General features: G+C 43.4%; 1 long non-coding RNA gene across 1 annotated transcript; it reads left to right on the top strand.

The window, feature by feature from the left end:
- Positions 1 to 29,795: 29,795 nt before the first annotated feature.
- On the top strand, positions 29,796 to 66,115 carry LOC141173006 (uncharacterized). The gene is made up of 3 exons (XR_012252570.1): positions 29,796 to 29,976; positions 33,124 to 33,183; positions 65,294 to 66,115. It is a non-coding gene; the product is annotated as an uncharacterized lncRNA (long non-coding RNA).
- Positions 66,116 to 72,089: the final 5,974 nt, after the last annotated feature.

Raw genomic sequence — 72,089 nt, 5'->3', positions numbered from 1 at the left:
GACAGACTTGGTGTTAGCAGATTTCATAGGAATATGAGCCTTAAATTGGTTGTCCACTATTAGGACAGCCCCTTCTTGATATAAATGTACTCCATGGACTCAAACCAGGGGACCCTGCCTTAATTCCAGATCCCTCAATAGGGATCCAAACAAAATAATTAATCAGGGGTAGAGATGTGTAGAAAGAGACCATTGGGTGCATTCTTCAGCTCAGACAGACTTGGTACTAGCTAAACCCATAGGAATACGAGACTTAAATTGGTTGTCCACTATTAGGACAGCACCTTCTTGAGCTAAATGTACTCCATGGACTCAACCCAGGGGACCCTGCCTTAATTCCAGATCCCTCAATAGGGATCCACTCGAAATAATTAATCGGGTGGTAGAGATGTGTAGAAAGGGACCATTGGGTGCTTTCTTCAGCTCGGACAGACTTGGTACTAGCAGATCCCATAGGAATACGAGCCTTAAATTGGTTGTCCACTATTGGGACAGACCCTTCTTGATCTAAATGTACTCCATGGACTCAATCCAGGGGACCCTGCCTTAATTCCAGATCCCTGAATAGGGATCTACTCAAAATAATTAATTGGGTGGTAGAGATGTGTAGAAAGAGACCATTGGGTGGTTTTGTGCCCATTCAAAATCTATCTTGCACCATCAGCTTAACGAGACTTCCTCGGACAGACTTGGTACTAGCAGATCCCATAGGAATGTGAGCCTTAAATTGGTTGTCCACTATTAGGACAACCTCTTCTTGAACTAAATGTACTCCATGGACACAGCCCAGAGGACCGTGCAATAACTTCAGATCACTGAATAAGGTTTAAAGAAGTTGTCCACTACTTGGACAACCCCTTCTCTTACCCCTCGTTTGGCCCCAATAAAATAAAAAAGCTTATACTCACCTCCCGTGCTGGCGTCATTCCAGTTTTGTCGGCACTCACTGTCCTGGGGCTCTCACGCCAGTGACATTGTCTCTGCCTTTTGTCGAATTGATCATGAAGAGGAAGTCCGGTAGGGGAAAATGATGCTGGCAATGATTGGGCGCCTGCCTCAAGTGTCGCAACAACTGCACTGGAGCCCTGGGAGAGCATGGGATATGGCAAGGAGTTGTCCAAGTAGTATTCAGGAATCTGGAGTTATTGTAGGGCCCCCTGGGTTGTGTCAATGGAGTAGCTACTGGCCAGAAAAGCGAAACTAAGATAAGAGTAATCAACATCTGTAGGGACAAAATCAGAACTGTAGTTATTGAAGTAGCCAGAGTCAGATGATATGTGATCAATCAAAGCATAATCAGACTTATTGAGGTCAGGATTGAGTGAGGGGCTAATCACAGAGTCAGGGCACAAGTTGGGTCAAGATCAGGGTGAAAACACAAGAGAAAACATCAGAGTTCGCGGAGTAGTCCAGACACAATATCTGGCAACTCCCAGCATACTACTTGTAGTTTAAAGACCCCTGTACATATTAGGCTACCATCAGCTCAACCTACCGATATCGAAGGGTTTGGATGACAGTCTAATGTGCATCTGGGTCTCCTGACTGGTTCCTGGTGGGACAGAAGGATCCTACACATCCAATTTTGGACTGACGGCCCTTTTGTTCTATAAGTGATCAGCTGCCGCCAGTGGAGTCTGGCAGTGGCTTTCTCACTTTGAGGTGCTTATGTGATACTATATGGGCTGCATATGAAAGTATAATGTTGGCACTATATGGAAGTAATATGGAATTATGTGGGCTGTACATGGCAGTATAATCTTGGAATTATATGACTGTAAAATGGCAAAACTTGCATTTATATGACAGTGTATAACAGTTTATTTTTGGCATCATATTGTGATTATCTGATATTAGACAAGCTGTAAATGTAAGTATATTATTGGCACTACATGGCAGTAATGCGTGTGGACTGCATATGGCAGTATAATTTTGGCACTATTTTGTAATGTGAAATCATGTTGGATGTATATGACAGTGTATTTTTGGCACTTTATATTGGTTATTCAGTATTATGTGGGGTGTATATGGAAGTATATTCTTGGCACTGTATGGCAGTTATGTGATATTATGTGAGTTGTATATTCTTGACACTATATGGCAGTAATATGGTATGTGATTTGTATATTCTTGGCACTATATGGCAGTAATATTGTATTAAGTGGGTTGTATATTCTTGACACTATTTGGCAGTAATGTGGCATTATTTGGGATGTATATTCTTGGCACTATATGGCAGTAGTGTGATATTATGTGGGTTGTACAGTACAGACCAAAAGTTTGGACACACCTTCTCATTTAAAGATTTTTCTGTATTTTCTCGAGTATGAAAATTGTACATTCACACTGAAGGCATCAAAACTATGAATTAACACATGTGGAATTATATACTTAACAAAAAAGTGTGAAACAACTGAAAATATGTCTTATATTCTAGGTTCTTCAAAGTAGCCACCTTTTGCTTTGATGACTGCTTTGCACACTCTTGGCATTCTCTTGATGAGCTTCAAGAGGTAGTCACCGGAAATGGTCTTCCAACAATCTTGAAGGAGTTCCCAGAGATGCTTAGTAGAGATGAGAGTTGTTCTACTCGAACTGTTCGCCAATCTCAAATTCGAGCTGTTTTGGGCGGTGTTCGAGCCGTTCGGCGAACACGAACAATTTGAGAAAAATTCGGCTGTTCGAGGTTATGTTCGATAACTGTTCGTGCACCAAAATCATAACTGGATTTTTTCTCAGTAATGATGAAAATTAATGTTAATACGCAGTTTGAGTGTACAGCGGGGTGGGGGGAGGGGCAGGGGATGGAGCTCTGCAGGAACAATGAAGATCTCCATTTTTTTTTCTCTTTCCCGCATTTGCAGTGGGGAGGTGCAATCTGTCAGCCTATCAGCAGCGCACACACGGAGCGAAGTGCTTTTTTTCACACAAGCAAGGGCATGTGTCATTGGCAGTGTATGTCACATGTCCTTGCCCTATAAGACCCAGCCATTTTCCCCGTCGCCACCATTTTCTCACTGCTGCAGCTGCGTGTTAGACGGCACCGCTGTTGCTGTGTGCGCTATACCTTGTTAATTTCAAGCTAATTTTCGCACAAATATACAGATAGCTTGGGAGTAGGGAATAGTTGTGATTGCAGTCCTTTTAAGGACTAGGTTACAGCATTTCCTACGACTTTTATCAGGCAGGTCTGTGCTCTTAAATAGATAGGTTGTGGGAGTAAAGACTAATTGTAATTGGAGTCCTTTTCAGGACTAGGTTACATGAGTTCCTATCAGTTTTTGCCAGGCAGGTCTGTGCCAGTGCTGTGCAAGTTTTTTTCACAGCATTTGGCTGAATCTAGCAAAGCTAATCCTTTTTGGCCTATTGCAGAGTGTGTTAGTAAGTGGAGTAGCCTATCTGTGTTGCAAGATATACCACCTGTGTATAGAATACCAATTTTTTTACTGCACCTAGTGAAGTAAAATCTTTTGGGCATAGCATCATTCTATTAGTCCATCTATACTGACCTCCATCAGGTTGCAAATTAAAACTAATTTTTATCTGCATCTACAGTACCTCTGAAAAAATATTTGGGCTTCTAGCTGTGTGTGGGACTTGTTGTATTAGTCCATCTATACTGACCTCCATCAGGTTGCAAACTGAATATATTTTTTTCTGCATCTACCTCTGAAAAAATATTGGGCTTCTAGCTGTGTGTGGGACTTGTTGTATTAGTCCATCTATACTGACCTCCATCAGGTTGCAAACTGAATATATTTTTTTCTGCATCTACCTCTGAAAAAATATTGGGCTTCTAGCTGTGTGTGGGACTTGTTGTATTAGTCCATCTATACTGACCTCCATCAGGTTGCAAACTGAATATAATTTTTTTCTGCATCTAGCTCTGAAAAAATATTTGGCCTTCTAGTAGTGTGTCGGACTTTCTCTATTAGTCCATCTATACTGACCTCCATCAGGTTGCAAACTGAATATAATTTTTTTCTGCATCTAGCTCTGAAAAAATATTTGGCCTTCTAGTAGTGTGTCGGACTTTCTCTATTAGTCCATCTATACTGACCTCCATCAGGTTGCAAATTAAAACTAATTTTTATCTGCATCTACAGTACCTCTGAAAAAATATTTGGGCTTCTAGCTGTGTGTGGGACTTGTTGTATTAGTCCATCTATACTGACCTCCATCAGGTTGCAAACTGAATATATTTTTTTCTGCATCTACCTCTGAAAAAATATTGGGCTTCTAGCTGTGTGTGGGACTTGTTGTATTAGTCCATCTATACTGACCTCCATCAGGTTGCAAACTGAATATATTTTTTTCTGCATCTACCTCTGAAAAAATATTGGGCTTCTAGCTGTGTGTGGGTCTTGTTCTATTAATCCATCTATACTGACCTCCATCAGGTTGCAAACTGAATATAATTTTTTTCTGCATCTAGCTCTGAAAAAATATTTGGCCTTCTAGTAGTGTGTCGGACTTTCTCTATTAGTCCATCTATACTGACCTCCATCAGGTTGCAAATTAAAACTAATTTTTATCTGCATCTACAGTACCTCTGAAAAAATATTTGGGCTTCTAGCTGTGTGTGGGACTTGTTGTATTAGTCCATCTATACTGACCTCCATCAGGTTGCAAACTGAATATATTTTTTTCCTGCATCTACCTCTGAAAAAATATTGGGCTTCTAGCTGTGTGTGGGTCTTGTTCTATTAATCCATCTATACTGACCTCCATCAGGTTGCAAATTCAAAATAATTTTTTTCTGCATCTAACCCAGCCAATAGTTTTGGCCTAATACCACAGTTTGGCCACTCAGCTCTGCTCGGTTACCATCCATTGTTTTTTTGTGCAAACAACTCCAGAGTTGTGAATTAGTTAACCACCAAAATGAGTGGAAAAAGGCCTGCTGCTGGTGGAAAGGGGAATAGGCGTGTTGGGAAGGGGAAAAAAGGTTGTGTCCGTGGGGTAGGTGTTAAAGCAACAGTAACATCTGCAGAAGAAAGACCATCTTCCAGCCAAACTAAAATGTCTACTTCTTTTAGCGGACAATGTGATAAGATCCCTTCCTTACGGCCACGCCAATCGCTACAAATTCCAGATGAGGCACAAAAACAGCAGGTGCTTCAACGGATATCAAGTGCTCCTTTAAGTGGGCTCTCCTCCACATCAACTTCAACATCACAAATACTCCAGTCCTCAAAGGTGTCACCCAAATCGCACTTGCTTCCTCACAGCTCCCAAATCTCCAGCTGCCCGTCTGAGTATGAGGTAGAACAGATGGTTGAGTCTGCAGAGCTGTTTACTCATACTATAGCCTGGGAATCAGAGGTCGACTCCAGCGCTTCTGTGAATCCAGACGAGGAAATGATCTGCACTGATGCCCAGAATCTTTATGAGTCGGATCCAGGACCAGACGCAGAAGGTTCTGACCATAATGTAGACCCTCATTCCCAAACTGTAACTCCTGTTGGTGGAGACAATGAGGAAGACGATGATAAGACTCAAATACCTGATTGGAGCGACAACTTTAGTTTTTTGTCAGGGCAGGAACAGGTTGGCTCTGAGGACGACGGGTGTGATAACGCACAGGGTGATGATGATGAGGTTGGAGATCCCACTTACTGTCAATTCACAGTCAGCCAAGAGATGAGGTCAGCAGAGGAGGTGGAGGAAGATGCTAGTGACGACGAGGTCAGGTTGCGCCTTCCTGGACAGAGATGTAGTACTGGAAGCACGTCAACAACTGCATCCTCAAACACAACTCTGCCTCTCACCACAAGTCGTGGTGGCTCTTCAGGTCGCATGGGTGCTAAGCCTTGCATAGCCTGGGCATTTTTTCAGATCGATAAAGATGACCCAACTCGTGTTATCTGTAACATTTGTCAGCAAAAGCTAAGTAGAGGCCAAAAAATACATAGTTTGAGTACTTCATGCATGAACCGGCACATGGACATGAAGCATAAGTTGCAGTGGGAAGCTCAGTGTGCTACAATGCGGCCTAGCCGGCCGGGCCAACCACCGTCTGCCATATCTTGTGCATCCGCGGCCTCTTCATCCTCTGTGACTGGGGGGACAGCAGTCACACCTGTTTTGGGGCGCAGACCTGCCACCTCTTTACCCGCAACAGCCAGCGTGATTGGCAGGTCATCATTTTCTTTGGAGGTGGTAACACCAGCTGGTGTTGAGCGCTGTCCGACATCGATAGCACCACCTTTGGATCAAGGCAACCTAACATGTCCGCCTGCATCTTCCTCACAGACCGGCAGTTTGCCGGGGACACCCTTATCAACCCCGTCTAAGCACAATAGCCAGCCCTCGGTCCCTCAGATGTGGACAAGTAAAAGACCATTTCCTCCTAGCCATGAGAAAGCTAAGAGGTTGAATTTCACCATCTGCAAGCTCTTGGCTACAGAAATGCTGCCTTTCCGCCTGGTGGACACAGAGGATTTTCGAGACCTTATGTCCGTCGCAGTGCCCCAGTACCAGATGCCCAGTCGGCACTACTTCTCAAAGAAAGGTGTGCCTGCGCTCCACCAGCATGTCGCACATAACATCACCGCTTCTTTGAGAAACTCTGTGTGTGACAGGGTGCATTTCACCACAGACACTTGGACGAGTAGGCATGGACAGGGGCGTTACATGTCGCTGACTGGGCACTGGGTAACTATGGTGACAGCAGGACAAGGGGCTGCTGTCCAAGTCTTGCCGTCCCCACGAGTTGTGCGTCAATCCTCTTTATGTCAAAGTTCCTCCACTGCTTCTGCCTCCTCAACCTCCTCTCGGTCTTCCACCTGCACCCAAAGCCTGTCTGGTCATGCCACAAGCTTTCTAACTGCGCAGAAGGGATCCTGCACACCACCTTACTATGCTGGCAGTAGGGCTCAACGTCATCAGGCGGTTTTTACATTGAAATGTCTGGGAAATGTGAGTAACACAGCTGAGGAGTTGTGGTCAGCTCTGGAGAACCAATTTCATGAATGGTTGTCTCCACTGGACCTGAAACCAGGGAAGGCCGTGTGCGACAATGCTGCAAACCTGGGTGCGGCCCTTCGCCGGGGCAATGTCACACGCGTGCCTTGTATGGCTCACGTGTTGAACCTGGTTGTCCAGCAATTTTTAGCCCACTATCCCAGACTAGATGGCCTTCTGCAGAGGGCACGGTCGCTGTGTGCTCACTTCCGCCATTCGCATCCCGCAGCTCAGCGACTTACATCTCTACAGAAGTCGTTGGGCCTGCCACTTCACCGGCTAAAATGCGATGTGCCTACCCGGTGGAATTCAACTCTGCACATGTTGCAGCGACTGTGGCAGCACCGACAAGCCCTGGTGCAATACGTTCTGACGTATAGCCTGGGCCAACGAGATTCAGAGGTGGGGCAAATCACGCTGGAGGAGTGGTCTCAGATCAGGGACCTATACACCCTTCTGCACAGTTTTGAAATGGCGACGAAGATGTTTAGTGCTGACGATGCCATTATCAGCATGACTATTCCGGTGATTTACATGCTGGAGCACATGTTAAACAGAATTCGGAGTCAGGTGGTGGCACAAGAGGAGGTGGAGGAAGTAGAGGAGGAGGAGTTGTATGCGGAAGGGCTAACATCTGCAAGGTCCAGACGGTCGGCAGCACCAAGGCGGCAGGCATGTGAGGGTGGGGGAGATGGTTTTACCAGGGCGCATGGTAGCAGCCAAACTAGTGAGGAAGGTGCAGGAGCCCAGGAAGAAGTGGAGGACGAACTGATGGAAGACTCATCAGATGAGGGAGACCTTGATCACATTTCTGTTGTGCGAGGTTGGGGGGAGAGGACAGAGGAAGGAAGCATGATTGTTACCTCGCCACCAACACAACAGGGACTTGGTGCTCCTGGATGCGCAACACACATGAGTGCCTTCTTGCTGCACTACCTGCAACATGACCCTCGAATTGTGAGAATTAGAAATAATCCTGACTACTGGGTTGCCACACTGTTAGATCCCCGGTACAAAAGTAAATTTGCAGAAATTATTCCTGCCATAGAAAGGGATGCACGCATGCAGGAGTATCAGCAGAGACTGTTGCAGAATCTTACATGTGCTTTTCCACAAAATACCAGTGGTGCACGTAGTGAATCTCACAGTTCCAACTTGCCAACCGTGGGACCGTCAAGTGTTCAGCACTCAAACCGTTACAGAACCACAGTATCTGCTGGTAACATCAATTTTGCGGAATCATTTCACCACTTTTTTAGCCCATCCTTTGCAAGGCCACAGGAGACAAGAAGTCTGACACATAGTCAACGCCTAGAGACGATGGTACAGGAGTATCTCCAAGTAAACATTGAAGCCACGACTGTGTCACTGGACCCTTGCTCTTTTTGGGCTTCCAATCTGGATAAATGGCCGGAGCTAGCCACTTACGCCTTGGAGATCTTGTCATGCCCCGCAGCCAGCGTTCTGTCTGAACGTGTGTTCAGCGCTGCTGGTGGTGTGCTGACAGATAAGCGCACGCGGCTCTCCACTGATAATGTAGACAGACTCACGTTCATAAAGATGAACAAATCATGGATCCGAAACGACTTTTCTACCCCTGTGTCATCCTGGGGAGAGTAAAAGCTTGATGATTGGTTAAAATCACCCTACCAACCGTTTTAAGCTTTCAAATTACTAATCATGTTTATCTGTATCTTGACTGGAAAATAATTTGGGCTTTGTAGCAGTGTGCAGCACTGATCCTATTAGGCCATCTATACTAAAGCTTCACCAGATTTAAAATTAAAAATAATTTTTAGCTGCATCTAGCCCGGAAAATAATTTTGGGGCTCCGAGATGCGCAAGGCACATAAGTGCCTTCTTGCTGCACTACCTGCAGCATGACCCTCATATTGTCAGAATTCGAAGTAATCATGACTACTGGGTTGCCACACTCTTAGATCCCCCAAACTTTTCGATCAACCTTTTCATTTTAATAAAGACCAAAAAAATGGTCATTTTTGAAATTATAAGCATTAGCAGGTTGTTAGAAACTGAAATCAAAGAGTTTTCAACTCAAAACTTTATTCTAGGTGATGTTACATTTTCACATAGGACCCCTTGTTCGAAAGGAGCTTCTGAACTCTCTCGTCCATTGAATTTGTCAGGTTTTGGATGGTTTCTGCTTCAATTGTTTTGCATGAGGACAGAATACCCTCCCAGAGCTGTTGCTTAGATGTGAACTGCCTCCCGCCATCATAGACACTCCTTTTAATGATGCTCCAAAGGTTCTGAATGGGGTAGAGGTCAGGGGAGCATGGGGGTCACACCATAAGTTTGTCCCCTTTTATGCCCATATCAGCCAGAGATGCAGATGTTTTATGTGCAGCATGAGATGGTGCATTATCATGCAGAAAAATGATCTTGCTGTGAAATACACGGTTCTTCTTCTTGAACCATGGCAGGAAGTGCTGTTTGAGAAAATCCACATACATTATGGAGTTCATCTTTAGCGCCTTCAGGGATCCTAAAGGGGCCGACAATCTCTCTCCCCATGATTCCAGCCCAAAACATTACTCCACCTCCTCCTTGTTGGCGCTGTAGCTGTGTTTGCGTGGGGTGTCCATCAACCAGCCATCCTCCACTCCATCCATCTGGAACATCGAGCGCTGCACGGCACTCATCCGTGAACAAAACAGTTTTGAAATCAGTCTTCATGTAATGTTTGGCCCACTGGAGCCGTTTCTGCTTGTGTGAAGTGGATAGAGGAGGTCGACAGGATGGCGCATGCACAGCTGCAAACCTCTGAAGGACCCTGCATCTTGTTGTTCGGGGGACGTTGGAGGCACAAGCAGCTTCAAAAACTTGTCTGCTGCTATGACAAGGCTTTTTTGCCGCTGCTCTTTCAACCTGACGTAATTGCCTGTAGGAAAGAGTCCTCAATTTGCCCTTATCAGCACGCACACGTGTGTACTGTGAATCAGCTACATACTTCTTGATTGCCAAGACACTTCATCCTGATCATCGCACAATGTTGATTGTAGTCATGCCTTGACCTAAACACTCCACAATTTGTTGCTTCTCAGCAGCCGACACATCCTTTTTCTTTCCCATTTTGGCAGAAAATGTAGGCTGCTTAATAATGTGAGAGAGCCTTCTTAAGTAGTCTTGCCTTTCATTGGACACACCTGCCAAACTAATTAGCACAGGTGTCTGCAATTGCTTACAGTGATATAAAGAGCCCTGACACACATCACCATCAATGAGTTTAACTGACAAACAAACAAATTCTTCCCTTATCACTCCTAAACACTTTTTGCATAATAATTTGGAACGCAGTGTACATGTGCTTTTCCACAAAACACCAGTGGTTCACGTAGTGAATCTTACAGTTCTAACTTGCCAACCGTGGTCTGTATGGAGTTGTTCAATAAAGGGCCCAAAATTAAGATAACATAGATGGGAGAGGTCTCTATGAATAGGAATTCCTAAGTATTTGATACCCTGTGAGGGCCAGGCAAAGGGAAAGTTGGACTGGATGGAATCCTATATGGATTTGGGGAGGGAGACATCGAGGGCCTCAGACTTCGCTGCATTGATTTTAAAATTTTACCATGTAACAAAGTGATCTATTTCAGCCATAACAGCATGGATGGATATATGTGATTGAGTGATATATACTAGGACATCATCAGCAAATAGAGAGCACTTGTACTCGGTGCCTCCCACCTCAATCCACCTAATATTGGGGTTATGGCGAATTGATGAGAGCAGGTGCTCCGTCACTAGGATGTATAAGAGAGGGGACAGAGGACATCACTGCCTTGTCCCATTGGTGATTGTGAAAGGTGATGAAAATGTTCTGACGCACCCCCTGGGCCTTGGGACACCCGGAGCCGGACCCTTTTTGGTGGATGCTGGTTGTTGTAGTCTTCGTGGCGGCGACCCGGTTCCGTGGCTCAGGGCGGTCAAACCAGTGGCGGAACTATTTATGTGGTTTTGATGTTTAAATGTCCGACTATGCCACCCGGGGATTGCGGTCAGAGTGAACCGCCGCTCCAGGGCAGACCACTGAGGCTGGTGTTGTGGGTGCAGCAGAGCGTAGCATAACTCCCCACAGGAGGAGTATAGCCTCAGGGCAGTGTATGCGGAGGATGGGGGTGATGGTGCAGGGCAGCAGCAGTAACGACACGGAGTCAGTGATGCAGTTCAGGGCCTTTACTCACAGTTCTTATTATCCAGACCACGTCTGCAGGTAACGGCTGCCCACGTCGTACTGTGCTCACCAGGTGAGGGGCTCAGACAACTCCCAGATAACTTTGGAGCACTTCACAGGACCCCCTTTGTGTGTCCTTTGTCTGGCCTTTCTTACCAACACTTCTGTCCGGCTGCCTCGGGCCTCCTCTTGGTAAACTTGGCGCCAGTTTCCCTGACCCTATGTGGTGCCTTCCTAGCGGGTGTAGCGAGGGGCTGCGCCACATAAAATGTCAGAGCCTCCGGTTTCTAGCTGAGGGTCGTTTCCTGCCTCCACTAGTTCGGGGACCGGTCTCCCCCTTTGGCCTGACCCCTCCACGCAGGTGGATTCGGGCGTGCGGTGGCGACTCGCCCGTCCGCACCCCTGGGATCCCTTCATTCCTCGTTCCTGGAGCCTTCTCCGCTCCTCTTCCTTCCTTCTCCCTCTTCCAGGCCTGGGCCTCTGTTACTAGGCCCGCCTCCGGAGCAGAGCTCATGCAGAGCCCCTGCTCCCTGCCACTTCTGCTCAGACTTCTCTGCACTGAACTAAGATGGTGCCCACCTTTTATACTCCCTTCTCAATGCACCCAGGAACTGCTTCCTCCCTGCTCCTGCACTACAGGGTTCCCCTTCCTCAGTGTTCCCTCCCCCCACTCCAGCCAGGGACAGGGACTGTCGTGCCCATCTCAGGGGCATATTGGTCGCCCTGCCCCACGGCAATGTGGTGTAATGCATGCAGGTGTCGGGTCCTGATCCACACTCCATCCTTACCTGAGAGTGAGATATCACACCTCTGGGTGAGGTGCAATACGTCTGTAGCAACCGAGCCCTCAGGGTGCTACAGTTCCATTTATCTTCAGCCTAGGTGACGTATTGCGATACAGGGCCGTGATTTTGGCTATAAAAGGGTCCCCTAGACCCCTACCCCAAGCTTTTTAAGAGAATCATATATGGCGTGCCAGGAGACTCTATGGAATGCTTTCTCAGCATCCAACGAGAGTATCTAATTACAAATTTTTAACTGCATCTAGCCCAGGAAATACTTTGTGCCTAGTAGCAGTGTCTGCTAGTCAGCGGATTATCCCGGCTGTTAAGCAAACTGCACCACCTGTAGTTTAGACACTTAATTTTTTCAAAGGAAATGCTTCGGGACCATGAGATACTTAGTGAAGAGCATCAGGAGGCACCCCAAGGCATAGGGGCTGGGACTGGCAGTAGGATGCCTTGCGGTGGACAGCCGAGCTCGATCCTTATAAAAGCTTTTTAACTGCAGCAGCTTTAGTGGACGCTACTGGAGCTGGAATTACCGCGGCTGCTGGCATGAGACTTGCCCTCCAATAGATCCTTGTAAATGGATTTAAAGTGTATTCATTCAAATTAGAGAGACAATTTAAATTAAAAAGCTTAGAGCTGCCTCCACCACAGGGGGGCTCGCTCGACCCACCAGCGGACAGGCACCAGTATTGGGAGAGGGGGGCTGGCCGTCAGGGTTCACCGCGGCTCTGGCACAAACCCGGCGACACGGAGGTGGCACGGGCAGGAGCGGACTGGCCGTGTCGGCTTCTCACTTTTTGGATTTTAGAAGGGCATGACATGCCTATATCTGTGTCTCCCCCTCCTTTTACTCCTCCACCTCTTTTATTTTCGCATGACTATATGTACTTGTCACTTTTCCATGTGTTAGTTATTAGAGATGAGCGGTGTTCGACTAGAACTGTTCGCCAATCTCAAATTCGAGCTGTTTTGGGTGGTGTTCGAGTTGTTCGACGAACCCGAACGATTTGCAAAAAATTCGGCTGTTCGAGGTTATGTTCGATAACTGTTCGTGCACCAAAAGCGTGTCCTGCATGTCTGGCGCTATTTAGAGCTCCAATCATGCAGGGATTGTCTGCCACTCACTGTAATGCCACAGCCATGGTGGTTGTGGCATTACAGTGATTGCCCAAATCGATGGGAACAGTGCCAACAGTGAAACATGAAAAGCCGGCAATTCAGCAGCGGCATACACCTGTACCCGACAATTTAGAACCGAAAGAATAGAGCTTCACACATAGATTAGATAGATATAAACATGTCAGCCACATATATATGAAGTACAGTGACAGTGCTGGTTACTGTACTTGTCATTTAGCGTAAAGGATTTATCAAAAAAAATAATAGTGTTTTCATGCACCGTCTCTTTAAAAAAGCCGGCCGGCAATTCAGCAGCGGTACCCGACAATTTATAACAGACAGAATAGAGCTTCACACATAGATTAGATAGATAGAAACATGTCAGTCACATATATATGAAGTACAGTGATAGTGTTGGTTACTGTACTTGTCATTTAGTATTAAAATAAAGGATTTATTATTAAAAAAATTGGCGTGGGGTTCCCCTTAATTTTAGGCTCTAGCGAAGGTTAAGCAGACGGCTGGGGCAGATGTTTGAAGCCTGGGAAGGGGGTAATACCCACGGAGCTTCCCAGGCTACTAATATCAGCCCCCAGCTGAATACATAGCCTTTACTAGCTATTAAAATGGGGGACCCCCCCAAAAAAATGACGTGGGGTCCCCCCTAATTTAATAGCTAGCAAAGGCTAGGCAGACAGCTGGGGGCTGATATTAATAGCCCAGGAAGGGAGCCATGAATATTGGCCCCCTCCCAGGCTAGAAACACCAGCCGTCAGCCGCCCCAGAAATGGCGCATTCATAGGATGCGCCAATTCTGGCACTTAGCCTCGCTCTTCCACGCTGCCCGGGTGCGGTGGCAGGGGGTAATAGGGTTGGGGTTGATGTCAGCTTATAATGCCAGCTGACATCAAGCCCAGGTTAGTAATGGAGAGGCGTCTATAAGACACCCCCATTACTAACCCCATAGTCAAAGTTAAAAAAAACACAAACACCCAGAATAAAGTCCTTTAATTGAAATAAAGACACAATCCTTTATTGTTCTAAATTAAACCATACTTACCGTCACGCCCATTCCAGCTGAAGCCAACGATCTCCTGCAATAAAAGAAAAATAATAAAGCAACCTCATCCTTACCTTTCCATGGTTCCCACGACAGCTTCAGCTCTGCTACATCGAGATGACAGGCTGGACCGCAGCAGAACGCTGCCATCCAGCCTCTCATCCCGCAGACACTGAGAAGCGCAGGCTTGCTTGCGCTGCTCAGCGTCTCTCTGTGACGACATCCAGATGAGCCGAGTTCATGTCCAATGAACTCGGCTCACCTCATGCACGTCACTGACAGCGTGAGAAAATTCTCACGCTGAAGCGGTGAGTGCAGGAGAATTCTCCCACGCTGTCAGTGACGTGCATAAGGTGAGCTCATGTCCAATGAATTCAGCTCACCTCCTGCACGTCACTGACAGCGTGGGAGAATTCTCCTGCACTCAGCGCTTCAGCGTGAGAATTCTCCCACGCTGAAGCGCTGAGTGCAGGAGAATTTTCCCACACTGTCAGTGACGTGCATAAGGTGAGCTCATGTCCAATGAACTCAGCTCACCTCCTGCACGTCACTGACAGCGTGGGAGAATTCTCCTGCACTCAGCGCTTCAGTGTGAGAATTCTCCCACGCTGAAGCGCTGAGTGCAGGAGAATTTTCCCACGCTGTCAGTGACGTGCATGAGGTGAGCCGAGTTCATTGGACATTAACTCGGCTCATCTGGATGCCCTCACAGAGAGACACTGTGGAGCGCAAGCAAGCCTGCGCTTCTCAGTGTCTGCGGGATGACAGGCTGGATGGCAGCGTTCTGCTGCGGTCCAGCCTGTCATCTCGATGTAGCAGAGCTGAAGCTGTCGTGGGAACCATGGAAAGGTAAGGATGATGTTGCTTTATTATTTTTCTTTTATTTCAGGAGATCGTTGGCTTCAGCTGGAATGGGCGTGATGGTAAGTATGGTTTAATTTAGAACAATAAAGAATTGTGTGTTTATTTCAATTAAAGGACTTTTTTCTGGGTGTTGTGTTTTTTTTAAATACTTTACTAGAAATTCATGGTGGTCATGTCTAATATTGGCGTGACCCCATGAATTTCGGGCTTAGGGCCAGCTGATAATGCCAAGCTGGCCCTAACCCCTTTATTACCCAGTGAGCCACCGCATCAGGGCCCTGGATGAGTTGGGTACAGCGCCAGAAGATGGCGCTTCTATGAACGCGCCATTTTCCGGGGTGGCTGCGGACTGCAATTTGCAGCGGGGGTGGCCCAGAAAGCTTGGGCCTCCCTGCGCTGTGGATTCCAGCCCCCAGCTGCCTAGTTGTACCTGGCTGGACACAAAAACAGGGCGAAGCCCCACGTCAATTTTCTTTAAATTATTTCATGAAATAATTAAGAAAAAAAGGGCTTCCCTATATTGTTGTGTCCGGCCAGGTACAAATAGGCAGCTGGTGGTTGGGGGCAGCCCGTTCCTGCCTGCTGTACCTGGCTGGACACAAATATAGTGCGAAGCCCCACGTCAATTTTTTTTAAATTATTTCATGAATTTCCTGAAATAATTAAAAAAAATTGAAGTGGGGCTTCGCACTATATTTGTGTCCAGCCAGGTACAGCAGGTAGGAACGGGCTGCCCCCAACCACCAGCTGCCTATTTGTACCTGGCCGGACACAACAATATAGGGAAGGCCTTTTTTTCTTAATTATTTCATGAATTTCATGAAATAATTAAAAAAAAAGTACGTGGGGCTTCGCCCTATTTTTGTGTCCAGCCAGGTACAACTAGGCAGCTGGGGGCTGGAATCTGCAGCGCAGGGAGGCCCAAGCTTTCTGGGCCCCCCCCGCTACAAATTGCAGTCCGCAGCCACCCCGGAAAATGGCGCGTTCATAGAAGCGCCATCTTCTGGCGCTGTACCCAACTCATCCAGGGCCCTGGTGCGGTGGCTCACTGGGTAATAAAGGGGTTAGGGCCAGCTTGGTATTATCAGCTGGCTCCAAGCCAAAAATTCATGGGGTCACGCCAGTATTAGACATGACCGCCATGAATTTCTAGTAAAGTATTTAAAAAAAACACAACACCCAGAATAAAGTCCTTTAATTGAAATAAAGACACAATTCTTTATTGTTCTAAATTAAACCATACTTACCATCACACCCATTCCAGCTGAAGCCAACGATCTCCTGCAATAAAAGAAAAATAATAAACCAACCTCATCCTTACCTTTCCATGGTTCCCACGACAGCTTCAGCTCTGCTACATCGAGATGACTGGCTGGACCGCAGCAGAACGCTGCCATCCAGTCTGTCATCCCGCAGACACTGAGAAGCGCAGGCATGCTTGCGCTCCTCACTGTCTCGCTGTGACGGCATCCAGATGAGCCGAGGTCATGTCCAATGAACTCGGCTCACCCCATGCACGTCACTGACAGCGTGGGAAAATTCTCACGCTGAAGTGCTGAGTGCAGGAGAATTCTCCCACGCTGTCAGTGATGTGCATGAGGTGAGCTCATGTCCAATGAACTCAGCTCACCTCCTGCACGTCACTGACAGCGTGGGAAAATTCTCCTGCAATCAGCGCTTCAGCGTGAGAATTTTCCCACGCTGTCAGTGACGTGCATGAGGTGAGCCGAGTTCATTGGACATGAACTCGGCTCCTCTGGATGTCGTCACAGAGAGACGCTGAGCAGCGCAAGCAAGCCTGCGCTTCTCAGTGTCTGCGGGATGACAGGCTGGATGGCAGCGTTCTGCTGCGGTCCAGCCTGTCATCTCGATGTAGCAGAGCTGAAGCTGTCGTGGGAACCATGGAAAGGTAAGGATGAGGTTGCTTTATTATTTTTCTTTTATTGCAGGAGATCGTTGGCTTCAGCTGGAATGGGCGTGATGGTAAGTATGGTTTAATTTAGAACAATAAAGGATTGTGTCTTTATTTCAATTAAAGGACTTTATTCTGGGTGTTTGTGTTTTTTTTAACTTTGACTATGGGGTTAGTAATGGGGGTGTCTTATAGACGCCTCTCCATTACTAACCTGGGCTTGATGTCAGCTGGCATTATAAGCTGACATCAACCCCAACCCTATTACCCCCTGCCACCGCACCAGGGCAGCGTGGAAGAGCGAGGCTAAGTGCCAGAATTGGCGCATCCTATGAATGCGCCATTTCTGGGGCGGCTGACGGCTGGTGTTTCTAGCCTGGGAGGGGGCCAATATTCATGGCTCCCTTCCTGGGCTATTAATATCAGCCCCCAGCTGTCTGCCTAGCCTTTGCTAGCTATTAAATTAGGGGGGACCCCACGTCATTTTTTTTGGGGGGTCCCCCATTTTAATAGCTAGTAAAGGCTATGTATTCAGCTGGGGGCTGATATTAGTAGCCTGGGAAGCTCCGTGGGTATTACCCCCTTCCCAGGCTTCAAACATCTGCCTCAGCCGTCTGCTTAACCTCCGCTAGAGCCTAAAATTAAGGGGAACCCCACGCCAATTTTTTTAATAATAAATCCTTTATTTTAATACTAAATGACAAGTACAGTAACCAACACTATCACTGTACTTCATATATATGTGACTGACATGTTTCTATCTATCTAATCTATGTGTGATGCTCTATCTTTCTGTTCTAAATTGTCGGGTACTGCTGCTGAATTGCCGGCCGGCTTTTTTAAAGAGACAGTGCATGAAAACACTATTATTTTTTTAAATAAATCCTTTACACTAAATGACAAGTACAGTAAGCAACACTATCACTGTACTTATTATATATGTGACTGACATGTTTCTATCTATCTAATCTATGTGTGAAGCTCTATTCTTTCTGTTCTAAATTGTCGGGTACAGATGCTGAATTGCCGGCCGGCTTTTTTAAAGAGACGGTGCATGAAAACACTAATATTTTTTTTAATAAATCCTTTACACTAAATGACAAGTGCAGTAACCAACACTGTCACTGTGCTTCTTATATGTGTGACTGACATGTTTCTATCTATCTAATCTATGTGTGATGCTCTATTCCTTCTTGTCTAAATTGTCGGGTACCGGTGTATGCCGCTGCTGAATTTGCCGGCCGGCTTTTTTAAAGAGAGTGTCTTCTGAGCAGTTTGTCAGCTTTTGGACACCTTTGCAGGTGTTTTCTATGTGTTTCTATGTGTTTTTGTTTGCCTGCCATTGGTTTTAACGGTGTTCGACGGTGTTCTAAGGTGTTCGACGAACAGTTCGACGAACAGTTCCTCGAACATCCCGGTGTTCGACGAACCGAACCGAACCCGAACACTACGGGGGTGGCTCAACACTATTAGTTATGTCTTCTGAGCAGTTTGTCAGCCTTTGGACACCTTTGAAGGTGTTTTCTATGTGTTTCTATGTGTTTTTGTTTGCCTGCCATTGGTTTTAACGGTGTTCGAAGGTGTTCGACGAACAGTTCGACGAACAGTTCGGCGAACACACGGGTGTTCGACGAACCGAACCGAACTCGAACACTACGGGGGTGGCTCAACACTAATGCTTAGCACTTGTTGGCCCTTTTGCCTTCACTCTGTGGTCCAGCTCACCCCAAACCATCTCGATTGGGTTCAGGTCTGGTGACTGTGGAGGCCAGGTCATCTGGCGTAGCACCCCATCATTCTCCTTCTTGGTCAAATAGCCCTTACACAGCCTGGAGGTGTGTTTGGGGTCATTGTCCTGTAGAAAAATAAATGATGGTCCAACTAAACGCAAACCGGATGGAATAGCATGCCGCTGCAAGATGCTGTGGTAGCCATGCTGGTTCAGTATGCCTTCAATTTTTAATACATCCCCAACAGTGTCACCAGCAAAGCACCCCCACACCATCACACCTCCTCCTCTATGCTTTGCGGTGGGAACCAGGCATGTAGAGTCCATCCGTTCACCTTTTCTGCGCTGCACAAAGACATGGTGGTTGGAACGAAAGATCTCAAATTTGGACTCATCAGACCAAAGCACAGATTTCCACTGGTGTAATGTCCATTCCTTGTGTTCTTTAGCACAAACAAGTCTCTTCTGCTTGTTGCCTGTCCTTAGCAGTGGTTTCCTAGCAGCTATTTTACCATGAAGGCCTGCTGCACAAAGTCTCCTCTTAACAGTTGTTGTAGCGATGTGTCTGCTGCTAGAACTCTGTGTGGCATTGACCTGGTCTCTAATCTGAGCTGCTGTTAACCTGTGATTTCTGAGGCTGGTGACTCAGATAAACTTATCCTCAGAAGCAGAGGTGACTCTTGGTCTTCCTTTCCTGGGGCGCTCCTCATGTGAGCCAGTTTCTTTGTAGTGCTTGATGGTTTTTGCAACTGCACTTGGGGACACTTTCAAAGTTTTCCCAATTTTTCGCACTGACTGACCTTCATTTCTTAAAGTAATGATGGCCACTCGTTTTTCTTTACTTAGCTGCTTTTTCTTGCCATAATACAAATTCTAACAGTCTATTCAGTAGGACTATCAGCTGTGTGACGCGCCCCCGGGGCAATGGGGTACTCGGCAGCCGGGCCTATGGATGCTCGGGGTATATGTCACAGCGGCTGGCCAGGTCCGTGGCCCAGGGCGGTCAACCAAAAAGGGGATTGTAACTTGGGTAGAAAATAAAAATAAAGTAAATAGTTTGTGACGCCACCTGTGGTACCTGGTAAGGTTTACCAGCACTGCTGCAGACCTCCGGGGGTGTTGGGATGGCAGCTGAGGTGTTTCTGCTCCCCACAGGCGGAGCGGGCCCCCGGGGCAGTGTGAAGTTTGACAGGATGCAGGAGAGAGGGGACCCAGCCGGGTCAGAGGAAGAACAGACACACACACCGGGGCTAGTTTCAGTACCTTTACTGCAGATGGTAGGCAGGTATGATCCGGGTTACTTGTAGGTGGTGTGCACTTCTGGACTTGCTCCCCAGTGAGCGGGTGTAAGGCCTCCTTTCTGTATCTTCCTGTCTCTCTCCCTGGAGCTTCTGACCTGCCTGGAGCAGGGTCTAGCTTCCTTGATGTTTCTCTCACCCGTATTCTTGGCGGCGAGGGCTTTCCCCTGGTTACCACTCTTCCTGGACGCTGGGGCCTTCGTGGTACCTAGTCCTTTAAATGTGCGGTATTCACGGGTGGACCGAGGGATATGAAATCCTCCTCAGTATGCCGGATTCCCTACTGGGCATAAAGATCATATAGGCTCGGGCCCGGTGCCCGGCTTGCATCAGGGGACGAACCCTCTGTGGTTCCTCTGTCCCTCATGGCTCTTCTCTTCTCCTTGCCTTCTAGCCCACTCTAGGCTCTTACTGGCCAGACTAGCCCGCATCTTGGGCCTAGCCTGGCTTTCAGCCACACAGACTTCAGCTTGTCTGGTGCTGCAGCATCGTGTCACACTCACTGCTTCCCACTGACTGACTTCCTGAACTCTACACCCCAGTATATAAATACCTGACAGGGCTCCATCTAGTGGACATGGGTGGAGGTGTCTGCATGTATTGAGGCCACTGGGGAGAATCCGTCTGTGCAACACCCAGGAGTTCTGTGACAGCCTGCAGCTGCAGGGCGTCAAATGTGTATCCACCAGACTTCTGCACAACACAACTGATGGTCCCCACCCCATTTATAAGGCAAGAAATCCCACTTATTAAACCTGACAGGGCACACCTGTGAAGTGAAAACCATTTCCGGTGACTACCTCTTGAAGCTCATCAAGAGAATGCCAAGAGTGTGCAAAGCAGTCATCAAAGCAAAAGGTGGCTACTTTGAAGAACCTAGAATATAAGACATATTTTCAGTTGTTTCACACTTTTTTGTTAAGTATATAATTCCACATGTGTTAATTCATAGTTTTGATGCCTTCAGTGTGAATGTACAATTTTCATTGTCATGAAAATACAGAAATTTCTTTAAACGAGAAGGTGTGTCCAAACTTTTGGTCTGTACTGTATATTCTGTATAATGTTATATTATGTGAGTTTTATATTCTTGTCACTATATGACAGTAATGTGGTATTATGTGGGTTGTATTATATTGGCACTATATGACAGTAATATGGTATTATGTGCTTTGTATATTCTTGGCACTATATGGTAGTAATGTGATATTATGTGGGTTGTATATTCTTGCACTATATGGTAGTAATGTGATATTATGTGCACTATATAGCAATAATGTGGTATTATGAGGACCGTATATTCTTTGCACGCACTATGTGTCAGTCATGTAGTATTATGTGGAGTGTATATTATTGGCACTACATGGCAGTAATGTGATTTTATGTGTGTTGTATATTCTTAGTACTATATGGCAGTAATGTGACATTATGTGTACTATATGGCACTAATGTGATTTTTTGTGGGTTGTTGATTCTTGGCACTATATGGCAGTAATGTAGTATTATGTGGGTTATATATTGTTTGCATTATATGGCAGTAATTTGGTAGTATGTGGGGTGTATGTCATGGCACTATATGGCAGTACTGTGGTAGTATGTGGGGTGTATGTTATTGGCACTATATGGCAGTACTGTGGCAGTATGTGGGGTGTATGTTATTGGCACTATATGGCAGTAATGTGGTAGTATGTGGACTGCATATGGCAGTATAATTTTGGCACTATATGGCCGTACTGTGGTAGTATATGGGGTGTATGTTATTGGCACTATATGGCAGTACTGTGGTAGTATGTGGGGTGTATGTTATTGGCACTATATGGCAATAATGTGGTAGTATGTGGACTGCATATGGCAGTATAATTTTGGTACTATATGGCAGTACTGTGGTAGTATGTGGGGTGTTTGTTATTGGCACTATATGGCAGTACTTTGGTAGTATGTGGGGTGTATGTTATTGGCACTATATGGCAGTAATGTGGTAGTATGTGGACTGCATATGGCAGTATAATTTTGGTACTATATGGCAGTACTGTGGTAGTATGTGGGGTGTATGTTATTGGTACTATATGGCAGTTCTGTGGTAGTATGTGGGGTGTATGTTATTGCCATTATATGGCAGTACTGTGGTAGTATGTGGGGTATATGTTATTGGCACTATATGGCAGTACTGTGGTAGTATGTGGGGTATATGTTATTGGCACTATATGGCAGTACTGTGGTAGTATGTGGGGTGTATGTTATTGGCATTATATGGCAGTAATGTGGTAGTATGTGGACTGCATATGGCAGTATAATTTTGGTACTATATGGCAGTACTGTGGTAGTATGTGGGGTGTATGTTATTGGCACTATATGGCAGTAATGTGGTAGTATGTGGGGTGTGTGTATGTTATTGGCACTATATGGCAGTACTGTAGTAGAATGTGGGGTGTATGTTATTTGTACTATATGGCAGTACTGTGGTAGTATGTGGGGTGTATGTTATTGGCACTATATGACAGTACTGTGGTAGTATGTGGGGTGTGAGTATGTTATTGGCACTATATGGCAGTACTGTAGTAGTATGTGGGGTGTATGTTATTGGCACTATATGGCAGTACTGTGGTAGTATGTGGGGTGTATGTTATTGGCACTATATGGCAGTACTGTGGTAGTATGTGGGGTGTGTGTATGTTATTGGCACTATATGGCAGTACTGTAGTAGTATGCGGGGTGTATGTTATTGGCACTATAAGGCAGTACTGTGTTAGTATGTGGGGTGTATGTTATTGTCACTATATGACAGTACTGTGGTAGTATGTGGGGTGTGAGTATGTTATTGGCACTATATGGCAGTACTGTAGTAGTATGTGGGGTGTATGTTATTGGCACTATATGACAGTACTGTGGTAGTATGTGGGGTGTGTGTATGTTATTGGCACTATATGGCAGTACTGTAGTAGTATGTGGGGTGTATGTTATTGGCACTATATGGCAGTACTGTGGTAGTATGTGGGGTGTATGTTATTGGCACTATATGGCAGTACTGTGGTAGTATGTGGGGTGTATGTTATTGGCACTATATGGCAGTACTGTGGTAGTATGTGGGGTGTATGTTATTGGCACTATATGGCAGTACTGTGGTAGTATGTGGGGTGTATGTTATTGGCACTATATGACAGTACTGTGGTAGTATGTGGGGTGTGAGTATGTTATTGGCACTATATGGCAGTACTGTAGTAGTATGTGGGGTGTATGTTATTGGCACTATATGGCAGTACTGTGGTAGTATGTGGGGTGTATGTTATTAGCACTATATGGCAGTACTGTGGTAGTATGTGGGGTGTATGTTATTGGCACTATATGACAGTACTGTGGTAGTATGTGGGGTGTGAGTATGTTATTGGCACTATATGGCAGTACTGTAGTAGTATGTGGGGTGTGTGTATGTTATTGGCACTATATGGCAGTACTGTGGTAGTATGTGGGGTGTATGTTATTGGCACTATATGGCAGTACTGTGGTAGTATGTGGGGTGTATGTTATTGGCACTATATGGCAGTACTGTGGTAGTATGTGGGGTGTATGTTATTGGCACTATATGGCAGTACTGTGGTAGTATGTGGGGTGTATGTTATTGGCACTATATGGCAGTACTGTGGTAGTATGTGGGGTGTATGTTATTGGCACTATATGGCAGTACTGTGGTAGTATGTGGGGTGTATGTTATTGGCACTATATGGCAGTACTGTGGTAGTATGTGGGGTGTATGTTATTGGCACTATATGGCAGTACTGTGGTAGTATGTGGGGTGTATGTTATTGGCACTATATGGCAGTACTGTGGTAGTATGTGGGGTGTATGTTATTGGCACTATATGGCAGTACTGTGGTAGTATGTGGGGTGTATGTTATTGGCACTATATGGCAGCATTGTGAAAATTATTAGAATTCAAAACAGAAGTCCACAATTGTCTAGAAAACTACTGTTGACACGAGTGGAGGACCCTAGTTTTCCCGTTGCCCAGGGCGGAATTTAGTAGTCCTTGCTTTGTTAGAGCCTGACGAATGGGTGGAAGAAACAAGAAGCATTTGATGATTTATTACTTCCATCCACCTTCCATTTCTGGTGGGCCGGGGCTTGTAGATGCCGTGTGATTTGTAATAAGCAGGATACTGAATGTATAAAATATCTATCATTCTTGAACCTATTGGCCTATGGCAAATTAAATAATACAATTCAGAAAACATTGACGTGACGCTTGATATATGCCCGATCAGCGGCGCAGTACATTACATTACCATACATAAAAGATGTGTATTACCAAAAATACATTATGGATTATCGTTAATGGTCCGACAACCACCAGTCTGCATTAGACGCAGACACCATTAACCACCTGTTTACTGGAAATTACTTCTGTTGTCATATTTACAGGCAAGTTCCATTTCCAGCGCGATGTCGGGTATGGATTATAGCGGCACATGACGGTTGTGACTGATGAAAGTGGAGATCATCCTATAGTTGGCGGTAAGTTATTGCCCATATTAAACATTGACCTCTGCAATTTATTTATATGAACCAGTGCAGGAATACTCCGCCATCCAACTGTCACACATTGGTCACCAGATTTCACAATGCAAACTACACTCATTACTAAATAGATCTCTTGGATCTGATGAGGCTGGTGTACTTACTGTGAAAATCTAGAATGGTTGTGTAAGGCTATTTTCATACTAGGCGTTTTTTTATGCGTTTTTTTTGCACATTTTCAGCTGCGTTTTACAGTACCACCTAAGTCTATGAGATTTCAGAAATCTCATGCACACAGCTTGTTTTTTTTTGTTTCCAGTATTATGTAATTTGCCTGTTTTTTTGCACAATAGAGCATGTCACTTCTTTCAGCGTTTTTCAATGGGTGGTGCAAAAATACGCTGAAAAATCGCCTACTCAATGTTTTGCTGCGTCTTTAGTGAAAAAAAGTAAGTACGGCAGTATGTGAAACCCAATATTTTTGTAATTTTCCAAAGTTTATCTTCTTGGTAAACATTGACCGATTAAGGTGTGAGATTGAACAATACCTGTGGCCCAACGAGGTGTAAAAATGAGCATTGCCTGGGCAACTCAATGACCGACCAAAGTGTGAGATTGAACAATACCTGTGGCCCACCAAAATGTGAAATTGAGCAATGCCTGAGCAACTCATTGGCTGACCAAAGTGTGAGATTGGACAATACCTGTGGCCGACTAAGGTGTGAAATTGAACAATTCCTGAGCAACTCATTGGCCGACCAAAGTGTAAAAGTAAATAGTGTCCTACAAACTCAATGCACTGCCAGTATCTTAGGTAAACTATTCTTGAACAATTCACCTCCCCCGCTTACATTTGTAATGTGTGTTTTTTCATGAACATGTGTCTTGCATCGGTGACCTGTTTTCATTCTTCTATGGTAGAACTTTAGGATTCAGAAAAATGCACCAAAAATGCACAAAAAGCCGCCACAAAAAATGCACCAAAACCTGCTTTTTTGATGCTGCTTCTTTCCTACCAAGAGAGCAGGTTTTGCTACAGAAAAAAAAATGCACCAAAAACGCCCTGTGTGAACATACCCTTAATCTTAAAATAAAAGAAGCATTTTACAAGCCCAACTAAAGGTGGACACATAGAACTCTCATGTTAATATCTAACAGGGAAAACTTTTAGAAAGGATTCTACAGCCGTAATGCAGTGGATTTTCAAAGCAAGCTCACCTGCCTCACCAGGTCTAAGACCTATTTAAGCTTGTATTGTGAAATCTGCAGAACCTCTTTGCTATGAGGAACAGGGAGATTCAAGTCAATCAATACTAACATATGTGAACCCAAGTTTGGGTTTGGGCACAACGTGACAATAATGCGGGATCCAGTCGCCCCACTGAATTTTTTTTTTTTTACACAAAAAGTTGAAGAATATTGGGTAAAGGGTTAAAAACGCTTTCATCTGGAGTTCAGACGGCTCAAGTGTTACTTAAGTATCGAAAGTCCCGAGCTGACCTTGATTCTCCGCCAGCCCCCCTTATAAATGGCAGAATGAAGCCGGCGCTCGGTCGTCCCGCGTGGGACTCGCCTGTAACATTTCTCATTTACTCTCAAGTAAGAGCCACGCGTTTCGCTCTCGCTAAAAAAAAACAAGCTGATCAACAACGAGCGTCAGCCTGAAGACCTGGAGCGGCGCAGCAATCATCCCAATCACCCCGCATCTCGCCCTCATCGTAACTTTCGGCATCCAGGGAGGGAAAGTTCTTAATAAACAGAATGAGAGAACAACACATTCATGTTATGACTCTTAAACCACTCAAAGTCGCCTCGGCGCCACTTCCAGCTAATGTGTAACCCACGTCATGGGATATTTCTATTTCACTTGTTTTGATGATTTTCTTGGATTTGTGAATAACCCGTCATTAAGATGCAGGGAATATTATTATCAGCGCACTCTGCATTCCACAAATCTAATTTCTTCAAGGGGCTGTCCATTTTGGCCCCTTATAAAAAACTGCTCTGACTCCAAGTGATCAGCTGTGATCAGATAAGGAACCTGGCAACAAGTGTTCAATTTTTCTGCAGCACCACCACAGGTGAAATGAAGTATTACACCATTACTTTTTATCAGCAATGCGCTCTCTGTGTTCTCCAAGGTTATGCTGGTTCCTCCAGATGCAGTGGGAACTGATCTCTGCTCTAAATAATAGATGATCTGACCCTAAATAGAAACATTTTCCCATTCGTAAACTCAAAACTCCTTGATGGGGGAGTTAGAATTGTTTTTTTGTTTTTTTTTCTAAACAAGGCAGTTCCTTTAAAGTGATGTTCCCATCTTGTACCTTTATGGCATATTCATACTTTCAGTGGAAACACAGCTGCACATGTGCAGCTCTCTAAATTTATTGGTATAGGAGCTACACAAATTAAGAATGACAGAGCATTGCATAAGAAACTGTGGAGAGAGCTGCACATGCACAGCTTCTCAATTCTGGCCAGTGCATATTTCCATTTTGCTCATTTATTGAGTAATCATTAGTGTGTTAGATGAGGATCCCACTATAAAGGGGCATTATTGTGCACTGTCTAAAATGCGGAAGTGAGCCTGCATGCACTTCTCTCTCCATTTATTTGTATGGGAGCTACAAGTGTTACAGTGCAATGCATAAGAAATAATGGAGAGAGCTGCACATGCGCAGCTTCTCTTTTCTGGCCAGTGCAAATTTCCATCTTGCACATTTATTGAGTAATCATGAGTGTGTTAGATGTGGGTCCCACTATAACGGGTCATTATTGTGTAAGGAGATAGACATATTGCGCAAAAACACCAGAATATCAGACTGCAGCTATGTGATGTGTGGTCTCTAAATAAAGATAAAATCATAAGGGAAAAAATGGCGCAGTTTGCAAGCTTCTGCGATCAACGAGCGATAAGTTATTACAGAAGTTAGCGTTTTTAATAAAAATGTACAGGCTGGAGACCGGCCCACATGATGTCACCACCAGGGGCGTGTGGCCAGATCTCCTCTTAGGTATAAGAGAACTCATGGACAGTACAGAAGCACTCATTCCCTGCTAACCTTTGAAGCCATCAGTGCTGTGTATAATATGATGTGTAATCTGAATAACGTTCTGCATTTTGTGTACATCTTGTACATTTATGGTATATTGATACTTTCAGCGGAAACATAGCTGCACTTGCGCAGCTTCTCCATTCTGGCCAATGCATATTTCCATCTTGCTCATTCATTGTGTTAGATGTGGGTCCCACTATAAAGGGGCATTTTTGCGCACTATCTAGAATGCAGAGATGGGCCTGCATGTCCTTCTCTCTCTACTTATTTGTATTTGAGCTACAAGTATTAGAGAGCAATGCATAAGAAACAATGGAGAGATCTGCGCATGCGCACCTTCTCCATTCTGGCCAGCGCACATTTCCATCTTGCTTATATATTAAGTAATCATAAGTGTGCTAGATGAGGGTTCCACTATAATGGGGCATTATTGCATGCTGTCTAGAATGTGGAGGTAGGCCTGCATACACTCTCTCTCCATTTATTTGAATGGGAGCCTTAAGTATTACAGAACAATGCATAAGAAACTATGGAGAGATCTGCACATGCACACCTTCTCCATTCTGGCCAGTGCATATTTCCAACTTGCTCATTTATTGAGTAATCATAAGCGTGCTAGATGCGGGTCCCATTGTAACAGGGAATTATTGCGTACTGCCTAGAATGCGAAGGTAGACCTGCATGCGCTTTTCTCTCCATTTAGTTGTATGGGAGCTACAAGTATTACAGAGCAATGCATAAGAAACAATGAGAGTGCTGCACAAGCGAAGCTTCTATATTCTGGTCAGTGAATATCTCCATTTTGCTCATTTATTGAGTAATCATAAGTGTGCTAGATGTGGGTCCCATTGTAACAAGGCAGTGTTGCGCACTGTCTAGAATGTGGAGTTAGACCTGCATGCAATTCTCTCTTCATTTATTTGTATGGGAGCAACAACGATTACAGAGCAACGCATAAGAAACAATGGAGAGAGCTGCACATGCGCAGCTTCTCCATTCTGGCCAGTGCACAATTTTATCTTGCTCATTTATTAAGTAATCATAACAGGGCATTATTGCGAGCTGCCCAGAATGCAGAGGTGGTCCTGTTCTTTTTCCATTTATTTGGATGGGGGCTGCAAAAGATTTCAACAGCCCTTGATCAGCAGATAGAGAGAGAGCTGCACATGCACAGCCAACTCTTCACTGATAACGGTACGTGATGGGTATAGCATTGGCGTCTCTGCCCCCTGACAGGCAGAGAAGCCGTCCACCTTATCGCCGCGCTCCTGGCCCGGCGTCTTCCGGCTCTCCTGCTGCTGCTGCCAGCGGGGGCCGTGCGCGCCGTCCTAAGGAGTCCCCTGCCAAAGGCCGGAGGACTTCCCATATAAAAGGTACCTCCTCCAAAATGGAGGTGCCCGTGCAAGGTTGTAGCTCAGTGTACTAACTCTGCTTCAGCCCTCAGGTCCCGCTGCTAGTCTGACAACCAGTCCAGTCCGCCATCCTGACTACCAGTCCAGTCCGCCAGCCTACCAGTCCAGTCTGCCAGCCTGACCACCAGTCCAGTCCGCCAGCCTGACTACCAGTCCAGTCCGCCAGCCTGACTACCAGTCCAGTCCACCAGCCTGACTACCAGTCCAGTCCGCCAGCCAAGTACACTCTCCAGCCCGACGGTCTGCCTACGGACCAAACGCGCCAGTCTGTCTATGGGTTTGGCTTGCCTGCATACCCGGAGAACGTACCAGTTACCTGCCGTGCCTACCAGCCTGCCTACCTGAAGGCTCCTGCCAGTTACCCGTGTTGTCTGCTAGTCCATCTACCCGGATCACCCGTCATCCTGCCTGCCTTGCTCATCTGCTGTACCTGTCAGTCCCTGCTTTCTGACCCAAGGGAGTCACCTGCTCTCATACAAGGACTGGTCCAGAGTAGTACCTGGTCCCTCTGCTCGGTCCTTCCCTGGTCACGGAGTCGATTGAGCTGCCGTGCGACCTTGGTCAGTCCGAGTTGATACCTAGTTATGCCCCTCTGGTCCCTCCTTGCACCGCAGCACAGAGGTTCCACCACCCGGATCCTTAACAATGGGGACATGTCATCTGCACAGATGCAGGTCCCAGAGGTGGAATATGAAGCACTAGATGAGATTCATGGAAAAGTGGGGGTAGCACTGGTAATTAGTAACACTTGCAGTTTTTCGAGCCTGAGAAAGTTGGACATTTGGACATGAAGATTCCTTGCTCAACATTTTGACGATTAGCAGGAATTTGCATGAATCAGTGAGATGTGAATCAAGAAAAGGAAAAGTCTAATCTCCTGTTATTGTTGGGTCATATGATGACGGAGGGCGCCGGTGGATGGCGAGGGGGATTCCCATGTTAGAGGAGGTTAGCACATCGGCAGGGAGCTGCAGCTTTTTTCTCCCTCATCAGTACAACGAGTGACGCAGGTGCCGGAGGAAGAAAATATAAAAGGACGAGACTCTGGAGATTAAACAGGTAAATAGTAGAATTGTGAGATCTGTAAAATAAGCTGAAGAATGGAGCGCACACTACTGGCTGTGATATTCAGTTTATTGGTGATGACTACAAAATGTGAGGTAAGCGCTACATAGATAAAATATATGAAATATACAAATGTACAATTTATGAAAGATATGATTAGTAGTAAAAATAGTAGTTATAATTAATATTCTAGTAGCTGTAGAAATAAGTAGATATTGTATTATCTTTATATTATTGTATATAGAGGGCATCATTGTAGTGTTATTCTTGTACATAGGAACAGTATTATAGTAGTTATATTCTTATACATAGGAGCAGTATTATAATAGTTATATTCTTGTACATAGGGACAGTATTATAGTAGTTATATTCTTGTAAATAGGGAGCAGTATTATAGTAGTTATATTATTGTACATAGGGGCAGTATTATAGTAGTTATATTCTTGTACATAGGAGCAGTATTATAGTAGTTATATTCTTGTACATAGGAGCAGTATTATAGTAGTTATATTCTTGTACATAGGGAGCAGTATTATAGTAGTTATATTCTTGTACATAGGAGCAGTATTATAGTAGTTATATTCTTGTACATAGGGACAGTATTATAGTAGTTATATACTTGTACATAGGGGCAGTATTATAGTAGTTATATTCTTGTACATAGGGAGGCAGTATTATAGTAGTTATATTCTTGTACATAGGGGCAGTATTATAGTAGTTATATACTTGTACATAGAGGCAGTATTATAGTAGTTATATTCTTGTATATAGGAGCAGTATTATAGTAGTTATATTCTTGTACATAGGAGCAGTATTATAGTAGTTATATTCTTGTACATAGGGGGCAGTATTATAGTAGTTATATTCTTGAGCATAGGAGCAGTATTATAGTAGTTATATTCTTGTACATAGGAGCAGTATTATAGTAGTTATATTCTTGTACATAGGAGCAGTATTATAGTAGTTATATTTTTGTACATAGGGGGCAGTATTATAGTAGTTATATTCTTGAGCATAGGAGCAGTATTATAGTAGTTATATTCTTGTACATAGGGGGCAGTATTATAGTAGTTATATTCTTGTATATAGGAGCAGTATTATAGTAGTTATATTCTTGTACATAGGGGGCAGTATTATAGTAGTTATATTCTTGTACATAGGGGGAAGTATTATAGTAGTTATATTCTTGTACATAGGAGCAGTATTATAGTAGTTATATTCTTGTATATAGGGACAGTATTATATTAGTTATATTCTTGTACATAGGGGCAGTATTATAGTAGTTATATTCTTGTACATAGGAGCAGTATTATATTAGTTACATTCTTGTACATAGGGGAAGTATTATAATAGTTATATTCTTGTACATAGAGGCAGTATTATAGTAGTTATATTCTTGTACATAGGAGCAGTATTATAGTAGTTATATTCTTGTACATAGGGGGCAGTATTATAGTAGTTATATTCTTGTATATAGGAGCAGTATTATAGTAGTTATATTCTTGCATATAGGAGCAGTATTATAGTAGTTATATTCTTGTACATAGGGGGCAGTATTATAGTAGTTATATTCTTGAGCATAGGAGCAGTATTATAGTAGTTATATTCTTGTACATAGGGGGCAGTATTATAGTAGTTATATTCTTGTATATAGGAGCAGTATTATAGTAGTTATATTCTTGTACATAGGGGGCAGTATTATAGTAGTTATATTCTTGTACATAGGGGGCAGTATTATAGTAGTTATATTCTTGTACATAGGGACAGTATTATATTAGTTATATTCTTGTACATAGGGGCAGTATTATAGTAGTTATATTCTTGTACATAGGAGCAGTATTATATTAGTTACATTCTTGTACATAGGGGCAGTATTATAATAGTTATATTCTTGTACATAGGAGCAGTATTATAGTAGTTAATTCTTGTACATAGGGGCAGTATTATAGTAGTTATATTCTTGTACATAGGGGGCAGTATTATAGTAGCTATATTCTTGTATATAGGAGCAGTATTATAGTAGTTATATTCTTGTACATAGGGGGCATTATTATAGTAGTTATATTCTTGTACATAGGAGCAGTATTATAGTAGTTATTTTCTTGTACATAGGGAGGCAGTATTATAGTAGTTATATTCTTGTACATAGGAGCAGTATTATTGTAGTTATATTCTTGTATATAGGAGCAGTATTATAGTAGTTATATTCTTGTACATAGGAGCAGTATTATAGTAGTTATATTCTTCTACATAGGGGCAGTATTATAGTAGTTATATTCTTGTAAATAGGAGCAGTATTATAGTAGTTATATTCTTGTACATAGGGGCAGTATTATAGTAGTTATATTCTTGTACATAGGAGCAGTATTATGGTAGTTATATTCTTGTACATAGGGAGCAGTATTATAGTAGTTATATTCTTGTAAATAGGAGCAGTATTATAGTAGTTATATTCTTGTACATAGGGGCAGTATTATAGTAGTTATATTCTTCTACATAGGAGCAGTATTATAGTAGTTATATTCTTGTACATAGGAGCAGTATTATAGTAGTTATATTCTTGTACATAGGGGGCAGTATTATAGTAGTTATATTCTTGTACATAGGGGCAGTATTACAGTAGTTACATTCTTGTACATAGGAGCAGTATTATAGTAGTTATATTCTTGTACATAGGGAGGCAGTATTATAGTAGTTATATTCTTGTACATAGGAGCAGTACTATAGTAGTTATATTCTTGTACATAGGGGCAGTATTATAGTAGTTATATTCTTGTACATAGGAGCAGTATTATAGTAGTTATATTCTTGTACATAGGAGCAGTATTATAGTAGTTATATTCTTGTACATAGGAACAGTATTATAGTAGTTATATTCTTGTAGATATGATACAGTAATATAGTCAATTATTTGTAATCGCAATAAAGTCCACTTGTAAGTTATAATGTCCAAAAACAAAATCTTGACCCAAAACCCAAATGTCTGTTCACCACTAACACCTCTGGCCCAATTACCGAGGTCACACAGGTCACAGGTCCCAGTGCGCTGCGCCAGGGGCACTTCATCCATAATGGAGGAGTTGGGTTAACCACCCGGCCACTTCCATCTTAATGTTTCCTTATTTACTCTCTTCTCTGTAGGATGTTGGATATAAAGAAGCTGCTGATGTTTCTGTGAATCCTCGAAGTGACATCTCTAAGGTAAACGTGGGATGTTCAGGGAACAAATATCTTTTTATGGCTCTCTCTCTCTCTGATGTTAGGAGATGAAGAGTTGCAGACTATCCATCCAGACCATATTTACGGTGACAATGAGATCAGAAATTATCATATCTGAAATCATTCTTTGTGAAAAGATTTTGTATGTTGTTCTTGCAATGATCTTTTTTGTGCCTTTCCATATAATACTACATAACATATTTCGGTTTTCCCAGTGATCTGTAGAGGGCAGCACAACAGACTGTATCTAGACATTTAAAGGCATCCTATTTCATGGTTTATAGTTGAATTGAATGCTATTCTGCCTTTTTAAATAGTAGTTGAAACAATAATGATGATATGGTGTTTTACTGCTTGAACCAAGACGAGCAGCTTTCACAGCGATCTGTAGAGGGCAGCACAACAGACTGTACTTTGGCATTCAAGGGCTTCCTATATCATGGTTTAGAGTTGAATTGAATGCTAAAATTATGTTATAAATAGTAAATGAAACAATGATATCATGGTGTTTTACTGCTTGAGCCAAGACAAGCAGCTTTCACAGCGATCTGTAGAGGGCAGCATAAAAGTCTGTTTTTGACATTCAAAGGCATCCTATATTATGGTTTACAGTTGAACTGAATGCTATTATTCCTTTATGAAAAGTAACTAAAACAATACCAACATGTTTTTTTACTGCTTGAGCCAAGACAAGCAGCTTTAACAGTGATCTGTAGAGGGCAGCACAACAGACTGTACTTTGGCATTCAAGGGCATCCTATGAAAAGTTACTAAAACAATAACGACATGTTTTTTTACTGCTTGGACCAAGACTTGCAGCTTTCACAGTAGAAGGCAGCACAACAGACTGTACTTATACATAGATATCTTATTGCAAAGTTTACAGAAAAATGCAATACTATCATATTATTGTAAGTAGTAATTGAAAGATTGATTGTATTATACTGCTTTAGTCAAGATAAGCAGCTTTCCCAGTGATCAGTAGAGGACAGCACAAAGGCTGTACTTTGTCCTACAAAGGCATCTTATTTCATAGTTTCCAGTAAAACTGAATGCCATCAGACCATTAAAAATAATAAGTGAAAGATTGATATTGAAATATTTTGTAATATATAACGAACCAAGATAAGTAGCTGTCACAATGTACTATATGGGGCAGCTACATAGACTACTTAAATTATTCAATATCTACTTTTGCACAGCGAAATACAATTTTATAAACTCATTCTTAACAGTAAGAGAAAAGATTGACAACTGAGCTTTGTATGGCTTGACTCAAGATAAGCAGCTTACACAAAGACCGATAAAGGGTATCTAAGCATATTATTGTAGACATCTAATACAGTATATGGTAAAAATTGAATGTTATTGATGTATTATTACTGGTAAGTGATGTATTAATGATATTGTACAGTATTGTCTTAGCCAAGATAGACAGCTTTCACAGTTAGTGTAGCTGAATATTTTGAAAAGCAAAGCAGCCTGTAATCGATCTTTTAATGGAATCTTTCAGCAGGTTTTTGCTTTCTGAGAGCAGGATAATGTAGGGGCAGAAAGCTTCATTCCAGGGTTGTGTCACATGCTCAGCAGTTCCCCGTAGTTTCAATTAAATTAGTGATTATCATGGCAGGACTAGGTGTCATGTGCCAGGCAGTCCAGCTAGTCTGTGTAACTCCGCCCCATCACTGATTGGTAGCTTTTTGACAGTATTTACAGGAAGCTGCCAATCAGTGGTGTGGGCAGAGTTATACACAGCTCAGCATTCATAGCACTGCTATATTTACAGCAGAGAAAACAAGGGATTCTATTAAAACTGCAGCAAGCAGCCCAGTAAGTCATACATCATTGGAATCAGAGTCTCTGCTCCTACATCATGCTTATGTCAGATTCCTTAACAAAATTCTGCTGACAGATTCCTTTTAAGAAGGGCTTATATATAGCATTAAGCAAATGAAGTATATTTGTAGACAACCCCTTTAACGACAATCATGCCTAAATATCACAATCTCCTGGCAATGTATATGACTAGGAAAGCTTCATCGAGTCCCACGGGAATGCAACAATTGTCCAGCTCTTTACCAGTGATTAGTAGTGATCTCAGAGACTCCCATCGACCGGACAATGGTGGATCTCAGTGAAATGCCACCAATGTTTATCCTAATAATTATCTCTTTGTGATATCGGAATCCATCTCTCCGAGCCCTCGTTATGTTGTCTTTTACATCACGAGATGAGCAAGATGAGATATTTTGGCTGAGGAGCCATATGCAAATAGATCCGGGTTTCCTGGCACTGGATATCGGACTCTTGTTTGTATATTTGCCGCATGCAGAATTACATATCAGTGGAGCGGTGTTAACTAAATGTCAATGAAACCTACAGATCTGTGTTAGCATCTGTTAAGCAATGTCACGTAGCCAAGTCCTGTTGGCAGGCATTAGGCGATGAACAGGTATATACGGTTTGGAGGATATTTAGCAGGTTACAGCTGAAGGTAAATCTAATCAGGATGGAGCCGCACTGCTCAAAACAGATAACAATCTTCATTAAAAAGCAAATGATGAAACTTTAGGGGACTATCACAGAGAAATGCAGAAGCAGCAATGGGCGGCAGATCCTGAATGGAGCAGCGCCATCATTGCAGGAAAATGTGGAACTTAAAGGGGTTGTCCACTTCTAGGACAACCACTTCTTGACCTAAATGTTTGGCCAGGATAAAATAAAAAAAGCCCATACTCGCCTCCCGTACGGGCCCCATTCCCACAGTGTCGGCACTCGCTCTCCCTGACACCGGCGCCCAATCAGCGTTGGCGTCACTGTTTGAGGTTGCTGAACTTTCCACTTTTTTTCCATGGTTCATTTGCTCAGGAAACCAGCCTGAAGTCTCCGTGCACCGCACCCTTATTCCTGGAATTTCTCAACCCGGTGAGCTGATGTTTGCTCCATTGTGTTTTTTTACCTTGTTGGCGTCACTGCCTCCGCCTTCTGTCAAATTGAACATGAAGAGAAAGTCCGGGTTGCGGCTGCTCTTCGACTTCTTCATGGTCAATTCGACAGGAGGCAGGGACAGTGACACCAGCTCTGATTTGATGCCTTGGTCACGTATCACAGATCTCACGGAGCCCCATTGAGAGTGAGTGTTGACAACGCGGGAACCGCACCGGCACGGGAGGTGAGTATAAGTTTTATTGTTTTATCGGGGCCAAGTGTGGGGTGTGACAAAGTGTCCAAGTAGTAGACAACTTTTTTAAGGGCTCCTCTCTGGGGATCAGTGGGGGTCCCAACATTCTAGACCCCAGTGATCAGCAAGATATCACCTCTCCCATGGAAAGTTGATAATTTGACAAGATGGGAATGACCCTAATAATTATGGAATCTTCAACTTTACAACTGGGTAGTAATGCAGATAAGACGGGGGCATTTATTTTTCTTTCCTACTCATGAATGTATGGGTACAGATTCACAAGAAAAGGCATTCAATGGTCCAGGCTTCATTGTTGTCCAATGTTTAGCTATTAGATTCCAGTATGGGAAAATCTGTATCGAAAACAAACAACAGACCCTACTGTCTTAGTTGGAAAAATCTGGCACCATGATGTGAGTCCCATTTTGTTCATTTGGTGTCACAAAGGTGGGATCGAAATGCAGTATAATCTTGGAACATTTTCAAACATCTACTATTTTTATGGGTTGCCTGTGGTCTACTAGAATTCAGAGCTTTGCAAGATGATCAGTGAACCACCCTACAGCCAAGAACAAGATACTGTAAGACTAACTCACCAGGAACAATAAGCTTCTATGTGTTGATACAAGAGTGGATCCAAAACCAGGAAGACATTTTCCTACTATGTAGGCCACCAAGGCTCAGAAAGTAGAGCTTTAGTAGATCATCTAGCAATCGAAGGAGTTCATCTAGTAGTCAAGAAGCTTAACATCTACATCAGGGTTACCCAACCCCAGTTCTCAAGAGCCACCAACAGATTATGTTTACAACATGATATGTTGGTGGCTCTTGAGGACTGGAGTTGATGAACACTGATCTAGATGATCAGGGAGTTGTCCGTGTGGCTATTCTGAGTTACCAGGGACTTGACAGAAGTTGTGGTGAGTAGGATTTAATTTTAAATAATCTTTTAAGAGTTCAGATAGTGTGGTCTCCACTGGTGCCAGAAGTGGTGACATGCCATAAATCAGTCACTTGACCACTGCAGTCAATCACAATCCTCAACCATTTTATTTGCATGTATCACATGTGACCACTGAGGTCAATGCTTGACTTACAATTTTCAAATCACTGTTGCATCCAAGTCATCATCACTTTCACTACCGATTGGGACCACAAGAATGGTAGTGCTGGAGCAGAAAGGGTCAGAAGGGATAAGTAAGACTGTTTTTTCTTTCTGGCGACTTTTCTATTTTGCATGAATTTATCATATATGTGTGTTTTCTATAGCAGTTGTAAAAATGTGTCTGAATCCAAGGGTGAACATGAAGAAAAGACCTTTATAAATAATGTCTTGGTGTTTCTTTACTGCTCTTCTTTGAGAATGGTGTGACTTTAAGCTTGGCACAATCATTCCTTGTTCGCAGAGGCATATACCTGTCATGTGTCATTTATAATACCGGTATTATTTTATGTTATCGAGTGGTCTTTGGATCATCTGCTTGTTTGTTGGGTGTTCTAGTGACTATTCACCACCTTAAAATATCAGACCACCCTTGAGGAAAGTTTATGGGCCAACCTACGCTGATGCCGGCATAGCCTTTTAAAACTGAAAATGTAGCATTTTTTGGTACTGTCCGATGAGCATAAATAACTGTGACATCTGTATCAGTGCCTGCCCATCTTGCCTCTGCTTCTATCACCAGGTGGCACCGTGCTGTCGTTGCGACAGCTCTAGTTTTGTGTAGTTTCAGGACATGTCGTTTCATCCAGACTAGTAGATATAGTGTTAACTTTGTTCAGTGTTTGCTCTCTGCTCTGTGGCTTGGGTGGGTCTGCAAGCTATTTTTTTTTAACGACCTTTGGCTCGATCTTGAGTCATGGTGACTTGATGAATGAATGCTCTGTAGGAAGATCGATCTTGTGCAAGACGCGATAGGTCCACCAGGGTCTTCTTCACCATTATCTTGATAGTATCAAGCTATCGCGATGCTGGTCTTCCTCTTCGTCTTGTTCCTTCTATTCTTCTGACCATTATGTTCTTCTCCGGTGATTCTTCATATGATGTGTCCAAATAAGGCAAGTCGTAGTTTGGTGAAATGTCTGGCTTGATTTGCTCTCCTTGCCAATGGTATTGATAATATCCTTCTCCAGCACTGCATTTTGAAGGTGTAGATTCTTCCTCTGTCTTGTTTCTTCATCGTCCAAGTTTTGCATCTGTATGTTATCACAGAAAAGACCAATCTCCTGAGATCCGGACAGTCCTGACTTTTGACCTCATCTTGCTTTTTGACTATTCTCCTTCTTTACGATTTCGTCTCTACACCAACCTCCTGATACTGACCAGGCTACCCTTCTATTCTCTTACTTCTGATTCGCTCCTCTGGATAGCAGCTTTTCCATGGAGGCAATCCAGTGGTTAAAGTGTGAAGGCCAGGTTCCCTCTGGATTCCTCTGGAATCTGCCAGATGGGGTCTGTCCGAGGTAGCTTTTTTGAACCTGCGGCCTCTGACAGACGTAACATTAACTTAGTTTCGTTGAATGAGGTGTGGTGGTTTAGCTGGTCCTTTAAAAGCTGAGATTTAGAGTAGCAGAAAACTTTTTGATGACAGAGCTCCTATGTATTGTCATGAAGACACCTTAACGCAGGGAGAAAAAAAGAAGAAAATAATGTAACAGTTAATTAACAGGAACAGCAGCACCTGGGTGAAGACTTCTTCTGGAGGCAGTGCCTTCCTGCTTCAGTGCTTCCTCGCACTGGATGCAATGGATACAAGGTTGCCAATCGCAGATTGATGGGACTATAAGACAGACACCATCGATCGGGAAGACCTTAGCGCAATGCTGACCCACACATTTTCCAATTCTTCTTTAAGCATCTGTTAGGCAACGAAATGAACTGAACCGTAGCCCACTCTATTTATACCCAGCAACAGCAGTGCACTGTGGGTAAAGCTGAGCAAGCTTCTCTCTCTCGCACACTGCCTGTCCTGCCAAGCTTCACGTTCTCCAACACAACAGATGAAGTGTGGGCAATGACACTTTGTGGCCCCCCTCCCATGCACACACACACACTGCCCTGCCAGACCTTCCATTATTATTTCCATCATTTATTTATAAGGCACCAACGTACAAGGCGAGTTTAACTCCTTTAGTGCCGAGGAGACAGACGGTAGTGATCAAAATAAGAGTATTCCGTTGAGCTGACGTAGTCCTCTAACATATGTTTGCATCTGACTCTCTCAGTTATTTATAAGTAGAATTTTATTGGATATGGTATGCTAAGATATCTTTTTTTTATTCTGAGGGTCTCGCTGAAGACTGGGGGTCAATCTACACCTATTATGGAATTGGTCGTTGCCTAATATACTTTACTCCTATTATTAGACCACTTCATCGATGAGCAACTCAGATTATAGTAGAAGGAGGTAGAAAATGCATTTTCCCCACTGCAGCTCGGAGAAACTGTCAGTAGAGTATCGACTGTTGTTTGTGACGGACTGTAGACCTGGAGTGGACATATCTCTGGTGCAACCTGGGGCCCGAGAGGTAAGGGGGGTCCATATCCACCTCCAAAGCAGGTGAAATTGTTCATTATGATGAGAAATGGACCTGCACAAGGACTCTTTTTGGTCCATGTCCACCAGTGCTGTAGACTGCTTCCCTCCTCACTTTTTAGATTGCTGTATCTCATTTTTATTTCATGTAAACAGGGCAACAACACATAGGCAGATATTTATGATCCCTGGTAACATATCCACCTGTAGGTCAAGCTCTCTATATGTTAGGAGGGGTAGACTTGTCTCAATGGTGCTAAAGACAAGCTTCATGCACTACTGGACATAGCACCATAACAATTTGCAAGAGATTAATAGCCCTAAGGACAAGTTCAATGACCTACCTGCCCCTTCCATGATATTCCTGGCACTTACTCTGTGAGCTCTATGGCACGAAAGACAGTAAGTACAAGTTCCATGACCAACATGGCACTAAAGATAAGCACCATGAGCTCAGTGGAAATATGAACCAGCTTAACAAGCTACCTGTCTCGAAAGACAAGTTTCATGATACCCCTGGCACTTAAAGCTTACTCCGTGCACTCCATGGCACTAAAGACAGTAGGGACAAGCTTCAAAACCAACACAGCGATAAAGATAAGCACCAAGAACTTGGTGGAGATAAGGACTATCTTAAGGAGATACCTGTCTCGAAAGATAAGTTTCCCGATACCCATGGCACTGAACGCTTACTCAGTGAGCTCCATGGCACTAAAGACAGTAGGAACAAGCTCAATGACTAACATGGCACTAAAGGTAAACACCATGAGCTCAGTGGAAATATGGACCAGCTTAATGAGCTACCTGTCTCTTCCATGATATCCCTGGCACTTACTCAGTAAGCTCCATGGCACTAAAGACCGTAAGGACAAGCTCCATGGCCAACTTGGCACTAAAGATAAGCACTATGAGCTAGGTGGAAATATGGACCAGCTTAATGAGCTACCTGTCTCTTCCATGAGATCCCTGGCACTAAACGCTTACTTAGTGAGCTCCATGGCACTTAAGACAGTAGGGACAAGCTCCATGGCACATATGGCACTAATGATGAGCATTATGTGACCAGTGGAAGTAAGGACCAGCTCAATAAGCTATCTGTCGCTAAGAATAAATTTCATGATACCCCTGGCACTAAGGACATAAGGACTAAAGTCAGCTGAACCCGCCAACATCAATGTGTTCGACTGATGGTCTAATGTGTAGGGGGGAGATGTTGATTGTGCTTGTGCATATCTGATTTTGGATTGTTGATTGCATTGTTCTCCCTGAAATAAGTGGCCGGCGTTCGGCCGAATGAGCGCTCTTGTGTATGGGAGAGATGGCTGTTGGCAGAACAATTGGCCGAAGCATCGTTCGGCCAACAGTCATCTAATGTGTAAGGCCAGCTTTACTCAATGAGCTCCATGGCACTTAAGACAGTAGAGAATAGCTCCATTACTCACATGGCACCTAAGATAGGCACCATGGGCTTAATGGAACTAAGGACTAGTTCAATAAGCTATAAGGCACTAAAGAAAAGGTCCGGTATACCTTCCACTAATATTATGCTCCATGACAATGAGGAAAAGTTCTCAGAGCCTCATTGTACTAAGGATAACGCCATGAGCTTAATGGTATAAAGCAGAAGCTCAATGAGTTACTTGGCAATAAGGACGAGTTACATATTACCCATGCCACGACGGCACTGCGCTATGAGCTCTGTGACCCTAAAGACAAGCTCTGTGATCTGCAAGGTCAAGTTTCACAAGCTTTATCAAAATATGGAGAGGGTCATTGGACCAGGTCAATGACTCCCATGACACTAACAATCAGCTCCATGACCTATGTGAAAGAAATAGTTGCATTTCTTCAAGGATTGCAGAGAAAGAAAAACAACCAGAAATACAGAAATCTTAAATAGTTATCATGATATCTTTGTTTCGTAATACTGACCACGAGGAAGTGGGAGATTTTGTTGGAGCAAGAGGGAATAAAATTCCCCTTTTGTGTGACGTGTCCAAACAGCTATTTCTGCCAAGGATAAATGGTCTCCAATGATATCTAGTGCAGAGTTCGAGCATCACAAAGTCTGGCCATACAATTACGGATTTGTATTTTATCAATCTATTGTCTTAATTATTAATCAGATTATTTATTGTCTTATGTAGCTATTATGTAATATCTTATGCAATTTATTATGTAACCAAAAGTCCTATAGAGTGATGGGTCACTTCCATGTTAAATGAAACTCTCTGTAAGACAATTTGGTGTGTATGTCATTGTTTGTCTCCCAATCATAGTAACGTAGGTTGAAAAAAGACCTAGGTCCATCAAGCATGGTTAAGATCGAAAGCATGGGTAAACCTACAGCCAATCTACCTGATGGACTTGGAATAGCGTCCCAAATCTACATGGCAGTAAAGTCAAGCTCCATGAGCTCTATGGCACTAAACTTAAAGAGGTTGTCCACTACTTTTTGATTGATGACCTTTCCTTAGGATAGATCATCAATGTCTAATCGGCCAGGCTCCAACAGCCATCACCCCAAGCCAATCAGCTGTTATCGGTGGTGGCGGTGGCCTGATGGAAGTATTATAGGTCATCATTGAAAAAGTAGTGGACAACCTCTTTAAGCTCCATAGGCTTGACCAAAATAAGAATGGGCTCCATAAGGTCCAGCTCAATGACCTTCATGACACTAAGAACAACCTTCACGACTTACATGGTAATAAAGACAAGATCCAAGCTCCCAGTGGTCCATAGGACCAGCCTAATAAGCTACATGGCATAACGCAAAATATCTTTTGTATCCTTGCCACTAAGGAAAAGCTTCTTGAGCTCCATGATCCTAAGAACAAATTCTATGAGCTTCATGGTACTAAAGTCAAATCCCATCTGCTCCATGTGCTTCATTGTAATAAGAATAAGATTCATGAACTTGAAGAAGCTAAACTCCATTGCACTAAAGAGCAACTTTCATGAAATCTGTGGCACCATTCATCAGCTCAATGAACTCTATTGTATTAAAGATGTCCTCCATGAGCTTGATAACACTACAGATAAGCTTCATGGTGTTTAAGATAAGTGTCATATAAGCAGTCACTAAGGACCAGTCTTAATGTGTTGCATGACCAAAAATACAAGTTTTATGAGCTCCCTTTCAGTAAGGGTAAGCACCATTATATCCAAGGAGCTGCGTAAGCTATATGACACTAAAGAAAAGCTCCATGAGCAACAAGACATTATGGGCAATGTACACCTTCTCATAGAATTTTTGCAATTGTTCATTTGCTTCTTAAATGCAAAGTTAACCAACTTTCTAAATAGTCTTTATTAAAAATAAATCTATTATTTTTCTGTTTCAGTATCTGTCTTTTATCTAGCATTATCTTCCTTTGCAGAACTGATACAAATCAGAGCTCCTGTTGCTGGCTCGTTCTGCTCTCCTCCCTTCTCTCAGTGTTGGAGATAGCAGAAGGGTGATGGAGAGTGTTGAAAATAGATCTGAAGGGGAGAATAAATAAATATTTACTGTCTCAAGGAAAGCAGAGAAAAGAGACTGTAGATAAGGAGGAAAGCACAAGAGTAAAGTAGTTCAGGATAGAAGCTATGATGACATTGCCTACTAAAACCCACAGAGTTCACATCAATCCTGTATCACTGGATAACACATAGACCTTATAACCAACCTACCATATATTACCGGGCGACACATAGACCTTATGACCAACCTATATTACTGGGAGAGAAACAAATCTCACATCCAGTTTAAATTACTGGAAGAGACATAGACCTCATAACCAACCTATATTACCGGGACAGACACAAACCTCCCATCCAGACTAAATTACCGTGAGAGACACAGATCTCAAATTATGCCTACATTACTGAGAGAGACATAGGCCTTATAACCAACCTATATTATTTGGAGAGACATAGATCAAATAGTCAGCCTATCTTATAGGGAGAGACATAGATCTCATAACCAACCTATATTACCGGGAGAGACACAGATCTCAAATTCAGCCTACATTACTGCGAGAGACGTAGACCTCATAAACAACCTATATTACTAGGAGAGACACAGATCTTGAATCCAGCCTATAATACTTGGAGAGACATAGACATAATAACTAGCCCATATTACTGGGAGAGACATAGATCTCATAACCAACCTACTGTATATTACTGGGAGAGACACAAACCTCCCATCCAGTCTATATTAATGGGAGAGACATGCAGTTGTGCTCAAAAGTTTACATACCCTGGCAGAATTTTTCCTTTATTGGCCTTGTTTCAGAGAATATGAATGATAACAAAAAAACTTTTTCTCCACTCATGGTTATTGGTTGGGTGAAGCCATTTATTGTCAAACTACTGTGTTTTCTCATTTTAAATCTTAATGACAACAAAAAACATCCAAATGACCCTGATGAAAAGTTCACATACCCCAGTTCTTAATACTGTGTATTGCCCCCTCTAACATCAATGACAGCTTGAAGTCTTTTGTGGTAGCTGTGGATGAGGTTCTATATTTTCTTAGATGGTAAAGCTGCCCATTCTTCACGGTAAAAAGCCTCCAGTTCCTGTAAATTCCTGGGCTGTCTAGCATGAATTGCGCACTTGAGATCTCCCCAGAGTGGCTCAATGATATTGAGGTCAGGAGACTGAGATGGCCACTCCAGAACCTTCACTTTGCTGTGCTGTAACCAATGACAGACCTTGTGTTTTGGATCGTTGTCATGTTGGAACGTCCAAGTACGTCCCATGCGCAGCTTCCGGGCTGATGAGTGCAAATTTGCCTCCAGTATTTACTGATAACGTGCTGCATTCATCTTTCCTTCCATTTTTACCAAGTTTCCTGTGCCTTTGTAGCTCACACATCCCCAAAACATGAGCGATCCACCTCCGTGCTTTACTGTTGGAATGGTGTTCCTTTCATCATAGGCCTTGTTGACCTCTCTCCAAATGTAATGTTTATGGTTGTGGCCAAAAAATTTAATTTTGGTCTCATCACTCCAAATTACCTTGTTCCAGAAGTTTTAAGGCTTGTCTCTGTGCTGTTTGGCGTATTGTAGTTGAGATACTTTGTGGCATTTGTGCAGTAATGGCTTTCTTCTGGCGACTCGACCATGCAGCCCATTTTTCTTCAAGTGCCTCCTTATTGTGCATCTTGAAGCAGCCACACTGCTAGTTTTCAGAGTGTCCTGAATTTCAGCTGATGCTATTTGTGGGGTTTTCTTTGCATCCCGAACAATTTTCCTGGCAGTTGTGGCTGAAATTTTGGTTAGTCTACCGGACCATGATTTGGTTTTTACAGAGCCCCTGATTTTCCATTTGTTAATCACAGTTTGAACGCTGCTGACTGGAATTATCAATTCCTTGGATATTTTTTTGTATCCCTTTCCTGTGTTATACAGTTCAACTACCTTTTCCCTTAGATCCGTTGACAATTCTTTTGCTTTCCCCATGACTCACAATCCAGAAATGTCAGTGGCTGGATGAAAGATGCAAGAGTCTGTCTGGATCCCAGAAACTCACCCAGCTTTTATGCACACACACTGATTACAAGCAAACATGTGTAGCGTCGGCGTCCCTGCCTCCTGCTAGGCAGGGACGCTGTTCCCCTCACCTCTCCGCTCTGTGCCCGGCGTCTTCCTCCCGTTCTGCTGGCAGCGCGCGCTGCTTCCCGGCCACGGTGCTTAGGGCGCGCGCGCGCTCCCCCTCTCTTAAAGGGGCCGCGCGCGCCGCCCTAAGGAGTCCCCGGCCAATGGCCGGAGGACTTCACCATATATAAGGCACCTCCTCCAAAATGGAGGTGCCCGAGCAATGTTGTTGCAAAGCCTTCACTCTGCTTCAGCCCTCAGGTCCCGTTTCCAGTTACCTGCCAGTCACCTGCCAGATTCCTGCCTGTCACCTGCCAGTCACCTGCCAGATTCCTGCCTGTTACCTGCCAGTCACCTGCCAGATTCCTGCTTGATACCTGCCAGATATCCGTTTACCTGCTTGCAAGCCTGCGGTCCGACGGTCTGCCTTCCGACACCTGTCAGTCTGTCTATGGACCAGCCTGCCCGCTCACCTGGGAGCGCTCGTCTGCTACCTGCCTGCTAGTCTACCTGGAGGCTCCGCCGTCACTTGCCGTGACCACCTGCCTGTCCAGAGGCTCTTGTCTGCTCACCTGGGAGCGCTCATCTGCTACCTGCCTGCTAGCCTACCTGGAGGCTCCGCCGTCACTTGCCGTGACCACCTGCCTGTCCAGAGACTCTTGTCTGCTCATCTGCTACCTGCCTGCTAGCCTACCTGGAGGCTCCGCTGTCACTTGCCGTGACCACCTGCCTGTCCAGAGACTCTCGCCTGCTCACCTAGGAGCGCTCACATGCTACCTGCCTGCTAGCCTACCTGGAGGCTCTGCCGTCACTAGCCGTGACCACCTGCCTGTCCAGAGACTGTCCCTGTCACTTGCCGTGAGTACCCGTCCTTCTACCCAGAGACTGTCCCTGTCACTTGCCGTGACTACCTGCCCTTCTACCCAGAGACTGTCCCTGTCACTTGCCGTGACTACCTGCCCTTCTACCCAGAGACTGTCCCTGTCACTTGCCGTGACTACCTGCCCTTCTACCCAGAGACTGTCCCTGTCACTTGCCGTGATTACCTGCCCGTCTTCCCTGGGAGCCACCCGCTTCCTTACAAGGACCGCCCCCTTGTATAGTTGCTCAGAGGTTCCGCCTCCCAGACCCGTTACAACATGTCACAGGTGAGGATGTTACCTTTAGTAACCAATCAAACCCATTTGTGTCAAATTCGTTGCATGTTATCAGGCCAAAATCACCAGGGTATGCAACTTTTGATCAGGGTCATTTGGATGTTTTTGGTTGTCATTAAGATTTAAAAAGAGAAAATACAGTAGTTTGACAATAAATGGCTTCACCCAACCAATAACCATGAGTGGAGAAAAGGTTTTTTTTGTTATCATTCATATTCTCTGAAACAAGGCCAAGAAAGCAAAAATTCTGCCCGGGTATGTAAACTTTTGAGCACAACTGTAGACGTCATAACCAACCTATATTATTAGGAGAGATACAGATCTCAAATCCAGCCTTTATTACTTGGAGAGACATAGACTTAATAACCAGCCTATATTACCAGGAGAGACATATATCTCATAACCACCCTACTGTATATTACCGGGAGAGACACAGTCCTCCCATTTAGCCTATATAGAGAGAGAAACTCCCACAAAAGAAAAATTGAAAACGTGAAAAAGGCTGCAAACTGCACAATCAAACTTGAGCAATTTTAATAACTTAACGTAACAAATCATTGTTTTCCCATGGTAAAGGCATGCTAAGCCATTATGTATTAGCTCCATGAGCTTCATGGCACCACTTGGATGACCATCGTCTACAGTCTGACAATTCATGGCCACAATTATAGATTTTATTATTATGTCACTGTAGCATACCTGGCAGCGTTCTTGCATAGGGCACCATCTCCCACTATGCAAGATCGCAAACTTGTTCATCAGTCCAGTCTGCTAACCTGGCTTTTTTCCATGCTGTCTGTTTGTCTCTGTTCTGACTGCTTAGGGCGGCGGCCCGGTCACTTCCTGTTTCTTGTAGCTGCTGTGGGCACACCCCTAATGCGTCCTCAGCCTATTCCTGTCAATCACTGGATATTTAAACCAGCTTCACCTGGTAGCTGATGCCTGAGCAACGCTATCATTCAGTGTGCTGCTAGACTCTGAATGTGCCAGGTCCTTTTCTGTTCTTGTCTGTTTCCGCCACTCTGGGGTCTGTATTCCCAGACTGGCTCCTGTATCTCTTTCAGTAGCAGTTCCTGACTGAACTGTATCCTAGCCTGTTCGTCCCGCCTTCTAGGGGCCGCATACCTAGACCTGTTGTCTGTGTTTTCTTGCCTGTCTGTCCGCCTTCCTGGAGGCTGTATTTCCAGGCCAGTCTGAACACACTCCTAGCCTGTTCGTTCCGCCTTTTCTGGGGGCCGCATACCCAGACTCGCTCCTGTATCTCGCTGCAGTGTCAGTTTCTGTCTGAACACTCAGTTCCTGTCTGAACACTCTCCTAGCCTGTTTCCTGTTTTTTTCTGTGTCCGTACCTTCCCTTTTTCTGCAGAGTCTGAACCTGCACCTAACTCCTACTCGTTGTCACTGTACTTCCGTTTGTGAGTTTAGAGTCCACTCGCTGCTTCATTGCTAGTATCTTGTGTGTATCTGGTTCTGCCTTTCCCTTCCACTCTGTTCCGTGTGAACAGAACCCTGTCCCCTCTGCTCTGCCTTTGCTCACCGCTCCGGCGGTTCTTGCCTGCTCTGCCTTGCTCACCGCTCTGGTGGTTCTCACTCTGCTCTGCTCCTGTTCACCGCTCCGGCGATCTCGCTCTGCTCTGCTCCTGTTCACCGCTCCAGCGATCTCGCTCTGCTCTGCTTGTCTACCGCATTGGTTCTGTTCCTGAGTCCCAGTCTGTACTGGACCTTATCCAGTCTGTGCTCCAACCTGCTAGTGCCTCCCTGTCGGCACTCCAGCCGTGCTTGCCAGTAACCCCTGCCTGCATACCAGTCGTGCTTACCAGTGCCCGCCTGTCTGCATTCCAGCTGTGCCTGCCTATACCCACCAGTCAGTGTGCCAGCCTAACCTGCCTATTCCTGTATTCTCTGTTGTGGGTCAACAGCCGTGTCCAGGGTCTGACCTGGAGTAGCACCTGGTCCCTCTGCTCGGTTCCTCCCTGGTGCACTGGCGTCGTTAGCCGTCGTGCGACCTTGGTCAGATCGGGTAGATACTTAGTTACGCTCCTCCAGGCACTCTCCGGTTCATGGTCCAGTGGGATCACTAAACATGCACACGCCAGTCAGTCCGGACGTGTGCATAACAGTCACCATCGTTTCTCCCATAATTGAAGCATTTCCCCAAGAATGAGAACATTCTGTATTTTCTTAAAGACATGGAAGTAAGGCAGGCAGAGGAACTGGCAGAAAATATGGATCACCAAAATTTAGGTGCAAGATTTTGGAGCACTCAACACTTTTCCAAACTTTCTAGACCAACTTTTGACAAAGTTGTCTATTAATATACTCCAAATTTATCCTACAGCCTGAGCCACTATATAAATTTTCTGGATTTTCAGACTGTCCAATCCAAGTTAGAATTAGTAAATCTACCTCGATATTTCTTCTGTATATACACAGTACCTCCTTGGAAAGACTCGTCTCCTCCGTCAAATATTCATGAGTTTCCATGAATGTGTGAATATCCCTCATACGCTGTTGACAACACGACTGAATATAATTTCCAGGGATATTTGGCTGTTGGGCAGGTTAATCTGAAAATATAATGTGTGATGCTCGGAATGAGAACATGGCCAAGAATATCCAGATACAACATGAGACAAGTGATGCTTGTTGTTATGGAGGTGACGAGCAATGTATCTGACTCCATCCATCTGTCTAGCAACGGGAACAGTAGAGATGACTTGTTTCTACCTGTGAGACAATCACTTTATATATAGTAATAAAAACCAATTAAACTCCATATTCCTATTTAACTATGAAATAAACACTTTGAAGAACCATCCCTGAGACCATAACCAGCACCAAAACATGGACTTCTACTTCTGTAGGCTTCATGATGGCTTCATGTTGACTTTTACCCTCAAACTCCGAACTCGGGTATGAACTTGGTGGTTACATATCAGAGATAGATTGATCAAAGTCTTTCACTGCACCCTCTGACAGTCGTTGTTACCACCAGTTTTCCAAGTTTTGCCGTCGATTTGCCTCCATGTCGTCATGGCTGATTTTGACATTACTGTTGGAAGTGACCTGGCATCTCACAGCCTGTCTACATTAATTTAAAGAAAGAATGCCTTGAGTGCGCACCTCCGAGGTCATCACACTGGTTTTCTGATGCTTTTTCTAAACAAACTCCGTAAATGTTAATGCAGTGAGTAATTATTCATGTTATTACCGAAGAGAACCAAGATCATCCCCAACCGGCAATAAAGAGCAAAGAATCCTTGTTATACCGTCTGAAATACAACTCTTCCCACACGTCAGATCCCAACTGCCTAGTGTCGGTGTCATTATCCTGTACCCCGAGTATCAGTGTCATTATCCTGCACCCCCAGTGCCAGTGTTATTATCCTGTACCCCAAGTGTCATTATCCGGTACCCCGAGTGTCAATATCTATATCCTGCACCCCGAGTGTCAGAGTAATTATCCTGTACCCCAAGTGTCAGTATCCTGCACCCCGAGTGTCAGAGTCATTATCCTGTACCCCAAGTGTCAGTATCCTGTACCCCGAGTGTCAGTGTCATTATCCTGTACCCCAAGTGTCAGTATCCTGTACCCCGAGTGTCAGTGTCATTATCCTGTACCCCAAGTGTCAGTATCCTGTACCCCGAGTGTCAGAGTCATTATCCTGTACCCCGAGTGTCAGTGTCATTATTCTGTACCACGAGTGTCAGTATCCTGTACCCCAAGTGTCTGTGTCATTATCCTGTACCCCGAGTGTCAGTGTCATTATCCTGTACCATTGAGTGTCAGTGTCATTATCCTTTACTCCGAGTGTCAGCGTCATTATCCTGCACCTCGAGTGTCAATGTCTATATCCTGCACCCCGAGTGTCAGAGTCATTATCCTATACCCCAAGTGTCAGTATCCTGTACCCCGAGTATCAGTGTCATTATCCTGTACCCCAAGTGTCAGTATCCTGTACCCCGAGTGGTAGAGTCATTATCCTGTACCCCGAGTGTCAGAGTCATTATCCTGTACCACGAGTGTCAGTATCCTGTACTCCAAGTGTCAGTGTCATTATTCTGTACCACGAGTGTCAGTATCCTGTACCCCAAGTGTCTGTGTAATTATCCTGTACCACGAGTGTCAGTGTCATTATCCTGTACTCCGAGTGTCAGTGTCATTATCCTGCACCTCGAGTGTCAATGTCTATATCCTGCACCCCGAGTGTCAGTGTCATTATCCTGTACCCCGAGTGTCAGAGTAATTATCCTGTACCCCGAGTGTCAGAGTTATTATCCTGTACCACGAGTGTCTGTGTCATTATCCTGTACCCCGAGTGTCAGTGTCATTATCCTGTAGCCCGAGTGTCAGTGTCATTATCCTGTACCCTGAGTGTCAGTGTCATTATCCTGTACTCCGAGTATCAGCGTCATTATCCTGTACCCCTAGTGTCAGTGTCATTATCCTGTACCAAAATGTCAGTGTCATTATCCTGTACCCCGAGTGTCAGTGTCATTATCCTGTACCCCGAGTGTCAGAGTCATTATCCTGTACCCCGAGTGTCAGTATCCTGTACCTCGAGTGTCGCGCGTCATTATCCTGTACCCCGCGTGTCAGCGTCATTATCCTGTACCCCGAGTGTCAGTGTCATTATCCTGTACCCCGAGTGTCAGTGTCATTATCCTGTACCACGAGTGTCAGTGCCATTATCTTGTCCTCCGAGTGTCAGTATTCTGTACCCCAAGTGTCAGTGTCATTATCCTGTACCCAAGTGTCAGTGTCATTATCCTGTACCCCGAGTGTCAGAGTCATTATCCTGTACCCTGAGTGTCAGTATCCTGTACCCAGAGTGTCGGCGTCATTATCCTGTACCCCGAGTGTCAGTATCCTGTACCCAGAGTTTCGGCGTCATTATCCTGTTCTCCGAGTGTTAGCATCATTATCCTGTACCCCAAGTGTCAGTGTCATTATCCTGTACCCCGAGTGTCAGTGTCATTATCCTGTACCCCAAGTGTCAGTGTCATTATCCTGTACCCCGAGTGTCAGTGTCATTATCCTGTACCCCGAGTGTCAGTGTCATTATCCTGCACCTCAAGTGTCAATGTCTATATCCTGCACCCCGAGTGTCAGAGTCATTATCCTATACCCCAAGTGTCAGTATCCTGTACCCCGAGTATCAGTGTCATTATCCTGTACCCCAAGTGTCAGTATCCTGTACCCCGAGTGGTAGAGTCATTATCCTGTACCCCGAGTGTCAGAGTCATTATCCTGTACCACGAGTGTCAGTATCCTGTACTCCAAGTGTTAGTGTCATTATTCTGTACCACGATTGTCAGTATCCTGTACCCCAAGTGTCTGTGTAATTATCCTGTACCCCGAGTGTCAGTGTCATTATCCTGTACCACGAGTGTCAGTGTCATTATCCTGTACTCCGAGTGTCAGCGTCATTATCCTGCACCTCGAGCGTCAATGTCTATATCCTGCACCCCGAGTGTCAGAGTCATTATCCTGTACCCCGAGTGTCGGTATCCTGTACCCCGAGTGTCAGAGTTATTATTCTGTACCACGAGTGTCAGTATCCTGTACCCCAAGTGTCTGTATCATTATCCTGTAGCCCGAGTGTCAGTGTCATTATCCTGTACCCTGAGTGTCAGTGTCATTATCCTGTACTCCGAGTATCAGCGTCATTATCCTGTACCCCTAGTGTCAGTGTCATTATCCTGTACCCAAGTGTCAGTGTCATTATCCTGTACTTCCAGTGTCAGTGTCATTATCCTGTACCAAAATGTCAGTGTCATTATCCTGTACCCCGAGTGTCAGAGTCATTATCCTGTACCCTGAGTGTCAGTATCCTGTACCCAGAGTGTCGGCGTCTTTATCCTGTACCCCGAGTGTCAGTATCCTGTACCCAGAGTTTCGGCGTCATTATCCTGTACTCCGAGTGTTAGCATCATTATCCTGTACCCCAAGTGTCAGTGTCATTATCCTGTACCCCGAGTGTCAGTGTCATTATCCTGTACCCCGAGTGTCAGTGTCATTATCCTGTCCCCCGAGTGTCAGTATTCTGTACCCCAAGTGTCATTATCCTGTACCCTGAGAGTCATTATCTTGTACCCAAGTGTCAGCATCATTATTCTGTACCCCGAGTGTCAGTGTCATCATCCTGTACCCCGAGTGTCAGTGTCATCACCCTGTACCCCGAGTGTCAGTGTCATTATCCTGTACCCCGAGTGTCAGTGTCATTATCCTGTACCCCATTATCAATTATAAAGAATTTAATTTTGAGAGTTTAAAAATCTTTATTAAAGAATTATGACACGGTGCTCTAAACTCTTTATGCTGGAATTAGCTGAGTTATTCCCACCGATTCTGTTGTCTTCCATGTGTGCTGCATTCTAGGGTGTCACTGAGGTGAAAGGAGACCAAAAGGAAGAGATAGCGAGATCCGATTCTGTTGTCTTCCATGTGTGGTCCTGTCCATATTGGCCAGTAATAATTCCTCCTGTTGGACTCTACAACCCCTTACATTTTTTTCATATAAAAAAACCTGTACAATAGGAAATTAAGCTATATATTTGTCTTCTCTACCAGCTTTAGATGTCGGTCCACCATTAGCAGCCTGTGTCTCTTCCAGATACCAAAGAAGAAAAGATTTATAAATCTGGGTCACCGAGAAGATCTCCATGACGTAGTCTATGAACAAGCTTCCTATGATGCTTGCAGAGGTCTTGCTTGCTGCACCTCAATCTTCCGAATATTCTTTATACCTTGAGATCTATTTACACTTCCTTTCCTATAAATATGAGTTTCTAGCGGGATCCGTAGATATTTCCAATATTTCTCATCCCTCCAGTCAGACTCTGAAATTGTGCTAAGTGATAAACATGTTAATTTGTCTCCGCAGAGTTTTCTGGCGGTGGATTCTTCCACTAGTGGATGAATTATGTCCCAGATGCAACATACCATCCTGTCTCCGACCGTATAAGACCGTAGATCAGTTTTATTGAATCTGCTTAAAACATATAAATATTGCAAAACTACAGATGCAAATACTGTGAATTCAGTTACAGGACAATACAGCGGGTGCCGAGTGGAGATATCTCCTCCGTAATGTGCACCAGGAGGTGATATCAGCCGCGCACTCTATACAATATAATTGCTTTTCTATTTTTTAAATATTTATGGGTTTTTAAGTGGTGTCAAAAGAAAAAAAAGTGAAGTATGGGTTCATAATACATTTCTGAAACCATTCTGCATATTTATCCATGGACAATCTTTTGAGATGTCCATGTTTTATGGTCAGTCCATGGTCCCTCAAGCCATAGCCAAATGTCAATTCTTCATCCTTTAAATGTAGCCAGTTTTGACGCCTTAGAGGCTCGATTTCCATAGTTGAGATTGAGAACAATGTTATAAAGTTGCTGGTTTGTTCTTTTAAGACAAACCCCTTCTGTATGCCAAATAGGGTCATATGGATGCCAAAAAGGGACATTCCCATATGGGACGCTACAGGCCAGAGACGAGAGCCACTAAGTAAGAATTTCCCCTACGCTAGTTAACCTGACCAATCCATGTAATACATGGCTGGCCTTTTATTTGCGTGACCAGTATGTAGTTGTAAGAGGTTCCAGGTGTAAGGAGATGGACATACTCTTCACATTCCCCCTTGAAGAAACAAGTATAATGTTATGTGATGTAATGTGAACTGTGATGTGGGTTAAAGGTGTTAGTAATAATGATGATGTGCGTAGTTTGACAGTAGAGATAGTTAGAGGTAATGTTTGGGACTAGCCCAGAGTGGGAGGGGGTAGGTTGAAGGGTAAGTGACAATTTTCTGATCAGAGAGTCAGATAGGGTCTGGAGTGCATAGAAAGAGAACCTAAGGTTCATTGTGAGCAGTGCCACATTCTATGGTGTCACTGAGGTGAGAGGAGACTGAAAGGAAGAGATAGCGAGATCTGGAGCAAAAGTGAATACGAATGTGTACCTGCTATCTCTTGTATAAATTCCGTGCCAAGTTCCCGTTCAGTAAAAAGTTTATTTTTAACTAGTGGTCTCCCTCAATGAATTGTGAAACACCTGGTCCTGGTAAACCACCAACATTGGTTATATGGGGCTTGAATGGGTGTAGAGCCCTCACAGCACAAGTCCATACACCCAGCTAGGACCCCCACCTTCATGTAACGTGTCAGGGCGCAACAGACGAGTACGTCGCCCATGGCTACTGCCCCGTGCCATGCTGCACAGGAACCAGACCCAGTGAATGCTGAGATGGTTTCTTTTAAAGAAAAGTCTTTCTCGATAAGAAAAACCCTGTAATTGAGTGTATTCCATATCTTTGTACTATTTGAAGTGTCTTAACTTCAAAAAGAGTTGACTAACAAGGAATTGTGCTCATATAGATAAATTGATGATTCCTCAGGAGTGGGACTTGGCCAGACTAGTGACAAATACATTTCACTAAGAATTTTCCCTTAGAAAGTATGACCTTACCTTGGTGGGACGACCAAACTTAGTATTTCTGATTGGGTTAGGAAGACTGACCATGAGGAATTATACATAATAATATATGTTCCCTCTGGGGTGGAACTTGGGCAGAATATGGTCATAAATTAATTTATACTAGACCTTCCAAAAGAAAATATGGAATCATCCTGATATTTCAATACAGATCAGTATAATTTTGTTATGGTCAGGTTGACCATACCGGCATTACACAGAATGTGTTTCCTCAAGGGTGGGACTTGAGAACATTAGTGGCATAAATGTAATTAGAGCTACTAATAAGAAGCATGGTGACATCTTGGTATAAGTGTAAGTTGTGAGAGATTCCAGGAACCAGACCTATTGATTGTTGGGATGGTTGTTTTAAGAAAAGATTCTTTCTTGATAAGAAAACCCTGTAATTGAGTGTATTCAATATCTTTGTACTATTTAACGTGTCTTAACTTCAAAAAGATTTCACTAACAAGGAATTGTGCTTATAAAGATAAATTGATGATTCCCCAGGGGTGGGACTTGGCCAGATTAGTGACAAATACGATACATTTCACTAAGAATTTTCCCTTATAGATGTTGTGAAGTTGAACCACAGGTTTCTGAACTATTTTGAACGTTAGTTGTTGAAGTAAAGTAAAGTTGAAGTAAAGTATCAAGGTCCCACCTCATTCATGTATATGTCCTATTATAATAATTTTTGAACTTGTAGTCAATTAGAAAATAATATACATAGCAGTTCCCTATAAGACTGCTTTTCTGTTATTGGGATGGCTTCCTTTAAGTGGCTGTGACCCAGTATTACACCTCCTAGTGGCTGTGATCCAGTATTACACCTCCTAGTGGCTGCGATCCAGTATTTCACCTCCTAGTGGCTGTGACCCAATATTACACATCCTAGTGGCTGTGACCCAGTATTACACCTCTATTGGCTGTGACCCAGTATTACACTTCCTAGTGGCTGTGATCAAGTATTACACCTCCTAGTGGCTGTGATCCAGTATTACACCTCCTAGTGGCTGTGATCCAGTATTACACTTCCTAGTGGTTGTGACCCAGTAATAAACCTCCTAGTTGCTGTGACCCAGTATTACACCTCCTAGTGGTTGTGACCCAGTATTACACCTCCTTGTGGCTGTGACCCAGTATTATACCTCCTCGAGGTTGCGACCCAGTTCTACACTTCCTAGTGGATGTGACCCACTATTACACCTCCTAGTGGCTGTGATCCAGTATTACACCTCCTAGTGGCTGTGACCCAGTATTACACTTCCAAGTGTCTGTGACCCAGTATTAGACTTTCTAGTGTCTTTGACCCAGTATTACACCTCTATTGGCTGTGACCCAGTAGTACACCTCCTAGTGGCTGTGACCCAGTATTACACCTCCTAGTGGCTGTGACCCAGTAGTACACCTCCTAGAGGCTGTGACCCAGTATTACACCTCCTAGTGGCTGTGACCCAGTATTATACCTACTAGTGGCTGTGACCCAGTATTACATCTCCTAGTGGCTGTGACCCGGTATTACACCTCCTAGTGACTGTGAGCCAGTATTACACCTCCTAGTGGCTGTGATCCAGTATTACACCTCCTAGTGGCTGTGACCCAGTATTACACCTCCTAGTGACTGTGACCCAGTATTATACCTCCTAGTGGCTGTGACCCAGTATTACACCTCCTAGTGACTGTGACCCAGTATTACACCTCCTAGTGGCTGTGATCCAGTATTACACCTCCTAGTGGGTGTGACCCAGTATTACACCTCCTGGTGCGTGTGACCCAGTATTACACCTCCTAGTGACTGTGACCCAGTATTACACCTCCAAGTGGCTGTGACCCAGTATTAGACTTTCTAGTGTCTTTGACCCAGTATTACACCTCTATTGGCTGTGACCCAGTAGTATACCTCCTAGTGGCTGTGACCCAGTATTACACCTCCTAGTGCTGTGACCCAGTATTACACCTCCTAGTGGCTGTGACCCAGTATTACACCTCCTAGTGGCTGTGACCCAGTATTAGACTTTCTAGTGTCTGTGACCCAGTATTACACCTCTATTGGCTGTGACCCAGTAGTACACCTCCTAGTGGCTGTGACCCAGTATTACACCTCCTAGTGGCTGTGACCCAGTATTACACCTCCTAGTGGCTGTGACCCAGTATTATACCTCCTAGTGGCTGTGACCCAGTATTGCAGGTGCTAGTGGCTGTGACCCAGTATTACACCTCCTAGTGACTGTGACCTAGTATTATACCTCCTAGTGGCTGTGACCCAGTATTACATTTCCTAGTGGCTGTGACCCAGTATTACACCTCCTAGTGACTGTGACCCAGTATTACACCTCCTAGTGGCTGTGATCCAGTATTACACCTACTAGTGGGTGTGACCCAGTATCACACCTCCTAGTGACTGTGACCCAGTATTATACCTCCTAGTGGCTGTGACCCAGTATTACATCTCCTAGTGGCTGTGACCCAGTATTACACCTCCTAGTGACTGTGACCCAGTATTACACCTCCTAGTGGCTGTGACCCAGTATTGCACGTCCTAGTGGCTGTGACCCAGTATTACACCTCTTAGTGACTGTGACCCAGTATTATACCTCCTAGTGGCTGTGACCCAGTTTTACATTTCCTAGTGGCTGTGACCCAGTATTACACCTCCTAGTGACTGTGACCCAGTATTACACCTCCTAGTGGCTGTGACCCAGTATTACACCTCCTAGTGGGTGTGACCCAGTATCACACCTCCTAGTGACTGTGACCCAGTATTATACCTCCTAGTGGCTGTGACCCAGTATTATACCTCCTAGAGGTTGTGGCCCAGTTCTACACCTCCTAGTGGCTGTGATCCAGCATTATACCTCCTATTGACTGCGACCCAGTATTACACCTCTATTGGTTGTGACCCAGTGTTACACCTCCTAGTGGCTGTGACCTAGTATTACACCTCCTAGAAGCTGTGACTCAGTTCTACATCTCCTAGTGGCTGTGACCCAGTATTACACCGCCTAGTGCCAGTGAACCAGTATTACACCTCCTAGTGGATGTGATTCAGCATTACACCTCCAAGTGGCTGTGACCCAGCATTACACCTCCTAGTGGCTGTGATCCAGTATTACACCTCTAGTGGCTGTGATCCAGTATTACACCTCCTAGTGGCTGTGACCCTGCATTACACCTTCTAGTAGCTGTGACCCAGTATTACACCTCTAGTGGCTGTGACCCAGTATTACACCTTCTAGTGGCTGTGCCCCAACATTACACTTCCTAGTGACTATGATCCAGTAATATACCTCCTAGTGGCTGTCACTCACTATTACACCTCCTAGTGGCTGTCACTCACTATTACACCTCCTAGTGGCTGTGAACCAGTATTACACCTCCTAGTGGCTGTGATCCAATATTACACCTTATAGTGGCTGTGATCCAGTTTTACACCTTGTAGATTGCGAGCCCTCGTGGGCAGGGTCCTTACTCCTCCTGTACCAGTCACTGTCACATTGTGTTCAAGATTATTGTACTTGTATTTGCTATGTATACCCCTTTTTACATGTAACGCGCCATGGAATAAATGGCGCTATAATAATAAATAATAATAATAATAATAATAATAGTGGCTGTGATCCAGTATTACACCTTATAGTGGCTGTGAACCAGTATTACACCTCCTAGTGGCTGTGATCCAGTATTATACCTTCTAGTGGTTGTGACCCAGTATTACACCTCCTACTGGTTGTGATCCAGTATTACACCTCCTAGTGGCTGTGATCCAGTATTACACCTTATAGTGGCTGTGATCCAGTATTACACCTCCTAGTGGCTGTGATCCAGTATTACACCTCCTAGTGGCTGTGACCCAGTATTACACCTCCTACTGGCTGTGATCCAGTATTACACCTCCTAGTGGCTGTGATCCAGTATTACACATCCTAGTGGCTGTGACCCAGTATTACACCTCCTACTGGCTGTGATCCAGTATTACACCTCCTAGTGGCTGTGATCCAGTATTACACCTCCTAGTGGCTGTGACCCAGTATTACACCTCCTACTGGCAGTGATCCAGTATTACACCTCCTAGTGGCTGTGATCCAGTATTACACCTCCTAGTGGCTGTGACCCAGTATTACACCTCCTACTGGCTGTGATCCAGTATTACACCTCCTACTGGCTGTGATCTAGTATTACACCTCCTATTGGCTGTTTTACAATCTTCCAGTCATCTGTTTTCTGCAGTCTGCTTCTTCTGGTGTGTATACGTTGCTTAGTTTGGGGTCAATGCTGTGGTCAATGGTCGTGCACTAACTCCATTTCTCGAAGGATACTAAAACTCAATCAGTCGGTGACTTTTTAGTATCGTCCATTTGCAGGATAGATTTAATATTGCTAAGAGCAGTGCTATAGATTATGCAAGGAAAAAAAAAATGTCAAGAATTACTCGGCGGCAGGCATGATGGCGATGGTGGAGGACACATTACAAATGACTGCTCCGTCACACAGTGAACGGCTACAGGGCAGGAATGGAATTGTGTAGACTGGAACCTCTACTTCTTGGCATGAGAGAATTAATGAGAACAGGACGAGTATGCAAATCAGCCACCGATTTCCATAATAATCCAGTTAGGTGAGCGCCGCACTATAAACCTCAAGCCAGGGACAATCCCAGAACGTAGATTAGTTTCGGCAGTGAACCTAAGCTCCTTTGGGAATTTAGTGGTTAACCGACTATTCTATACAACTTCTTTATTTTATATAAGAAAGTTTCAATGCAGCAAATTTCCCCACACGGGATCTCAATTGTCATTACCCATATACCCTCCCCTATGCATGCCCTTGGCTGCCACTGAAAAAAGGCCACCACCACTAAACTGAGCCTTACTGCAGGGTATTGTGTAGTGTTATATGGTTAACACACTGCTACAGATTCAGAGACCAGGAAAATGTCTTTCTTAAAGTGAATGTCCATCTCTTAGTTCCATTTCCGTTTTTTTCAAGCTAGCATTTGGCTCAGCTCAGTCTGTACATTGCTCCCCTTCCTCTTCAGCTCATTCACTATATGGTACTGAACCCACCTCTATATTTTGACCTCAAAACCTGGACTATCACCAAATCCCATGTGGATGCCATGGTGCCCATGGACATAGAGGGCCCATTTCAGGTTGATCTCATATCCAATTTAGTAGGTGTTGTGGTGGCATAGCTTTAGGTTCATGGACCTCAATGCAGAATCTAAAACAGAGCCTTCCATTGTCATAGGTCTTAATACTATTGGTCTTTCTATATGATACCAAAGGGCCCTTTAGGGCCCATGTAGGGCTGTGATCCAACTGCAATGCTTGCACCCACTATAGTTACTCTTCTGCAAGGATGTGGTCTTCACTGGTTCATGACTGTCATGTTAAAAAAGAAAAAATAATTAAGGGCACCAAGACCTATTGTTGTGGGGGTTCAGTCATGATCCTGGTGCTCGTGTCAAGCAGACCCATTATTGCAATTATCATCTATATTTCTTACTTTGTAAGGGCTTTGGCTTTTCATGTTGTAAATAAGATATATAAGATTTTTTTGGGTTAAATAAAAAGAAGGTGTCCAAATTAGACACCTCCTTATTAATTTGCAGTTCCTCATGGGGGGGATCACTCTACTGGGAATAGTAACTTTGTCAACGTTCCGCAAACATTTGAGCTTTCATATTTACCTAAAAGGTATAGGTCAAAACAGGGTATTTGTTCTCCAATGATATATTTTGACCTCAAAACCTAGACCATAACCAAAGCCTATGTAGTTACAATGGGGTCCATGGACAAAGAGGGCCCATTTCAGGTTGATCTCATTGCCAATTTAGTAGATGTTGTGATTCCATAGCTTTAAGTTCGTTGACTTCAATGCAATATCTAAAACCGAGCCCTCCATTATCATGGGTCTTAATACTATTGGTCTTTCTATATGAGGGAATGGGCACTTTAGGGCCCGTGTAGGGTTGAGGTGCAACCGCAACCCTTGCATCCACTATAGTTACTCCCCTGCAAGGATGTGGTCTTCACAGGGGCTGTAATGTTAGAAAACAAAGAAAAGGCCACCAAGACCTATTGTTGTGGGTGTTCAGTCATGATCTTGGTGCTTGTGTCAAGCAGCTCCTGAAGGGGCCCCCGTTATTATAGCTGTCATCTATATTTCTTACTGTGTAATGGCTTTGGCTTTCATTTTATAAACAAGATATATAAGATAGGATGTTTTATTGGGTTAAATAAAAAGATGGTGCCCAAATTAGACACCTCCTTATTAATTTGTAGTTCCTCATAGGCGGGATCACTCTACTGGGAATAGTAATTTTGTCTTCGTTCCGCAAACATTTGAGCTTTCTTACTTACCTAAAAGGTATAGGTCAAAACAGGGTATCTGTTCTCTAATGATGATTATATTTTGACCTTAAAACCTAGACCACGACCAAAGCCTATGTAGATACAATGGGACCCATGGACAAAGAGGGCCCATTTCTGGTTGATCTCATATCCAATTTAGTAGATGTTGTGGTTCCATAGCTTTACGTTCATGGACCTCAATGTAAAATCTAAAACAGAGCCCTCCATTATCATGGGTCTTAATACTATTGGTCTTTCTATATGAGACTAAAGAGCTCTTTAGGGCCCATATAGGGTTGAGGTACAACCGCAATACTTGCATCCACTATAGTTACTCCCCTGAAAGGATGTGGTCTTCACAGGTGCTGTAATGTTAGAAAACTAAGAAAAGACCAAGACCTATTGTTGTGAGTGTTCAGTCATGATCCTGGTGCTTGTGTCAAGCTTGTAGTTGTCATCTATATTTCTTACTTGGTAATGGCTTTGGCTTTCATGTTATAATCAATATATAAAATATAGGATGTTTTATTGGGTTAAATAAAAAGATGTCCAAATTAGACACTTCCTCATTAATTTTTATTGGGTTAAGTAAAAAGGTGTCCAAATTAGCCACCTCCTTGTTAATTTGCAGTTAATCCTGGGCGGGGTCACACTACTGGGAATAGTAATTTTGTCAATCTTCCATAAACATTTGAGCTTTCTGATTTACCTAAATGGTATAAGTCAAAACAGGGTATCTGTTCTCCAATTATATATTTTGACCTCAAAAGCTAGACCATAACCAAAGCTTATGTAGATACAATGGGGCCCATGGACAAAGAGGGCCTATTTCAGCTTGATCTCATAGACAATTTAGTATTATAAAATATAGTATGTTTTATTGGGTTAAATATAAAGAAGGGGTCCAAGTTAGACATCTCATTATTAATTTTTATTGGGTTAAGTAAAAAGGTGTCAAACTAGACACTTCCTTGTTAATTTGAAGTTCCTCCTGGGCTGGGTCAGTCTACTGGAAATAGTAATTTTTTCAATGTTCCACAAAAATTTGAGCTTTCTGACTTACCTAATAGGTATAGGACAAGACAGGGTATTCGTACCCCACTAAGAAAGCCCTAATTAGGGGGTGATCCCTTTAAAATTTATTTATATTTATTTACGGGATGCCAGCACAGGAAATCATCCAGTGTAATAGATCCACCTCTAAATCTGAAAAACTTTTCTTCCTTGTTTTTGGCACGCCTGGCATCTCCTGTAAATCCCACAGACCCCAATGTATTTATTGGCACAATAATTTAAATGCAGCAAGACGACGATGAGACATGAGGGATTGTGTGCAGCGAGCGCGGGGTCCCAGAGAGGCAGAACTGGCACTATGTAGAAAATTATTGTAAAAACAACAGTAAGAAAATTCTGCATTTGATGATGTAAATGTAAAATGAGGACAGTGGAGAAGCCGGGATAATGCTCTGACCGATAGATTGCCCATTGTTTCAAAACTTGAATTTTATCCTTCTTCTGCCATGGGAAATGTAATGAATAAACCCATCCCTGCGCCATCTGCTCCACTGAACAGCAGCCAGTGTATATCATACTGGTACATGGGGAGAGGAAAAACTACTTACCATAGACTAATCCATTATACTGGCCGGCTGCAATGTACGGTATACATACACCAATTGTATAATCCTACTGTATTGTTCCACTAAGCATGCAGACACGTATGAAAATGAATGCACAGATCAGTAAGCAAATACACCTAGATGTAAAACACATGAAAAAGAGGTGGAATATGTACTCTGACTATTAAGCATATAGGGGGCAATATAATAGCAGTTATATTCTTGTACGTAAGGGCAGTATTATAGTAGTTATATTCTTGTACATAGGGGCAGTATTATAGTAGTTATATTCTTGTACATAGGATCAGTATTATAGTAGTTATATTCTTGTACATAGGAGCAGTATTATAGTAGTTATATTCTTGTACATAGGAGTAGTATTATAGTAGTTATATTCTTGTATATAGGGGCAGTATTATAGCAGTTATATTCTTGTACATAGGAGCAGTATTATAGTAGTTATATTCTCGTACATAGGGACAGTATAAAAGTAGTTATATTCTTGTACATTGGAGCAGTATTATAGTAGTTATATTTTTGTACATAGGGGCAGTATTATAGTAGTTATATTCTGTACATAGAGGCAGTATTATAGTAGTTATATTCTTGCACATAGGGGACAGTATTATAGTAGTTATATTCTTGTACATAGGGGGCAGTATTATAGTAGTTATATTCTTGTACATAGAGGCAGTATTATAGTAGTTATATTCTTGTACACAGGGGGCAGTATTATAGTAGTTATATTCTTGTACATAGGGGACAGTATTATAGTAGTTATATTCTTGTACATAGAGGCAGTATTATAGTAGTTATATTCTTGTACACAGGGAGCAGTATTATAGTAGTTATATTCTTGTACATAGGGAGCAGTATTATAGTAGTTAGTGTCTTGTACATAGGGGCCGTATTATAGTAGTTATATTGTTGAACATGGGGGCAGTATTATAGTAGTTATATTCTTGTACATAGGGGGCAGGATTATAGTAGTTATATTTTTGTACATAGGGGCAGTATTATAGTAGTTATATTCTTGTACATAGGGGGCAGTATTATAGTAGTTAGTGTATTGTACATAGGGGCCGTATTATAGTAGTTATATTCTTGAACATAGGGGGCAGTATTATAGTAGTTATATTCTTGTACATAGGGGGCAGGATTATAGTAGTTATATTCTTGTACATAGGGGCAGTATTATAGTAGTTATATTCTTGTACATAGGAGCAGTATTATAGTGGTTATATTCTTGCACATAGGGAGCAGTATTATAGTAGTTATATTCCTGTACATAGGGGGCAGTATTATAGTAGTTATATTCCTGTACATAGGGGGCAGTATTATAGTAGATATATTCTTGTACATAGGAGCAGTATTATAGTAGTTATATTCTTGTACATAGGGGGCAGTATTATAGTAGTTATATTCTTGTACATAGGAGCAGTATTATAGTAGTTATATTCTTGTACATAGGGGCAGTATTATAGTAGTTATATTCTTTTACATAGGAGGCAATATTATAGTAGTTATATTCTTTTACATAGGGAGCAGTATTATAGTAGATATATTCTTGTACATAGGGGCAATATTATAGTAGTTATATTCTTGTACATAGGGGGCAGTATTATAGTAGATATATTCTTGTACATAGGAGCAGTATTATAGTAGTTATATTCTTGTACATAGGGGGCAGTATTATAGTAGTTATATTCTTGTACAGAGGAGGCAGTATTATAGTAGTTATATTCTTATACATAGGAGGCAATATTATAGTAGTTATATTCTTGTACATAGGAGCAGTATTATAGTAGTTATATTCTTTTACATAGCGGCAGTATTATAGTAGTTATATTCTTGTACATAGGGGCAGTATTATAGTAGTTATATTCTTGTACATAGGGGCAGTATTATAGTAGTTATATTCTTGTACATAGGGGCAGTATTATAGTAGTTATATTCTTGTACATAGGAGCAGTATTATAGTAGTTATATTCTTGTACATAGGAGCAGTATTATAGTAGTTATATTCTTGTACATAGGGGGCAGTATTAAAATGTTAGCTTTCTCTTCTTATCGTATTTCTCCAAACAAAACATAATGGATGATTAGTTTAGTCTTTCCAAATTGATAAGCTTTGTGCCTAAATACAAGTTGTTTTCCCTCTCTTTATCACTAGGGGTTCATCTCTCTTCAAGATCTGTTGCTTTCCCGGGAAAGACGCTCCGTGTTGGGTATCTGTATCTTCTGCTGCGGATGCTGCAAGAAGATGAGGGGATGTGGAATGTGTTGCATGACGTAATCTCACGTCTCCAAGATCCTATGAAGATCGAATGCTCTGCGGAGTTTTACATAGATTTCTTTAGAAGATTATTCCGATTTTATATGTGGACAAAGCTGACAAATATTTGTCTCTTCACAAAGTCTTCTTAAACTGACACATTGGGGGTCAAGATAGCCATGATTTAATGTTCCATGTTTTGGATAGAGTAGGGCCAGAGGTGGGACTGACATAGGAGAACATTAAAAAGAAGAAAGCGATCCTTATAGGTAGCTTCCTTATAAATCAAAGCCCAACCCTATATAAAGCCTGAAACATGGCTGGGCTTATCAACCAAACCAGAGGCCCTCATCTGAACTTGTCCCTTTTTTTTTGCCTCATCAGTTCAGATTACGGACCTGGTTGACAGCTTTTGAAGATGCTTTTGAAGGATCTTGGTTCTTCACAAGTCTCTTGTGTTCCTTACAATTTTATGGATGCTATTATGTCCATTGTAGGGAAATATTATTGTCTGGATGGAATATTCTATAATTTCAGTAAATATTTTGGCATATTTGGATGGCTGGGGCTGGACTGGGATGTAAATGTGCAGCGGATCAAAGGAATTTCTTCAAGACACAAGAGGAAAAGAGGTTTCCAGTCTGTGTAAATAATGATTATATAAAAAGAAGGATCAAATGGGTTAATTCAGTGCTGCCGTGAAAGAATGGAGGAGGATGCCAATCCAGTTGTAAGTGGTTTATTCGTCAACGCATTTCAATGTATACAACTGCTTCTTCTGGTGGTCGTCCTGATGAAGGAATTGTATACTTTGAAACGCGTTGACAAATAAACCACTTACTACTGGATTGGCATTCTCCATTTTTTCACGGCAGCGCAGAATAACCGATTTGATTTTTCTTTTTATGCATTCATCTACTTGTGGTTGTGTGCAAACAACCCAATCAGGTGGGCACATTTTATGCATTTCTGTTAATATTGCTACCCAGATAAGACCCTATTTTGAGCTTTGTCTCCTTCCAGTATTTTCCTTCTCGTAAATAATGGTTATGAAGGATCTGAAAGAAAAACTGGAGCGATGATTCACAGGCGCTACCAAGAAATGCTGACACTGGATTTGAGTTACCATGATATTTATTCATACAACGCATTTCGGAATCGGATTACCTCCATATTCAGGTAGCCTGGAAAAGGAGTCGATCCGATTCCAAAATGCATTGTATGAATAAATATCCTGGTATCGCATATATTCTTCTTCAGGTAGATACCTTAGGGATTCGATCCGATTCCAAAATGCATTGTAAGAGTAAAATTCCATCTAACACATATGCTCCTCTTCAAGTAGATACCTGAAGAAGGGGACAATCCGATTCTGAAATGCATTGTATGAATAAATATCCTGATATCGCATATATTCTTCTTCAGGTAAATACCTGAAGAAGTCGATCCGATTCCAAAATGCGTTTTATGAGTAAAAGTCCATCTAACACATATGCTCCTCTTCAAGTATATACCGGAAGAAGGAGACGATCGGATTCCGAAATGCTTTGTATAAATAAAGATCCTGGTAATTCATATGTTCTTCTTCAGGTAGACACCTGAAAAAGGAGTCTATTTGATTCAGAAACACATTGTATAAATAAAGATCCTGGTAATGCATATCATCTTCTTCAGGTATCCACCTGAATAAGGAGTCGATCCGATTCTGATATGCATTCTATGACTAAAGATCCTGGTAACGCCTATGCTCTTCTTCAGTTGGAAATCACAAAAAGGAGTCAATCCAATTCTGATGCGTGTTTTATGAATAAATATCCTGATAACTCATATGAACTTCTTCAGGTAGATACCTGAAGGAGTCGATCCTATTCCAAAACACGTTGCATAAATAAAGATCCTGGTAAAGCATATGATCTTTTTCAGGTAGCTATCTAAACAAGGAGTCAATTTGATTCCAGAATGCGTTGTATGAATAAAGATCCAGGAAATATATATGCGTTTCTTCAGGTACATATCTGAAAAAGTTGATCAGATTCTAATACCTGAAGAAGGAGTCAACCCAATTCCAAAATACGTTGAATGAGTAAAGGTCCTGGTAATGCATATGATCTTCTTCAGGTAGATACTTGAAGAAGTAGTTGATCCAATTTCAAAATGCCTTGTATGAATAAAGATCCTGGTAACACATATGCTCTTCTTCAGGTAGATACCTGAAGAAGGAGTTGATCCGATTCTGAAATTTGCTGCATGAATAAGGATCCTGATAACGCATATGATCTTCTTCAGGTAGATACCTGAAGAAGGAGTCGATCTAATTCTGAAATTTGTTGCATGAATAAGGATTCTGGTAACACATATTCTCTTCATCAGGTAGATACTTAAAGGACTAATCAATCCGATTCTGAAATTTGTTGCATGAATAAGGATCCTGGTAATGCATATGATCTTCTTCAGGTAGATACCTGAAGAAGGAGTCGACCCGATTCCGAAATGTATTGTATGAATAAAGATCCTGGTAACGCCTATGCTCTTCTTCAGGGTGATACATGAAGGAGAAGTCAATGTAATTCTGAAACACATTGTATAAATAAGGATCTGAGTAATGCAGATGATCTTCTTCAGGTAGATATCTGAAGAAGAAGTCGATCCGATTCCGATACATGTATGAATAAAGATCCTGTTAATGCTTATGCTCTTTTTCAGGTAGATACCTGAAGGAGTCGATCCCATTATGAAATGCATCATATGAGTAAAGATCTTGGTAATGCATATGATCTTTTTCAGATAGATACCTGAAGAAGGAGTCAATCCGATTCCAAAATGCATTGTATCAATAAAGATCGTGGTAACACCTATGCTCTTCTTCAAGGTGATACATGAAGGAGGAGTCAATCCAATTCCAAAACGCATTGTATAAATAAGGATCCGAGTAATGCAGATGATCTTCTTCAGGTAAATACCTGAAGAAGGAGTCGATCTGATTCCGAAACGTGTGGTATGAATAAAGATCCTGGTAACTCATATCTAATGTCAGCATTTCTTGGCAGCGTCTGGGAACCACCACTCCATTTGTTATTCTTTGGATCCTTCAGGTGTCTTCCCACCGGTGTGTGAGTGGGTCAGCGGCCTATCCTATTGGAACACTAGTTACGGAGTTGTGTCGTGGGGCCCAACTCTTGCAGTTGAGCGAATTTCCTTGTCTGCTCACTCCATTCAATTGTTTGTGGAGCGCCTCTCTATTTTACTAAATAATAGTTATGTCATTTACCTTCCTAATATCTTTCCCCATTTTCAAGAACTCTGCTTGCTGTCAGTGACTGATGTCAATCTACAACCAATGCTGAAGACCAATCCCAACCTAATGGATTATTGCAGGTGTATTCAGCCCAGACAATCCGTGGTGAAGCAAATGGAATTCCAGGCTGATACATTGTATCAGAATCAGAACTGACGAGATACTTAGGATTGTAAAGACTGGATACAACGTAGCAACTTGGATACAACTTGTCATCCTCTAAAAACAGACAAAAAATGATCTCATTCACTGACAACAAGCAGATAATCATTTAGCTAAAATAAAAAGTGAATGTGTTAAGATCAAATTTCTGATAGAAAATGAGAAATTATTTCCTGGTGAAAAGCCGACAACCGTTTCACTCATCATCCAAAGGCTGAAGTACAGATCAACCTAATATCCAGCGATCCACCCCGAGAACTCTCTAATGTCATCATCTGCAGATATCTCATTGTTAGTATGATACTGTGGGATCCACGATACATCTTAAGGGGGGGTATATAATATTTATGAGAGTCTGTCTCTTTCTTCCAGAATTTTGGCATCCAGCCCAACTCTAATCCCCCATCGTACGGCAATCACACCGCTGACTCAGCCGCTAGGTATTGACTGTAGCATTAAAACAAAGCTTGTCACATCAATCCAGTGTCCGACAATTGCAGAGAATGGACTTCTATTCGCGGTACCTAAATGTAGGATTAGACCTTGCACTACTCTGAACACATATATGCACACAGCCTATTGTCAATGGATAAGGATTGCATGTGTCATCAGAAAATAACTTATTCTTTCAATATATTTTTATTTTTTGGCGCTTTTTTTTTTTTTTTTTTTTAGCTTTTTTTTTTTTTTCACACCGGCCACAGTGGCTACTTTAAACTAACTTCCTCTTTCTGGAAGAGTTTTCAGCATACTCATTATCATCAGAGGCTGATAACACCTCTATTTACACAAATGGTGAAGTCACAGCTCACCTCCTCCCTTCACAATATTCTTTGCACACGCTCATTAGATGCGCGGGTCACAATCTGTTCATTGCTGCTAATGCGCATGTAAAATTCATTAAAAAACTGTAAATTAAAGTCTAAAATTGTCCCTTTGAACAGTGCAAAAATTTACGATTTCTCATTTTTATTAAAGATTATGTTCTGGAAAAAACGCTTTAGCAAAAAAAAGATAATTAAACATAAAAACCTGATTTAAACAATTGGTCATTTTTTTGATGACACATTCCCTTTAAAGGACAACGCCAGTTAAATTGACTAATGATCTTTCACATACAGTTTCTGTGTCCCCTATCCTCACTGTTATAGTATAGTTTCATCATTGTAGCAGCTTGTGAGTAACATGACGGCGACTCTTCTACCAGATCTTAATTGCCTACATAGACATTACATGGTAAATGCACACAGTGACCATAATTGATTCTACCAGATCTTTGGGGGAGGGATTCATTATAATTTGCATTAAAATGAGTTTTACTGCGGCATTTAATACACATAGTGGATTCTACCTGATTTTATTTGCCTGTAAACACAGTACTTGTCAAAAGTCCTGAGTCCTCATCAGACCCTTGGGGGTTGAGTTTATTCTAATTGAATATAAGTTTTAATGGTGATTTTTATAAGCAGAATTGATTCAACTTGATCCTATTTGCCTACATAGGCATTACATGATAAATCACACAGTCTTATACTAATCTATAGTCTTAATTTTTGGTAGATTGATCCCATCAGACCCTCAGGGGTGGAGTTTATTCTGATTTGCTTTCAAAAGGTGGTATTGTAGCATTATATAATTATTATAAGCAGAATAAATTCTACCTGATTTCATTACCTACATAAACAATGAATGGTAAGTGTACAGACTGATCACACCAGATCCTTGGGGGAGGGGGTTTATTATAATTGGCATTAAAATGAGTTTTACTGCAGCATTTTATACACATAGTTTATTCTACTTTATTTTATTTGCCTTTAACCATAATAAAGGTTAAGTCCGCACAATACTTGTCAAAGTCCTGAGTCCTCATCAGACCCTTGGGGGTTGAGTTTATTCTAATTGAATATAAGTTTTAATGGTGATTTTTATAAGCAGAATCAATTCAATTTGATCATATTTGCCTAAATAGGCATTACTTGGCAAATCACACAGTAACCATACAAGTCTTTTGTCCTTAATTTTGGTAGATTGATCACACCAGATCCTCAGGGGTGGAGTTTATTTTGATTTGCTTAAAAAGGTGCTACTGTAGCATTATATAAGTATTATAAGCAAAATAGATTCTACTTGATCATATTTCCTAAATAAACAATGAATGGTAAATGTACACTGTTATGCACACGCCCGGGCTAAGCGGCGTGTGCGTGTGATAGGTAGTGATTCCACTGGACCGTGCCGGAGAGTGAATGCCTGGAGGGGCGTGACTAAGTATTCACCCGATCCGACCAGGGTCGCACGACGGCATACGACGCCAGTGCACCAAGGAGGAACCGAGCAGAGGGACCAGGTGCTACTCCAGGACAGACCCCGGACACGGCTGTTGACCCACACAGGGAAATACAGGAACAGGCTGGTAGGCTGGCACACAGACTGGAGGGTATAGGCAGGCACGACTGGTATGCAGGCAGGCGGGTATGCAGGCAGGGGGGTAAAGGCAAGCACAGCTAGAGTGCAGACAGGGAGGCACTAGCAGGTAGGAACACAGGCGGGATAGGACCCAGTACACACTGGGACTCAGGAACAGGCAGGTTAGGCTGGCACAGACTGGTGGATATAAGCAAACACGGCAGGTATGCAGATGGGTGGATACAGGCGAGTATGCAGGCAGGGAGGTACTGGCCGAAAGGACGGGCTGGAGCACAGAAAGGTTAAGACCCAGTACAGACTGGGTCACAGAACCGCAGATGCGGTAGACAACCACAGCAGAGAGGGAACGCCCGAAGCGGTGGGCAAGAACAGAGCAGGACGGGGCTGCAGGAGCAGCGAGCACAAGCAGGGCAGGACAGGACTGCCGGAGCAGCGAGCACAAGCAGGGCAGGACAGGACTGCCGGAGCAGCGGGCAGAAGCAGGGCAGGACAGGACTGCCGGAGCAGCGGGCAGAAGCAGGGCAGGACAGGACTGCCGGAGCAGCGGGCAGAAGCAGGGCAGGACAGGACTGCCGGAGCAGCGGGCAGAAGCAGGGCAGGACAGGACTGCCGGAGCAGCGGGCAGAAGCAGGGCAGGACAGGACTGCCGGAGCAGCGGGCAGAAGCAGGGCAGGACAGGACTGCCGGAGCAGCGGGCAGAAGCAGGGCAGGACAGGACTGCCGGAGCAGCGGGCAGAAGCAGGGCAGGACAGGACTGCCGGAGCAGCGGGCAGAGGAGTCAGAGCAGGCTAGGCTTAGTAGGGGGGACAG

This window comes from Phyllobates terribilis, unplaced genomic scaffold (genome assembly GCF_046119375.1).
Source record: "Phyllobates terribilis strain yellow unplaced genomic scaffold, ASM4611937v1 Scaffold_12__6_contigs__length_324123572, whole genome shotgun sequence".
Lineage (NCBI taxonomy): Eukaryota > Metazoa > Chordata > Amphibia > Anura > Dendrobatidae > Phyllobates > Phyllobates terribilis.
The sequence above is the reverse complement of the archived record's forward strand: the minus strand, read 5'-3'. Positions and strand labels throughout refer to the sequence as shown.